Genomic DNA, 72089 nt, shown 5'->3' on the forward strand with positions numbered 1-72089 from the left:
GCTGGGGAAGCAAAGCCAGTCCACGGCCACTGGAGCCGGGAAAGTGTGAGCATTAAACTCTGGCCCTTTTGCAAGGCGAGGTGAATCCGGATTTGAATTACCTGGGGGTAGGGAAGCCTGTCCATCCTTACAGGTTCTCTATAAATTCTCTCCTTGAACTAAGCCAGACACTCAGTGAGCTGTACGTTTGCACCAGAGTTGCTCTGGACGTGGTATTGATTTCCTAGGGCTGCTGTAACAAGTTGTTGCCAGAAACGGGATGGCTTCAAACAGCAGAAATGCCTCATCTCACAGTTCTGGAGGTGAGCCGTCGGAATCAGAGCGCCACAGAGCCACGTCCGGGCTTCTGATGGTGAAGCACCCCGGGTGTTCCTCAGCCGGCAGCTGCGTCGCTCCACCTCTGCCTCTGTCCTCGCTCGTGGCCCCCTCTCTGTGCCTCTCCTCACGTGGCGTTGTCCCCTCTGTGTTGGTCTCTGTGTCTCCTCTTAAAAGGACACCGGTCGTATTGGATTAACAGCCTGTCCTATGCCAGCAGGACCTCATGTTAACTTCCACCTGAATTATATCTGCAAAGACCCTATTTCCGAATCAGGTCACATTCACAGGTACGGGGGCTTGAACCTCAACATATCTTTTGGGGGGACTCAATTCACCCCACAGCAGACAAATGTGAAGTTGAGTTGACTGGCCCAGAGGGTAAGCAGCACAGAAGGCCCCAGGCCTGGCCAGCCTGTGAGAAGAAGGGAGGCCTAGATTTGAGGGCCACGCCTGCCGCTCCAGCTGTGTGGCTTGGCCCTCAGGTTCGCCGTCTGGAAGAGGGAATGCTGGGGTCTCGCCCACGCAGATAAGATATTTGTGGAGTGGGTCAAATCACGTTGCTTGGCGTCGTAGTCAAGTCTTCCTAATTAGGCTCCAGACCACCTTTGTCATGCCATCTTTGACTTTATGCCTCTATCTATGTTGCAAGCACCTAGGGCTACTTGCCTTTCCCCAGACACACCATGTGACTCTGCTTCTCCACCCTGGGCTATTGCATTTTCTTGGCACCAAGCTTTCCACCCCCATGTTTTCTCTCCTCCCCATCATACGTGCCCCAGTCTGAAGGAAGGGCTTCCTTGGCACCAGTTCCACAGTGGACCTAAAATATGCGTGTTTTACAACGAGCCTGGTATCACAGCCCACACCTGTTTCCCCTGTACGACTGTCAGATCCTTGGAGGAGGGAACGGTGTCCTATTTTTTTCCATCGCCCTGTAGTTGCTTTAAAAAGACCTGCTAGATTAATATCTGATCAAACAAAATCGTGTGTGTATAAATGCATCACAAGCGGCAAAACAAGACAAAATGATGGCGATGATTACTAGACAGTATCATCTGAAGGGGTGCTGAAAAGACCACCTGATGAAAATGATCTGTTACCTGAAATTCTGCTATGGGCGCACCTCCTATAACCTTCTGGAGACTTAACCTTTTACCTGGTTGTCCACATAAGTCCTGGGAGGGACAGCATTTTATTATTCATTGTCTCCTGGGGAGAGTAGTCCTCTGGGAAAAGGGGGTAAGGGAAGTCAAGTTCGCAAGAAGGAATAAATCAGAAAGTATCCCAAATAAAGCGGGTCTCAGGGCCCCTTCTTGGTGCTGTGATGTGCTGGCGTCCACGCTGATTGGGAGCATCTCCCTTGTCCGGACCCATGTGTGTGCTCGGTCATGACTCTGGGACACATCCCACGAAGAGAAAAGGGTTGAACGCCATTCTCTTCTCCAGCCCCTTCTTGGGAATCCCCACAGCGCCGCCTTATTAATATAACAACTTTGGTCCTGATGGTGTTATTGCCAGTCAAGGGCTTTCATGGACGCTGAACATGTAGCGTCCAGTCAAAGCTCAGCTGGGAAGAACTTGTGGGGCTGGAACAGCCCAGGCTGGTCTCTGCATCCACTTTCCTCCAGCCTCCCACACTGGCCTTCATCTTGGGGAGGCTGCACCAGGCGGGTCAGAACCGAAACCGGAGAGCAGGGTTTCTTTCACCCCAGGCAGGATGAGAGAACTTTGGCATAATGCAAGGCTTTATGTTGACTTACTGATTGGAGCCCAGGAAAGAGTCCACCTTTACATATAAATAAAATCTACTCCCATGAATTCCTGGTGGCCTAAGGATAGTAGGATGGCCATCTTCCATTCTTCTCTTTCTTAATCCTGATATTTTATTTCGCATATCTGCTTACTGAACAGCAAACCAAACTCCCCATGCTGTCCAGTTGTCTCTCTCTTTCTGCCTTCACCAGCTTCCCCAATAGAACATTTGTTATCATATGTGTAGCTCATCTAGGTTGTGTGAAAATTAGAGCTTTGGATGAAAGCATTTAGAGTCATTTTCTTTTTCAATCGTCGCATGCTATTTTTTCTAGCTGAAAATATTCTGTTTCTTCAAAAAATATGTGCCAACTAAAAGTGAATATACTCTCTGATTCTCACGCTTTGCTTACTCAGAAATTACCAGTATAAACATGCTATTGCTATTGTAGGCATAAAAATTTTCCCCTTTCTTTTTGATTTCTTTAGCGCATGGTGCATGGCCTTTGCTATATTACAGCAGAGTTAATTAAGTTTTAGGCTACAAGCCTAGATCACAAGCCTGTTTTTTAGGTGTTATGAAAATCTTTTTTCTTTTTGGTTGTGTTGTTGTTGTTTATGCCTCCATAGCAATTTAAACTGCATTGAAAACAACCACCAAATTTAATATCCCCGTCAATAATATCCAGATTTTAAAATTCCATTTTGCCTTAAATCAAAAGCTGTATGTGAATTTATGTTTTCTGTAGTGTCTTAATCTCTCTCTGACATGATTATTGTGTCTAACAAGGCAAAAGAAAAATAAATCTGACACTGGGGAAAATAAGGCAACCAAGTTAATTGCTCCACTGAGAGTACGGCAAGAGATTACAAATGCAGTGAACTGTGAGGGTTGGTGGCAACAGTGTAGGGATGGTGGGCCATGTCTCTTCAACCTGTTTTCCTGCTGTGTTATATGATGTTGCTTTGGAACCAGGATCGTGTGTAATTCTTGCTTCTCTCTCTGTCCTCTCCCTCCACCAACTCACATGCTGTTGCAGATACTGTATATTTTCTCGGCACCTGCTTTGTCTTCCTGTATGACCCAGTCAGGAAAAGGAAAGCCCTCGTCTCCTTAACTCTCCTGTTGTAAGGTGTTCTCTAAGTCCTGCCAAGCAGCTGCCCTTCCATGAACACTGGAGGTGGATATGCCTGGGAGGTTAGGTCCCTGGATACCACGTGGGCCATGATTATCCCGGATGATCTGGGGTGATCCAATCTCACCACATGAGTCCTTAAAATCAGAGAGACTTTGCTGACGGGGTTAGAAAGAAGAGACAGAAGAAGGAGGAGGAGAGATTTGATACACGAGAGGAACTTGATCCTCCATCGCTGACTTTGGAGACGGAGGAAGAGGCCATAGTGAGGAAATGCAGGCAGCTTCTAGAAGCTGGAAGAAGCAAGAGAACCGATTCCGCTCCATCTGCCAGCAAGGAACCTGGCCCTGCTGACACCTTGATTTTAACCCAGTGAGACTCATGTCGAACTTCTGATCTCCAGGATCTAAGATAGTACACTGGGGTGTTCAGGTCACTGTGCGTGTGGTAATTTGTTAGGGCGCTGATAGAAACCTAGTGCATCTGAGCTGCAGCTCAAACGTTCGGCGTTTGGAGCCACTGGTGCTGGGTGTCCCATTGTGGTGGTGGAGGGTATATGTTGGGACCATTTGTGGTGGATGGGGCTGTTCTGCTAGACAGGCTGCATAATTTGTGGGGCTCAGTGCAAAATAGAAATGTCAGCCCTTGTTAAAAATGTCTGGGGCTTCCCTGGTGGTGCAGTGGTTGAGAATCTGCCTGCTAATGCAGGGGACACGGGTTCGAGCCCTGGTCTGGGAGGATCCCACATGCCGCAGAGCAACTAGGCCCGTGGACCACAACTACTGAGCCTGCGCGTCTGGAGCCTGTGCTCCGCAACAAGAGAGGCCGCGATAGAGGCCCGCGCACCGCGATGAAGAGTGGCCCCCACTTGCCACAACTAGAGAAAGCCCTCGCACAGAAACGAAGACCCAACACAACCAAAACTAAATAAATAAATTAAAAAAAAAAAAAAATGTCTGAAAGTGGTGTTGTTTAGTGTATTAAAATATAACACTTTTTCATCCTCTCTTCCAACTTATTGTGACTTTTTAATTTGCTATTTAATACCCTTCTAAGTAAAGATTAAATGTTAAATCAGTAACATGAACTTTATCATTATCTCAATATTCCGTAATGCCAGTTTCACATGTAACTTAAGAGCATTAATGTGTATGCAGAATCACCGAAATTACACAGTTTATGTTTCATGGCTTGTACATGCACGCGTATTTTGTTCTTTCCATAACAGTGGACACTCTCAGAATGTGACCTTATGAGAAGTAGGTCATTAGGTTAGATCCCAATACAGTATGACTGGTGTCCTTATAAAAAGGGAAATTTGGACACAGAGACTACATGCAGAGAGAGAGAACGCCATGTGAAGATGAAGGCAGTGATTGGGGTGATGCCTCTACAAGTCAAGGATTGGCAAGAAACCACCAGAAGCTAAGAGAGAGGCATGGACCAGATTCTCCCTCACAGCCTTCAGAAGGAAGCCACTCCACCAACACCTTGATTTCGAACTTCTAGCCTCCAGAGCTGTGAGACAAGACATTTCTGTTGTTTAAATCACCTAGTTTGTGGTACCTTGTTATGGCAGCCCTAGGCAACTAAGACACACTTGACACTCTGTTATGTTTGGGAAATGGACTGTAGCCAGAGTTGGAGGGGCGTTCAGATGCCCACTGCTTAAAGGTACCATATATCTACATAGGACGAGATAGATGCTAAATAAATATCCTGAGTTGTGAATGAATTAATGAATGTGGCTGAAAGTCTTGGAACTTTTAGGAGGAATAGCTGTGACAATGATGCAATAGGCAAAGCAGTCATTTTAGTACTTCGTAAGCAAGCTGGCTAAAAATATTTGCAATAAACATTTCAAATGAATAGTTCATAGTTTTGTAATATGAAAAATAAGGCAAATCAATAAGAAAAGACATCGATCCTAATATGTAAATAACAGAAGGCATGAACAACTTTTAAAAGTGGAAATATAAAAACTAATAAACATGAAGATGTTCAGCTACATAGATATAAAAAAAAATAAAATTTTACCAGTTATACACTTAGAGTTTTATTTCTTGGCCATTTATTCAACTAAGTACAGATTTCTGCTGCCAAATTTTGTTCATCTCATTTAACTAAGAAGATTCTATATTTTATATTTATATTTTTATCCAATAATATATTTTTCCATGAACAATTTTAACTGTCAACAGTTTAACATTTTGTTGACTTTTTCTACTAATAATTTTCGTTATGAATTGGATGATAGAAAATTTTGTTTATTTCTTCAAAATTTATCTTTTATTTAAATCATAAAAAAGAAGGGAATTCCCTGGCAGTCCAGTGGTTAGGACTCCACACTTACACTGCCAAGGGCCTGGGTTTGATCCCTGGTCGGGGAACTAAGATCCCATAAACCACATGGCGCAGCCAAAAAAATAAATAAAAAAGCCAAAAGAAAGAATGAAAAGAAACTTGTAGTCATCACCCCGTTGATATTTAAAGAATCTAATACATGCACTTAGTTAGAAAGTTCAAATAATACAGAAAGATGTAAATTAAAAGTCCGGTTCTCACTTTTTCACCCTCCTCTGTTCATCTATTCAGAGATGACCACTTTAAGCTTCTTCCATATCATGCAAAAATGCTTTAACAAAAATTATATGGATTTATAGTCCACTCCTGGACTGTTGTGTCTACAACATCCCAGGATTATGCAAATTTCCATCTTCCTTCCAACAGCGACCTCTGCCTTGGAAGGATCCGCTAACCAGCAATATCTAGGAAGCAAATCTCCCCGGCTGAGCTAAGATGGGGATGGTCTTTAGGTCAGTGGGAAGGCCTGTGTGGCTCATGAAGCCTTGGCTTTTCTGCACTGAGTCCCCCAAAGCAGGATGGAGATGGATAATGTGGTGGATCCCAGAATGCCAAAAGACATGAATGCCTTTTTTACTTTCTACATTTTTGTTTCTGCGGTTTCCACTCCTAATTTTGCTTCTTTTGTGTTTTTTTTCCTCATTAAATTTACCAGATGGTTAAAAAAAAATTATATGTATTTTAACTTGAGTTTTTAGAAAATTTTGAACAATTGTGCAAACAGAATGACAATGAGAAATGAAGAGACACATGTAGATGAGAGAAATATACACAGAGACTGGATACTCCCTAGATAGAACTTTATAATGTTTTACAATAGAGTCTAAGTGTTTTCACATTCAAACTGGCAGGGCTGTGTATTCTCCCTCACAACTGTGAAATACCACATTCTATCAAACCTCAGAAGTCATTCAGATTTTTAAATGTGGGGGGGAAATACCCTTAAAATCCAAAATCCCTTGATCCTGAAGTTATGCGTCTAGGATGATATCCTAGGGAAATATTTAGAAGTACAGATGGAGACTTATGAATAGTGATATTTATGGCAGTATTAATATAAGTAAGAAATGACCCAAGCATCCACTTTGGATAATTAACGTAAGGTATATCCATACGAGGAAATACCATGTAACCATTAAAAAGTTTGTGCAGAATGTTTAATGACCTACCTAATGATATGATTTTTAAGCAAAACAAAAGTAGGATATAAAATTGTATATAAAGAACGACCTCAAGCATGTAGGAAACATAGACAAATAAGATTAGAATAAATTATGCCCGTATGCGAAGGCTGGTTATTTCTGAGGAATGGGATGATATATTTTCCCATTTTTCTACTGTACAAAATGGATTAATATTCAATATCAGCATTTAATTAAAACTGATACATAACCTTAATAAGACTACTATCACAACATTTCTCTGCAAAACCTAATAGACCACCAATAATCACGTTGAAAGATGTCCGAAGATCAGGGCTGAAGAGGCTCCTCAGAAACTTGTCACCAACGTTCGGCTGGGCTTGAAGGGCTCAACAGAGTTGCCGAGAATAAGGCAGTAAAAAGACACCATAAACATTCAGGTCAGATGCATATATCAAGCTGTTTTTCTGAGCTATCGAATCTTTAGTTCAAATTTTAAGCAGTAATAAAAATGGGCCTGAATCATCTACATCACCCAAATTGCTTCAGAATTCAATCACTATCAGTGGTCCCTAGGGACAAAGAATGAAATAAAAAAGCACATTTCCTGGAGTTTGAAGAGATTCAATAGACACGAGAGAACGTCACTTACTTGTGTATGCAGAGACCGTGAACAAGCAGGAGATTAGGGAAATCAAAAGATTCAGACTTTGATGAGGAAGAAAGCTTTCTGTTTAGCCAGGGGTAAAAAGCTATACGCAGTAAGATGACTTTTAAAGGGGGTTTTACAAGTGTAGAGCGAACCCAAATCACAAGTTTAGCGCCAATATAGAAACGATCGTCAGCATCATAAACAAAGCCCCCACCCCTCTTACACTGTTTATGTAAATAAATGACAGAAAGTCACCACGTTGAGTTTTTCTTCATTTTCCTCAGTGAAGGTAAATGAACACTAGGCCATTGTGGTTTCCCTGCAGTCAACTCATTTCCTCAAATGAGCAGGAAGGGAGAAGGAAAAGCTGAGGAGCTGAAGAAATTCTACCAGTCTTGTTTTTCTTATTTAAGTTCTGATTTCTGGGAAAGCTGTGTGTTTACGTTAAAGTCTATTTTCAGAAATGGGCCCGTTGGAAAATGGGCTGCTTGTGCTACAGAATGATACATAGGACTCTCCCAAATGCCAGGAGGAGCTGACCCAGGGTTTGAGAAGAAGGGAGTTAATTTAACAAACAAAACAAAGGCAGAGTTTTATTATTTTGAAAGAGTAGATTCACATTTTTCAGTTTTTTTTTTTTACTTACTCAAAGGCTAAATAGTAACTTAATTGTTTAAAAAGAGTTATGATACACTACTATTTTAAAATTCTCTTTATTAAACCGGTTTGGGCTAAATTCACTTGGTTTTGAAAAAAAGATAAACTAAATTCACGGGCATGTTCATGCCTGGGGGAGTTTGGGATCGTAACCGTGAGAGTGACACTCGAATTACCTGAGCCCTTATGTGTCTGGGTCTTCCTGTGATGGATGAAAGAGCAGTATGATTTATCTGTGGTTAGAGGGCTACTCAGGAATAGTCAGGTTGAGAACATTTACTTCTGTATGGGTCATAGTAAGAACAAAACACCGTTTTACTCTTCTTATTTTCTTATTATTTAATAACAGCCATTCTACAGTGTGCCAGCTGCTTGTACATACTTTTTTTTTAATTAATTTATTTATCTTTGCTGTGTTGGGTCTTCGTTTCTGTGCGAGGGCTTTCTCTAGTTGTGGCAAGCGGGGGCCACTCTTCATCGTGGTGCGCGGGCCTCTCGCTATCGCGGCTTCTCCCGTTGCGGAGCACAGGCTCCAGACGCGCAGGCTCAGTAGTTGTGGTTCAAAGGCTTAGTTGCTCCACAGCATGTGGGATCCTCCCAGACCAGGGCTCGAACCTGTGTCCCCTGCATTAGCAGGCAGATTCTCAACCACTGCGCCACCAGGGAAGCCCTGTACACGCTTTTTAATTCTTATAACATCCCTGCATGGTTGTTATTATCAGCCCCAATTTTAAATAGGAAAACTGAGGCCCAGCAAGCTTAAATAACTTGCCCCAAATCACCTGGGCAGAAAGTGAAAAGGTCAGGATTCAGATCTGGGGCCACAGGACTCCATGAAATGCCGGTTAAGCTGGCTTGAAGGGCTCAAAATAAAGGGTTGGGGAAGGGTAGCGTCTTCACAGTTGCTTCAGAAAGTAAGATTTGGTGCTTCAAAAACTGAGGGAGGACCCATTCTAAAAGGTTGCATTCAGCTTGGCCAGACTCATTAGGAGAAGCACGTGGGGCAGCCTTAGGCAGGGACGGGGTGCGTGGAGAACCCGGGAAGCATGTGCTCTGACAACACCGCCCACTTACTGGGGGGCCACCCTGCCGTCCCGTTCTGACGACTGAGGCGAGAATGACAGAGACGTCCCACATTCCCGACAGGGCAGGCGACAGAGTGATGACTTAAAGCCTTCATGGTCCTGTCCGATTTTCCTTCTCCTTCTCCCTCTGCCCGGATGTCTAAACCATCGTGTGTATTGCCGCTTACTGCTGATTCTTTCTTGAATACCTTTTCCCATTCTCTTACCACCCAAGCTCAGGCCTTCATCACCTCATTCCTCATCACTCTAATAGCTCCTAACTGATTTTTTCTTTTTGACTCTTTTCCATCCACACTGGGCCCCAACCCATAACATCATCTAATGAATTTTCCTGGAACACTTTGATCACGTAACCACTCTGACCTCAAAACATTAGTAACTCCTCTGGCCCGTTGGACAAAACAAAACTTTTTTTTAGCCTTGCATCCAGGGTGGTGTTGACCCTTGCTTTTAGCTTACTTGTCGTGGTTCTGGACAAACTATTTGCTGGAAAAGCCTTGACATGTTTGCCTCTGAATTTTTGTTTTTACTCTTCCATGTGGCCAAAAAAAAAAATCTTTTTTCCTCTCTGTCATGCCAATCGGCCCAAAATTTCAAAGCCAGACTAATTTTATTTTCATCATGGAGCTGCCTCTTAAGGCTTGAGTGCTTAAGTCACTCAGCTTGAAAGACATCTCCACTCCGTCACCTGCCACACCGGAAGCCAGAGGTCATCTTGTGTCAATATCAGCAGGAACCAAAGTCAGGGCTTGGGGACAATGTCATGTGAAGAAAGTACTGGAGAAATGGTGAGAAAGGGCAGGGGGAACTCTGCTCAGTACTCTGTAACAACCTAATTGGGAAAAGAATTTGAAAAAGAATAGGTACACGTATATGCATAACTGAATCACTTTCTTGTACACCTGAAACTAACACAACACTGTTAATCAACTATACTCCATACAAAATAAAAAGTTAAAAAAGCAAAACAAAACAAAAAAAAAGAAAGAAAGAAAGAACATGGGGCAGTTCTGTGCACGGAAGGTGAGGATGGAATTTTGAGGTTGTGAGAAGGGAGGGAATGAGAAGAACGGGGATGGGTTTGAGGTCGGGGTGAAGGTAGCCATAAGGAGGCGGTGGGAGCTCATGATGTCAGTCACAACCATTGTTTTCATGACTTGTCGTGGGTAACACTGAGGCCGTCGTTACCCGGTCCCCACGGCAGCTGTCCGGGTTGGGGAGTATCCAAGTCTTTGAGGCTGTGGTGTGACGTTCCCAAGGAAAGGATTCTTCTCAATCTAGAGCCCCAAATTCCTTTAAAAACCGGAGGCTTCAAGCAGGAAACACACTACCCTTCTCGCAATTGTATGATCACCAGTTCTACTCTAGTCGCCGTTGCACCCACTTGGGGGGGACCCGACAGCTTTGGTCCAGGCCACCTTTCACAAACCTCTCAGTGGAGACTTTGATCAAATACCACACAGTTCGACCTTATCATTAGCAGCATTTTACAACATAAACGTATCCCATGCTGTGTGTTGGTCACAGTCTGTCTCTAGGATTACAAGTCCTGGAGTCTTGGCTTATAAGTTTGAACTTTCAGGACCACATATAATATCAAGGATAAAGCGTTGTGACTAAACAATATATGGGAAGAAATTTATGGTAATGGCATTTGGCTAGAGTTGAAAGCTTAGCTTTTAATGTTCCTAAAGATCTAAAAGAACCTCGGTTTTTGTTTTCTCCCAAGGTCCTTCTCAGTTAACTGCATAATATCCAATTATGCATCTTAGAAGAATTTAGGGTTGAGAAAACCCAGCTACTATTGGAATCTTTGATTCTACCAAATATTCGTTCCCCAAACCAGAGCTTATACAACTAAACTCTCCCCTCTGGGATTGAGTTGATTGTCATAAGTTTTGAGCTTGACTTGCAAAGCCACAGACTCATTAAAGTAAAATGCTACAGCTTGAGATGTTTTAAAAGTGTAGTGTTGTGGCTGATTTTGTTCATACTTGATCAGGAAAGAAAAAAAAATCCCACAAATCATTTTTTTTTCCTGATGTCTTAAATGAACTGCGGTTTTCCTATTTATTTTTTAAGATTGTAGAATTTTAAGCACATCATTTTTATAGGTGTGGGAATCACAAGTCACTAAAATATTTTGATAGATAGATAGAAAAAAGCCCTGCAGTTATCACTTACTGCAAGTAGCCGGTGGGGATAGGGGTGGGTACCAGGAGGGTTTGTTTATTCTGATCTTTCTTTGTGGTGAGGGGAATGGCAGGCTACCCTCCCAGCCATGTCTCCTAAACAGATTTGCTGTGGCCACAGATATCATGCTCATATAAAAAGGTGTAAGTTATTTGTCTAGTTTTGCAGATACTAGGCTGTAGGAGTTTATAAATACAGTTTCCCCTAATTTGATAAAGACATCATATAGATAGCACTTTCCCTAGGTCAAAAGGCAGAATTGGGTTCATTTTCCTCTTTTTGGAAGAATTACATTCTCCATTTAAAATGCGAGTCATAAGTTAAAGGTTTGTTATAGGTTGGATCAGGCACCCAGAGACCTGAATTTGAATCCTCCATATCAGCGTTTCTCAACCTCAGCAAAATTCCCTTTCTGGGTCCAATAGTGGTTTGCTGGGGGACTGTCCGGTGCATTGTAGGATGTTTTGTAGCATCTCTGCCCTCTGTCCATTAGAAGCTGCTAACACCCCCTTCTCTCCCCACCCCCTGCCCAGTTGTAAGGATGAAAAATGTCTGTTCCCCAGCGAGGGGCGGGTGAGGGAGGGGAATCTCCTCCAGTCGACAATTACTGCTCTGGATTTCCTTTACTTTGGGGTGAACTCAATGAACTTCCTTAAATGTCAATGGGAACCATGGAGTGGGAGATGCTAAAGAGCAAAAGGGTAACTTTCTTTCCCACAGGGGTGGGTGGGCGGGCACCAAAGGCATTGTTAAGACTTCTCGAATGGACTGTGGTGGCCATGTTTCTATATGGAGCAGAGCTTGAGGCACTCAAATCTTTTGTAAGATTTTAGGGAATCTAGGATGGTCATGTTTCCTAGAAGACCCAGTTTACTTTCATTTTGGGTACATCCTTTAGCTTCAGGTATAAATCCCTATAAAAAAAAAAATTCAGCAGCATGTAAGTTGGAGAACCAAGCAAAATCCTACTGCTACTCCCTACACCCCTTTCTACAGCAGACATCACTAATTGATCATCACATTCTGATGCTGAGTCTGATGTCAGCTTTGAAATCTATCTTAACATAGGACTCCAGGCATCAGACTCCAGGCACCTGGGAATTAGAACTCAAGTTGAAACCTATTTGTAACCATCACTTTTGAATTGTTGCCAGTTATTTTAAGGACAGTGGTAGCCAGTGATGAAATATGTTGTTTGAAATATAACCTACACACAAAGCATCAAAGTCTACAGTGGAAAATATTAACATAAACACCAAAGCAAGTGCATTGGGCAAAACTGGAAATCAAGATAATGTTGATTTGTTTCTTTGGCACCTAAGGCACGGAGATTTCTTCTCCCAAGGGCAATTAGGTTAAGTGAGAAAGTCTGAAACTTTGGAGATTTGGGGGCCTGAACTTTACTCCTGGTGGATCAAGCCTGCCCACCAGGAGTCACTTTTGTGTGTGTGCATTCATGAAAACTGAGGAGAAATAATACTTTGAAAACGATGCCCAGGCTTTTGGATCACTCCTGCCAATGCTGGAGAAGGAAGACCTTCAGCATTTGCGGGTGTGTGGGTGGTTGAAAGAAGTCAGAAAACTCGTCCTGAAGTGAGAGTTTGCTGAGAAAAAAAAAGTGCCTCAAATTGAGATTGATGATCACTAAATAAATCTGGGGAAGCCAACAACTTTCTTTTTCCTCAAATGTCAGGAGGATCTGGACAACTGCTTCAACAGAAAGAACCCAAGTCAGAGGGATTCGAGCCTGGATACTAAGTCAGAAACTCTGGGGTTGGGACCAGTAATCTGTGTAGTTAAGCAAACTCCCCAGGTCACCTTGATGCTAAAATTTGAAAACCCCGGGTCTAAGGCTCATTAGTTTAACTCTGATTTGCATATCGCATACCTCCCCGGCCCCAGCTGGTGAACATGCAGAGGATGGGCGCAGGGATCTGAGTTTCTGCCTTTGCGGTTGGTTCACAGACTACTAGCAAGTGTCAAAGGTAGATCAGAAGAACTGCCGTTTCTCTGAGAAAGCTCGTTAACCTAGGAGCGCCCGGCTTGCAGGTGAGGAGTCTTTATTGGCAAGGGTGAGGGTGTGGCTGTAGAAAGTAGAAATAGCAGAGTCTGCTGCCATAGCTGTGAAATCCCGAGCCACTGACGGTGAAGCGGAGACAGGCAGTGCAGGGAGGGTGAAGCTGGCAAGTAGAAAGCTTCCCTGACCTTTGAGCTGGAATGTCACTGGCTATCCATCCACCAGGTGACACCAGGGGACAGGGACACTTGCCTGTCCCCAGCTTAATGCTGTTTGCTGTTCTCATCTGACTTCTGGTGCCACCCAGGCAGGTGGCTGGGAGACTCATATTTGCAAGGAGCCCGTTGGGTCTTTGGTGCCTGGTTGGCTTCTGGATCCTAAAGTGCTTTCAATCACAAGCAAATGTCTGTGAATTCATCTTGGACCCCAAAAGCCATTACCCCATGTTTTCAGTGGACTAGGTTCAGAACCACTGTTCATTATTTTCAGAAATCATAATCACTCCCCAAGGAGGAAGTTCTGCAGTCACAGAGGCCGTAGGAACAAATGAGACGTGCTCTTTGAAGGTGGTTCCAAATTCCAAAGCAGTCGTAGATATACCGGCAATAAGAGCTTTTCAGATGCTCCCGAGAGAGGCCCCGCAATCGTTTGAATGTACAGCCCTGGTGTGTTAAAAGTAATCTCGCTCGGTCATTGATGGTGGTATCTCACATGCCTTGGTGCAAACGGATGGCCCCCAGGGCACTTTTGTTGGGAGCGGAGGGGGATATGAGGGTCCTGGCAACTCTGGAGGAGAGGAGAGACTGGGAGACTCAGGGCTCCGAAGAAACAGCCTAATTTGCAGTTTCGTTTGAGGCCACGTCTTCAGCTTTGCACAAAACCACCCTTGGTGGGAGGGAGCGAAGGAGACGCCACTGCGGTTCACTGAGTCAGCTGCGCCCCACAGAGCAGGCAGCCAGACTCCGTGAAATGTTAATTATCTGTTAGAAAAAACAGTTTATTTTACACAATTTCAAAAACAAAAACCCAATTCCTGGGCAGACGCTGTTATTTAACTCCCTCCACTTACAAGTATAAAGGTACGTGAAAAAGTCATCAAGTGGTCTTTTCGAAGGTGACAACAGATGTTCTTTACTCTAAGCTGTAACACCTACACACCCGGTGACTGACTTACAGGCAGAAGTGTGCTGTAAAATAACATTTCCTCCCCCTAAGTTTAGATTGCCCATGCCATTCTAGAGAACAGTGTTAAATCTTGAATACAAAATGATCAACTCCATGCCAGCTTTATCACATCATTCGTATAGTTTCTTGGGTTATTTTATCAGCTCAGTTTCCTCTGTTTCTCCAGTGATAAATTGCACTTTATTTCTTTATTTTATGGAGTGCGGAGTCATAGTAATTTCCTTGTCCCCATTCCATTAACTTCCTGGTAGCATTGTTTGAAGTCTCCAGACCCTGATATATAATCCAACTGCTTCCCTAATATGTGGGAAGCAGCAAACTTCTTGTTTACGTCAAAAACTATTCTTGCTGGTTTTCCTTTCTCTTCCACTCTTTTCCCATGAAGATTCTGGCAGGGGCCTAGCAGTATTCTAGGGCTTAGCATAAACTTGGTAGATACTGAACATTCCGGGAGTGTTTGAGGACCAACTGAGTGTTAGGACTGACCTGGAATAGAATACTGATCCCACCAAGCGAAGCTTAAAAATTTGGAAAAGAGGCCACGCCGGGATTATTTTCATGTTCGCTTTTTGTTGGGTTCCTCAAAGTGTCTGCACCAATTTTTTGTTTTCACTTTTCTCAAGTGCTCTATTCTACCCACACCTCCCACCATTTTACAAGATAAATGGCCTCTCACTTTATTGTAAAGGTCAAGGCTATCTGACCAACACACCTTCCTCTGGCTTTCCCCCATCTCAGAATTCCTCCACTTTGCTGTTGCCCCCCTCTGTCAGCCCGAGCAGGTGTTGCTTTTCTTGAATCTTCTGATCCGTAGTCAGACGCGTTGTCCATTGCACCACCGGCCCCCCTTGGGCGTTGCTTTTCTGTCCACAGGTAACCCACTCACCTGTGCCCAGGATCTCATTCCTTCAATCGCCTTCCTTAATTCACCACCGGTTCTTCACACCAGGACTTTCTCTTTCTAGCTTCTCTTTTGTCTGTTGATGATGAAATGATCTATATTACAGGATTCATTCAAATCTATGTCCTCATAAACAAAACACTTTGTCTCTGCCCCTTGAAACGCAGCTCTGCCGCTTTCTTTGATTTCACTGTGAAACGTTTCCTTCTGGGACAAGTCACCTATGCATTCTGTCTTTATTCCTCTACCGCCTGATCCCTTTTCAAACACACTGTAAGTCTCCTTTGGCCCCCAAACTCCTCCATAAATGTTCAGAGCTCATTACCTAGCAGGCAGCAACGTGGAGGTGGGAAAAGCAGAGAAAAACTGGAGGTGGGGGAACCTGTCAGTGACAATCACAAGCTGAAGCAAAAGGAGCCGTGAAGATCTGCCTTGGGGTGCATGTCGGGTGTCAGCACAGGAGAGCCGGGGGTAGGAAACGCTGCGGGCAGCAAACCTAGAGGAGCTCACTGCTGATGGGTGCGGTGTTTCAAGCCTGAGTGTTTAAGGAGACAACAAACACAGGGACCACAGGAGGAGTATGTGAGGGCAGGTGGGGTGCAGTTAATGACGAGGTTAATTGTAGACATGTTGAATTTACAAGGACAGTAGGGTGATGGAGACCAAAGTGAGAAATCTGGGCCTAGGGGCTGAAAAAGAGATGAGTACAAGATACAGACTTTGAAGTCAACTGCCCTCTAGGAAGGGCATCTTTATTTTTTTTTAAGATTTTTTTTTTTCTTATGTGGACCATTTTTAAAGTCTTTATTGAATTGGCTACAGTATTGCTTCAGTTTTATGTCTTGGCTTTTTGGCCATGAGGCATTTGGGATCTTAGCTCCCCTGACCAGGGATCGAACCTGCACCCCCTGCTTTGGAAGGTGAAGTCCTAACCACTGGACTGCCAGGGAAGTCCTGGAAGGGCGTCTTTAAACCATAGCCGTGAGTTTCCTGAAGAGGAAGGTACATAGGGCTAGAGAGAAGATGACCTAGGCCAGAGCTTTAGAGGAAGAATTCCACATTTCACGACGGATGGAGAATGCCCCAAGGGAGAATGAGAAGGAGAAATCCAGAATCCTGGAAACCAGGACTAATTTCCAAAGGGGAAGCGCCGTCAGCGGAGTTCAGTGATGTGGAGAATGTGAGGGACCCCTGACCAAACAGCTGAGGCGGGCTGAGCACTGTTTCAGGAAGTTGGGCACATTCAACAGTGGACAACCAGAGCTGTTCCTGCCTTCGGGGAACGCACACTCAGTGACAGCGGCAGCAAGCTAACAGAGAATTACAGTGCCATCTGCTGAGAGCTGTAATGAGGAGTGTCCTGTGTCCAGTGTCAGGTGGGTGGGTTTGGTGACCTGTCCGCCCACCCTGACCAGGGGTGGAATCGGTGGCCTGCGTCTCAGTTACGGCTCATCCTCTTATCAGCCAGGGAATCTGTGGCTGGTATGAATGTGATTCATCCTCTCTCCGCTTGAATTTCCTCGTTTATGGTAAAAAGAAGTATGATGGTAATAACTATCTCTGCTTCCTAGGTTTATGGTGAGGACTGAATATGTTAAAACATGTAATATGACTGACATGTAGGAAGGCCGTGATTAACAACCACCAGGCTTCTGTGGTGCTTCATCTGTGCCAGATGCTGCTTTGCCCCTCCTAGCAGGCTTAGGAAACAGGTGGTATTATCACCGGCATTCTTACAGGCAAGGAAACCAAAGCACAGAGAGGTGAAGCAGCCTCCTCCACGTCACACAGCTAAACGTGGTCGTTTAGTCATCTGCTCTTCATCCTGTTGGTGAGGGAGGAGTTCCTGCCCTAGGGTTATGGGCATGGTCAAGCACATGACCCCTGCCACCGGACAGATGGGACAGACAGGGGTTTATTTGTCATGTATTCTCCCAGCTGGGGGAGGACAGTATCTGCCTTGCAGAGCCCACAGGGCTCTGAGAACGGAGTGATCAGGTGAGGCCTGGGGAGACGGGCTTTGTAGGAACGAGAGGGCAAGGTGGCCCCAGGTTTCCGAGGGAGGACGGGCTGGCCGGGAACTGACACCCCTACTCAGGGTTAAACAGGGTCCCCATGGTAAGAAGTGTTGTTTTTCTGGGGGACCTTTCCTGCTGGAGCGACGGGGAAGGGCATTTTGTGGTTTGGCCATTAGAAGCCCTCCAGATTTTATCAGATATCAAGGCAGCACTGAATGAACCCCGAGCCCTAATTCCAGTCCTGATACCCAGTGATCCAGTGGGGATGGCGACCCAGGCATCTGGGTCTAGGTTTGTGCTCGTCTGAGCTCTGCTGCATCCCCTAACATTTAGACAAAGTGGTTGTTTCTTGATCATGACTTATGCTCTGCATCTCTGCCCTGTTATTCCTGCCTCTTTGCCTGGAACTCTCTCTTGATTCTAAACTCTGCCTGTTGAAATCCTACCTGTCCACCATCTCAAATGAAGCTTTTTCTCTCAATCAGATGTGGCCCCTCTTTCATCTCCGGGTAGCACTGCATAGTGGGAAGGCATGGACTTTGAACCCAGGAAACCATGGTTCATTCAGTTTCTGGCTTTGCTATTTATTTGCTACATAATCTTGGGGAAATAAATTAAACTTGATTAGCCTTAGTTGGCCCATTTCTCAAGTAGAGATAATAATATCTCTTTGAAATGGTATTATGAGACCATTAATAAAAATACATGCAGTGCTCACATAATAGATATAAATTTAATATAAATTAGAAGGCACACAGTAAATATAAATTTCCTTCTCTTAAATTACTTTGTATCTCTACTGACCACTGTGTTATTATGCCTTACACTGTTATTATTTGTGTGTCTATTTTATTCACCTTCTACTAGACCATGAATTTGAAGAGAGCTGGTATTTTCTACTTCTCTCTTTTTATCCCTGTCCTGGATGTTTTCTGCTCACCATCTTCAGCACGTGTGATAATTTTTATCAACAGTGGAAGGAAATCTCAGCATGTGATCTGCAAATTAGGACCATGCCTGGTGCCTCTCACGCACACAGTGGCTTTAACTGCTGATAATTATCCCTAGAGTAAACATACCTGGGAGAGGTAGCATACTAATATCAATTTATATTATATAAATCTATATTAGGGTGAAACTGACTGATGTAGCCAATCCAAACTTTGAACATTAGGTTCAATGGGGATACAGTTTTCAAAACTTGAAGAGGAACGGAAATGAGGAGGAAGAAGAAAAGCAGGTGTATAAAGATGAGTCCTGGAGTATCCAAGGCAAAATTGGCCTCTTTATTATTTATTTATTTTTTATTTTGCGGTACGCGGGCCTCTCACTGTTGTGGCCTCTCCCGTTGCGGAGCACAGGCTCCGGACGCGCAGGCTCAGCGGCCATGGCTCACGGGCCCAGCCGCTCCGCGGCATGTGGGATCTTCCCGGACCGGGGCACGAACCCGTGTCCCCTGCATCGGCACGCGGACTCCCAACTACTGCGCCACCAGGGAAGCCCTCATTGGCCTCTTTATTATTTTTAACGCATAGATTTGCAAATGGGGAGAAAATAAGTCTTAAACACACTGTTTGTGCTATTTGCCCGTAAAATGTGTGATAAGGAAGAAATATGAAACTGTCACGGGAAAGAGATGTTGAATTTTCTAAGGATTTAAAAAGATTTGTGCCACCTCGTCTATTCCTCATGAATGTATTTGGTGGAGAGCTGGATGTGTTGATTGGTAGAGAGAACAGAAGACAGAAGTCAGGGCTTATTATCTTTTTTTCTCACTCCTCCCTGATAAATTGTATGACATGCAGTAAACAAGGCATCTCACAGCTTTTTCTTTTCGTTTTTATGAATAAAATAAGAGAGACAGCAGTGGCCTATGTCACAACGGGAGAAGCTTGTTAAAAGTGGGACCTGGTTTTGAGGTCATTGAACGCTTGTCTCCAAATAAGTACAAAATGGAGAGAAGTGACTCCCCTGTGAATGCACACCTCCAGAGGGGAGGGGACGATCATTCAGCAGCTGCATTCCTTGGCCGGTGCATTAGCTCAGTATTAAGTGATGCCAACTGTTTTGGAGTCTTACTTAAGAAATCTCACATGTCAGGAAAACTACGCAATCAAAAGTAATTACTGAAGTCTGAGGGAACTCGAACCATTTCTGGAGTCCATTGATTCCCGTCCAGCTAAGTTATCCTTCTTTTCGCTGTGTGAGATTGTTGTCCAATATGCTCTAAGTGCCTTGGGTATCGTTTGTCCAGTTTTCTACCCAACATGTCCATAAGTTCATGTTAAAAACTTGCTTTCAACAAACTAAGATACTTGAGAAATCACCGAAGCCACCTGAAATCCTTTTTGAAACAGATTTAAGTGTCTTACTAAATAAATATATAAATGAAACTGTCTGCTGACATACTTTGCTACCTGTTGAGTTACTATCATTTTAATGATTAGCAATGTTTTTTTCCACTTCTTCTGTTCTATTTGCTAGTGACAAAGCAAGAGCTAGCAACATTTGAATTAACTGTGCACGTGGCGTTAGTATTAATCTTTATAGAAGTTGGTACGTTCCTTAATATCAGGAAAGCTATTTCCATGGCTGTATGTGGAGTTATAATACTTGACAGGAAAATGCAGTAAGATAATAGACCAAGAAAAATATATTTGAATGATAGCAAATCAAATTTAAATTAGGCTTAACGCATTTCCCTCTGATAGATAAGACCTGCAGTTTTTGAACCTCATTTATAGTCTAGCCAGACTGTGATAGAAGCAGAAAAGAGGCATTGGGATGGAGGTGGAGAGTTTTGAATTTTTAACCTTTTTATTTTCCCGCAGAAGGGAAGTCCCTAACATTTAGAGTTGTAAGTGGAATTGTGAGGAGGTTTATCGAGAGTCTTCAAAATCGTTTTTCTAGAACCATTTCTAAGACGGGGATCAGCAGGTATCTTGTTTGACTGATGTAACCGGAAGAAGAGGGTTGCGTCGTGACAGAGGGAAATGATCTGCGTTTATATGCTGAGCTGGGGGATGGTGCCGGATTCCTGTGTATCAAGAGATACTTTGGACAAAACTCTTAATTTAAGACTGACCAGAGTCCAGCAGCAGCCAGCAAATTATATGCTTGGATATTCTCTCGGCTGAAAAGTTTCTATGCGCTATAACTTTTATAGCAAGTCTCTTCTCCAAGCTTAGTATTCTTTTGCCATTAAAACTGCTGGTTAAGATGTGGTTAATCTAACGTTCTGATTAACACCAAACACGAGTTGCCAGTTTTCACACAGGGAACAGTGTTAGTAGCTGAGAATGAAAATTGTGTGCTAGCATCCTCATGAATGTTCATCATAAACATAGTTATATTTTCAGAAGGAGAAATGTTGAAAAATTATGTAGTCATAATTACAGAGCCTATGTTTCCCTGGCATATAAAAGAACCAAACATTAACAGGGTTAATACCAGCGTGCGAAACTGAATTTAACTGGTGTTTGAGGCCAAGCCATGAGGCAGGGGCTATGCCTCTATGCATCTTTGGGTCCCCAGGGCCTTAATGCTTCATTGGCAAATAGCAGGGGCTCCATCAATGATTGCTAAGCAGCATAAATAATTTTAAATCATAGAAAACCGCAACCCCAGTTATTGGCCAGATTCTAGCCAATAATTCCAACCACATTTCCTATGAAATCTTTTATCCATGCACATTTCAGTATGCGTTTCAATGGACTAGTTTGAATTTTGTCTCTTTTTGACACTGTATTTATGATGCCTCTGAATCAGTTATTTTGTTCTTAAAAAAAAGCAGGAGAAAATCAGTATTTCGTGAGTGAACATGTCCATATGCTGAATCCAAAGGATGCAACCTCCTACTGCCAAGGTTACAAACTTGTAGGATAGCATGGAACCATCCAGCACACAGGTTCATCCCGCAGCTGACATTGCCACAGGCCTAGAAGGATGCTTGTCCTCTTGAGTCATTCATGGGCCCAAGGTCACTCCTATGAGGTCATTACTAATAATTGATACCCAGAAAGTTTCCCTCCTGCTGTCAATCAGTTTTGGCTGTGAAACAATGAGTGCCCGAGTATCTCACATGAACAAAGTGGTTCAGATTCTTTTTTTAAAAGAAAAATGGTGGCCTGGCCACTGAAGTATATGTTGGGCATTTTATCAGACACCCAACAAACAACTCCACTTTTAAGAAAAACTCCCAGATTTCTTCGTTTGTAGTAAAGACAGCATCTTTTTTTGCTGCCCCTATTGTATGATTTTGAGAAGAGAGATGAGAAGGTATAAACTTCGTGAGGGCAGGAATTCTTCCTGTTTTGCTCACTGCTATGTTCTCAGCGGCTCACAGAGTGCCAGACACACAGCAGATGCTCAAGCAATATTTGTTGAATGAATGTTAGATGGGGTGAGAGAAATGTGAAGATAGGTCTGGGTATGTGGCTGTGTCGTCGGCACTTTGATATTTTTTCCGCTGTCTTTTCTCGAATCTTTTAAACCTGTTTGTAATATACCTTATATGTATCATGCCCTATGTACCAGGCACTGTGTGGCACACAACAATCAATAAGAAGGTTTGAAGTTTTTAGAGTATTTCTTCGTTACTCTTTGTTAATTTGCCTGTTTATTCACGTAACAAACATTGTGGTTCCTTTCACAAGGCATGGATGACTATTGAGCTTTGTTCCTGAAAATAGCCCCGTTTCAAAGGTTGTCCTCTAATGTACCTTGTAGTTTAGAAGCAAAGGCCGAGCAGTTAAAAGTAGTAAGAAGAATCTAAACTGATCAAAAAGGTGTAATAATATGGACCATTAATCCCTAAAAGTAGAGTATTCCGTTGAGGAGTATTAAATTGGACAAAGAACAGGTCTAATAAATATCACCTTAGAGACTGTCAAAGAAAAGTAGCTGAAACCAAATTGGCTAAAGGAAGATTTAGTCATAAGATCCTTTGAGAATAAAGAGTTTGAAGGGATAATATAAAAATAGAGCTATTAACTGACTTCATTGCTGTAGCTAATGTAAATAGTTATTAGGTTATGTGACCTGGAGCCCAGGAAAATAAACTCTTTTAGTCTTAAAGCTTCAGATTACCTAGATGCCTTAATACACGTGGAAGCTTAACACATTTGACTTAACCAACATCAAATACTCCTTAATGAATATAAACCGTTCAGGAAGAAAACATGAATCCTAATAGATTCCAGTTGAAATCTATTAGGATTAGAAGGATTCCAATTTGAAATTGGAAGGAATGTTAAAGTCATTTTGTCCAAATTTCCTATCTTCTAGAAAGGAAATTGAGGTCAAGAGAGGTCAAGTGACATTCAGTGTCACACAATTAGGGTACCTAACTTCTACTGTAGTATTCTTCACACTCTACAGCCTTACTTCCATTAGACATTAGTAAATTATCTTCCTGGTACAAAGCAATCTTGCTGGATTTTTGAGTGGTCTGGGTTAACTAAATGAGTTCAGCATATTTCCATACAGACTCTCAAGACCGTAGCTCCCCCAAACACAGAATCCACTGAAATCCACCTGGGCTCTACTGCCTGACGGTATTTGTTTGAATGCAACAAAATATGACAAGCTTGGTAATTATCTGAATTTAAATTCAGACGGCCCTTTAGTACATTATTGGTGGCAAATCAGTAAGAGGAAAAATCCAACTTTATTAACCCAATGCTCCTGATCCTTCAGACAGTCCCACAGCATATTTATTCTCATTTATTTCATTTGGGGAAGCACATTACCGATGAGAAAACTGAGGCACACGTTAGGTTTGGGGTCATTTGAATGGCAGAACTGTCATGTAAATTCTAGTCTGCAGCCGCCTCCTGGGATGGTTCAGTTTACGTGTCAACTTGGCTGTGGTGCCCACTTGTTTGATTAAACAGCCATCTAGGCGTTGCTGTGAAGGTAATTTTTAGATTACCATTAAAATCAGCAGCCTTTGAGTAAAGCCGATTACCTTCCATAGTGTGGGCGCTCCTCATTAGTTGAAGTTGAAGGCCTTAAAAGACTGCAGTTTCCCAAAGAAGAAAGAATTCTTTTCAAGACGGCAACACAGAAGACTTGCCTAAATGTTCAGCCCGCTGCCTTGTAGAATTCAGACTCAAGATTACAGCATTAACACTTCCCTGAATTTCTAGCGTGATGACCTGATCTATGGATTTTGGAGTAGCCAGCTCCCACGATCATATGTGCTGGTTCATTAAAATCTGTCTACCTATCTATCTATCTATCTATCTAGATAATCTATCATCTCTCTCTGTCTCCCTGCCTACCTCTGAGTGGCTCTGTTTCTCCGGAAAGACCTAATACACTTCCTTCCATGCTCTTCTGTATACTTTCGTCTGTACTAAAGCTGGACTTTTGAGTGAGTGGAAAACAGCCACTTCTGTGGGCCAGGAGCCTGGGGGGCTATGTGAGAGGCTAGCTGTGGAGCCGTCCACTCCATCCGAGAGAAGGGCATTCAGAGAGGCCGTGCATGACAAAGGGGTCAGGGCCGCATGGCCGGGAGTCCTGTAGGTCTCTGAGGGATGCAGCTGCCCATGCCCTTGGGAGGAGCAGCGTCAGGAGAGAAATCACTGGCGCGCCCCCCATGAAGGCCTTCAAAATAGAGAGGACTTCAGAGCGAGACCATCGGTCTCAAGGAAGGACATCTTCGGGAGAAGCAGCTCTGCATGCTTACAGAGTTAGAAAAGAAGCGCTTTGGAAGATTGTTTGCAGGGTGCCTTTTGAAAAGGACAAAACGTGTATATTCCTCTTATTCGTAGTAAAACATCAACACTTTCTTGAATGGGGAAGAATTTAGATTCTGAACTAAATGCTTTAATGAGGCACAGATAATAGGTGTGAATTGAAACTAATTGGTGTTTCAGATCACTGAGCTGGTTGAAAAACCGTTTGTGATGAGGTCTGTATAAGTTAACAGTCGCTTCTAAATGCCTAATTAGACATCGTCCTGTCCCTAGTGAGAATTAAAAAAATGTATTGTCACTCATTGCACTATACTTAACCCAGTGATTAACGTGGGCAATCTAAACAGATTTAGCTCTTGTGTGTGGCAAAAGCTCCCCCACCGCCTGGCCCCTGTCCCCCAGCAGGCTGATGTAGGTAGCCCTCGGACAATGACACATTGTGTCCCATACAGATGGGAATACGGCCTTGAGGTGAACATGAATAATGGGCTAATGTGAGAAAAAGCCCAGAGATTCTTGTCGAACAAAAAGGAAAAATAAAGAGACAAGGTGAGAGGTGGCCCGATCTTGGTTGATTTTTTTTTTTTTCTATCCCGAGAACAATAATTAAAAGGGTATCTATCAACAAGAGGATTTTTAAAATTATGTTATTGATATTTGGGCTCTAAAAGATTAAGGGTAAAAGTGTTTGCAATGAATTATATTCAGAAGAGATCAAGATTTAATACTTGTAATTTCATTTTACTATTGGCAGAAGCCCACAGGAATCCAATGAAAAGGGCATAAAGGGGACAGTGTGACAGACGGAGGCCTGGACAGGGGTCGGGTGCTCTCTTGGGGCCATTGCCTGCGGAATCATTTTCTGGCCTTAGGGACTGAGGAGCTATTCTGGAAATTAAGTAATTCTTAAGGAGAGTGTCTGGGAGGTACCGTCTGCAAGGTGAAGAGGGTCTGATGAGACATCTGCTTCTCCTTTCACGCCTCCCCTCCTTCCCTCCCTTCTTCCCACTGCAGTCCAATGTCTTGGGATAAAGCAAGCAGTAACTATACAGTTTTACACCAAAGCTGCATAACAGCTAAAGGGAAAAATGTTATTTCTATAATTAGCTTCCCTACACGTTTGCAGAGAAGCTGATCTGACTACTTTAGCATAAGGCAAAGGAAGACATTTTTAAGGAAATATTTTTTCCCCTATAATTCTAGAAGATGAACAACGAACTAAAACCAACCCCATAGACATTAAAGGAAAAAAAGAAAGAATGGTTTAGATTACTTATATAGCTGGGAAAATCGCTCAGGGTTTTTGTGGAACTCTTTATTTTGTGTGGAAGCATCATTTGATGATGTACGTGATAGCGAATTGCTTCTTAGAGAGGGAAGCTTAGAGGAACGGAAAAGGCCACTGCCCAGAAAGCAGGAGACGGTGGAAAAGAACAAGAATGAAGAAAGAACAGAAAGAAGGCTTAATCAGTTGCAATGAATTGTATGTGTCTTGATCGTATTCCACTTTCCTCCTTATTTCTACTCCCTGGAAGCCACAGTGGAGGTGACAAGTCAGGGCACTCAGGAGGGTTAAGATATAATATTTAGGTACTATGGCTATAAAATACGTTTATATAGATTTGTACATTTGTACCTTATATATGTGTCTTTTATGGATAACGTACTTAAGTTTGTATATTTGTGATTTATATGATCTAGTTGTTTTTGCTTATTATACTCTTGTAGTTCTTACCATTCTGTAGAAATGCAGATTTTTGTAATTTAGCTAATATGTATTGTTTAACCTACAAAGGGTTGGAAACTTCTTAATGGCATTTCCTTCCCTTATTCCTCTAAGTAATCACTTGCCTCAAACAACACTCATGGTTTCTTATATGTTATTTGCACTGATATCTGCTGAGTGATACCAGTTGGCCAATAACGTTCCCGGTCCTGAGGCCACATTTTCCTACACTCGACCTCAGGCTGCACCAATTTGTTTTTCTTCCGAATTGGATTATGACGTAGGTGCTTTGGACATTTCTACCTTTATTGACCGTAGCTGGGTCAGCCCGGCCCTGCCCAGATGCTTTAAGCCAGTGGGCATCGGGTGTGTGGTTTGTTTTTTGTTTTTGTTTTTTTTTTTTGGCGGTACGCGGGCCTCTCACTATTGTGGCCTCTCCCGTTGCGGAGCACAGGCTCCGGACGCGCAGGCTCAGTGGCCATGGCTCACGGGCCTAGCCGCTCTGCAGCATGTGGGATCTTCGCGGACTGGGGCACGAACCCGTGTCCGCTGCATCGGCAGGCGGACTCTCAACCACTGCGCCACCAGGGAAGCCCCAAGTGTGTGTTTTGTGAGAAGGGTCAAATCCTTCTAATTTAAGCCCACATTGCTTGAACAAGGACTGTCGCCTAAATGTCGACTGAATTTCTTCGGAAACTTCATTTCCTTCTCCTGCCCGCCCCCTGCGCCCACCCCACACTCTAAATTACACTGCAAGTCCCCAGGGAAGTCCGATTCTCCCACTGCCCCACGCCCAGGAGAGCGGGACATGGCCTTACTCAGGTCACTGGTTACGGACAAGGCAGGAAGAGCACGGGATCCCTGCGGAGAATGCGTCCACCTGTCCTCCGCGAGCTCGGTTCTCCCACTTTACCTTTGCTTTGCAGAAACCTGGAAGCTCTGATCTCACCCCCTTCTGGCCTCAGGCTCCCCAGCACTGGGCAGGCTGCCGTTGTCTTGAAGTGAAAAGCAGTCTGTAGATACTGTAACCGAAAGTAGGGTCCGGCTGCTTTTTGCTCAAAAGCCAATAAAGAGGCCAGGTTGGTGGAAAGGAAAGTTTGCTTTATTTTGGAGGCCGGCAGCTGGGGAGGGGAAGGCGACTCGTGTCCGAAGGCCGACTCCCCCCACTGACAATTAAGGGGGCAAGAGCTTTTCTAGGCGGAGGGAGGGGCTCCATGCAGAAACAGTACAGGCAGCTCCGACTGTCATCTTGACATTGGTCACTGGTGGTCTGACCAGCGTCATCATGATTGTTTTAGGTACGGTTAATCTTCAGTTCCAGGGTTGGTTTGTTCCCATTTCCTTGAGGCTGGTTTTCGGAATTGTGGCAGCTTATGTCATGGCTACAGTTTGGTCAACCTGTAGTTAACTTCTTCCACCTGATGGGGGTTTCAGTGTCTGTAGACAGCTCACAGGACATGGCTCAGAATATTATCTGCAGCCCTTGAAGAGGAACTAAAGGTCCTTGACTTTGCTTACTGACTAAACTAGTATTGTTTTGTCCTGTTTGACTGCTTTTCTTTGTTTCTTCATTTTCACAGTTTTCTGATTAAACTTATGCTTTGGCTAAAGTTTTTTTGCCAACAAAAAGCAGGCTGAGGACATGGGGGGCATAGACCATACGGCCCTGCTCCAGTTCAATATGATTATCTTTTAAACAGCTTTAAGATATTTGTATACAGACAATAACACAGTTTCCCCAACAAAAACCACAATAAATAAAGAGGTCAAAGGGTGAGATCAACCATACTGGGAGTTAAGTCCTGGAAGACAGCATTGATTTTCTTTCCTTTGTATTTTACACACTTGGTAGAGGGTGTGAAGTATTTCAGTATCTCCTGCTGAGTCAGGGAAATGGGTACATGATGACGCAGCCTGGCTACACTCCCCTGAGAAGGATGCGCTCTTTCGAGTCCCCATCTCTTTACTTAACTTTTCACTTTCTTCTTGTCCCTTTTTGCTCTTGACTTTCTCAGCTGCTGGCGTTTATTCTCATTTCTAATTTCTTGCTTTTTCAGTGTTATATATTCTTTGATGGTTTCCCTTCCTGTATGATCTGTGTCCTGTGGGATCTTGCTCCAGATTAGATGAAGAGTTGAGCAGGTTTAATAAATCATCAAAATAAAAATATTTGCAGCAAGTATGCCACAATTTGACTCTATGACTATCACTACCCAGCTGGAGAGAGAATTCAAATGTTAAAAGAGCTGTGTTAAGTAAACACCTTTGTAACTCTTTAACATTTTTATAATTTTTTTTTTTTTAGAATGGGTGGATGATGAAGCAGATATGGAAGAATTACAAATTACAAAATTACCAAAAAATAATAAAAATTACTTCTTGTATATTTTGTTTATAATTTTTTGAACACTTTTTATTCAGATACTATAATACCTAGAGATTTTCATTACAAATCTCTAAACATGTTTAATTTCTAAACGTGAATTTATAAATCTCTAAACATGAAAGATTTGCTCTTTAAACTTATAAATGATCATTTCAGACATATTTATCTAAGAAGGAGAAACCTAAAGTATATAGTAATAGTACTTAGAATTTTAATATTATAGAAAATCTCTCATATCTTTAAGGATGTTAGAGATAAAGGGCTAAGATGGCATTTTAAACCATAATGTAAAATAAACTGTAACTATTCTATGATTGTCAATGTCTTATCCTGCTGGTTTTAATAATGTGAAACAGATTTCATGATAATAAAGCCCATATGAAGAGCATTTTAAAAAATGAAAAGATCAAGACAAATCAAGTCAGTCTACTCACCCTTTTATATGTACTATAATACTTAGGCTGGTTAAAAGTGGTACAGTAGGGTAGAAGTTCTTATAAAATGGAAAATAATTCCTATCCATTACTAATTGTTCCTTAACAAACAATTTAGGATATTAGGTTTTCAAAATCATTAAATCAAAATGACATTGAAAAATTGGTGTAGGCATCCTGAAGCTATGTAAAAATCATTCCTATTTTTTAAGGTTTAAACTCATGGGGAGAGTTGAGATTCATACATGAAAACTTCACATACAAAAGTAATGGAGCCAGCTACTTTATCTCTGGTTGTGTTCAAGTAAACACTTATGCATGCTTTGAACAAAGTACTTGATGTGTAATAAATGGAGAATAATATTAAAAAATTAAATAGGCCCCCAAATAAATGATGCCAAGGTATGAAGCTGTTTTTTTTTTTTTTTTCCTTTTGATAGCTTCCTTTGCCGATTCTATAGCTTCTGCCCTTCCTCAAGGCTGAAACTAGAACATTCCTATCCAAGCATGACATATACCTCTCCATATAGTGAGGACTGCTTCCATGTCCCTTGTTAAATCTGTGTAACTTCTATAAATGTTTTATACCATATTAGTTATTTCATGATTTGAGTTACTCTTGTGAATGCAATTTTTCTTCCCTTATATTTTCTAATTGGTTTCTTCCTGGGAAACTATTGATCTTGGTTATCCTGTACATCTAGGTTTGCTTCTCTGTTTTTTTGTTTTTTCTTTTGGCCTGAGTTGATCATTTTGATGAGAAGGTGGGTTTGAACTGATTTGTAAGCCTATCTTTTAGTTTTGTGGGTGAGCACACATTTTTCTCTTCATAGCCATCCCTGACCTGCAGCTGCAAAGCATAGGCCTGGTATCTCTAATGCAGGAAGCTTTTCAGAAGGGAAATCACAGGTATTACTTGATTCCACAGTTTTCTTTCTTCTCTCATCTCCTAGAAGCTCACCCCATCCCATGTGGTATGTAAATAAATGATGAGTTTTGTGTTTTTCTCTTGTTTCTCTCTCCAGCCTCATCTACCAGGCTAGAGTGCATGTATCATTAGGGCCTTCCTAGCTGTGCTGTTCTGTACTCATGTGTCAGGGAAGTTACGTATGGGTTCCAAATAAACGGATTCGGTTTCAGTGGTTTTATATCTTGCTAATGGTCTTGTGAGTTCAAATCCTTGTCAGTTTTCTTATGTCACTGGAGATTAATTGTGGGAGACAGATAATGGCACCCAAAGATGGCCAAATCTAATCCCTGGAACCTGGGAATGTGTTACTATATGGTAAAAGGGACTTTGCAGATGTGTTTAAAGGTTGGACCTTGAAATAGGGAGATTATTTTGGGTTATCAGGGTGGGCCCATCTGGTCACAGGAGTCCTTAAAAGGACAGAACTTTCTTGGCTGTGGTCAGAGAGAGAGATGTGATGATACAAGCAGGATCAGAAAAAACAAACACACTGATTTATTGCTATTAGTTTGTTTAGGCTGCTGTAACAATATACCACAGACTGGGTAGCTTAAACAACAGAAATTTATTTTCTCACAGTTCTGGAGGCCAGAAGTTCAGGGTCAAGGTCCATCAGGGTGGGGTTCTGGGTGGGGTGAAAGCCCTCTCCCTGGCTTACAGCCTCTCACTGTGTTTCCCGTGACAGAGAGACAGAGAGACAGAGAGAGAGAGACCAAGCTCTGGTATCTCTTCTTATGAGGATACTAATCCTATTGGATCACAGCCTCAACCTTGTAAACTCATTTAACCTTAATTACCTCCTGAAGGCCCTATCTCTAAATACAGACACATTGGGGGTCAGGACTTCCATATATGAGTTTTATGAGGTTACATAGTTCAGTCCATAGCAATTGATTTTACAGTTTTTAAAAGTTGCTTTTTCTCCATCTCAGTGTAGCATATATTTGTGTTTCATGAAGGGGGCATAAGAGTAGTTAGTACTTGTGATAATATCTTTACTGTATTTATCCTTTTTGTTCTTTTTATATTTACTGTGTTTATCCTTTTTCTCTTAAAAATAATTTTAATCTTACAGAAAACGTATTGAAATTTTTAATTTTAAAAATATTTTTTGTTTTATCATTTTATATTTTACTGTTTTTATCCCTTTTCTTTTAAAATAGCTTTAGACTTACAGGAAATTTATAGAAATAGTGCAGATGTCCGCTATGTCAACATCTTACGTAACCATGGTACAATGACCAAACTCAGGAAATCAATGAGGATACAGGCTGTATTAGCTAAATTACAGGCTGTATTAGAATTTCACCTATTTTTCACGTAATGTCTGTTTTCTGCTCCAGTATCCAATTTGGGATCCCATATTGCGTTTAGTCATTAATCTACTCTAAATTGTGAGCATTTCTCAGTTTCCTTGTCTTTCACATCCCTGACACTTTCACGGAGTACTGATCAATTATTTTGTTTAATGTATTAAGTTTGGGTTTGTTGTTCCTTTTATTTTTAAGGGAGGGACCTCAGTGTTTATGCCACTTTCTGATTAGATTCTAGTTTACACTTGGCCAGAGATTAGGGTATCCATAGAAGACCTAATGTTCTCTTTGCTCAAATGGTCATTTTGTATCTTTGAAGACTTCTAGATGGAGTAATACCAAGGTCAGTAGACTTTTTGCTTTTTACAAGTTTGATCCTCATATGAGGACTCCTTACAATTCTACTAGTCTGTCCAAAAGTCTCTAAGCAAATTCAAAACAGCTGGAAATAACTGCATGCCTAAAAGAGAGAAATTGCTTCAATGAGTTGACCAAACCTGGGTCTGATTAGTGTATGCCTGCCTCTCGGAAGACGGTGATCTGGGAGCTGGGGTGCAGTAATAATGGCTAATAAGAGCAAACATTATTTAGTAATTACTGTGTGCCCAGAGTTGTGCTAAATGCTTTGCACAAATGATCTAATTTATTCCTCACAACCACCCCTTGAGGTGGGTAGGAAACCACAGACCTGAGCAGTTTAACTTACTTATGATCGTGTAGCTTGGAGAGTACTGAAATCTGGGACAGAGACAATTTGTTGGTGAATAAACAGGAGCAAAAATACTGCTGCATAAGCTGGTTATCAGATGAGGGTAGATTGGAAGATGGAGTTAGGTGGCCAGTAACTGGATGAGGGAATGGGAGAAGACAACCTAGTCAAAGACAGGAGTTGAAAGATTCCGTAGCAATTATCCAGGGTAAGAAACTTCTTCCAAATTGAGGTATTCCTGCATTATTTTTCTACCAGATAAAGAACGAGCCTTGGCTTAACTCTTTACCAAACAGCCCATTCTATTTTGGGACAACTGTGACTGTTGGTCTTTTTCGTTCTTCTGGGCTAAAACCTGGTTGGTCCTAGTTAAGCGGTCTGGAGTTAACAAGATAAATATAATGTGTCTTTCACTCGACAATCCTTCAGGTATTTGAGGATAACAGTAATGTTCACCTCCAGTCTTTTTGTTTCTATTTGCATGTTCCTGAACTATTCTTCATATGATTAATAGTCCTCTCACCAGCCGGGTTTCTATTATTTGGTTAGGGGTGGACAAATACTGGAAGACTATTCAAATTTGAATTTGACGTGAAAAGAAAATGAAAGTCATAATAGAATTAAGCAACTTAGATGTCAGGAAAAGAGAACTACAGGGCCAGCATTAAGTAGCCAGTTGAGGGTGGGAACATAATCCACCAGAGCATCTTGTGTGTACAGTAACAGTCTGGAAAAACTCAGCATAATATCATTTTGATAATTATTCCTTTTAAGGTTTCCCTTAGAAGAACACATAACTTAGATTTCCTGAGTACATAATCTGGAGCACATCTGAACATTTATAAACTGGATTCTGCCGGGTGCTTAAAATGTTTTCCTATTTAGGAGATGTGATTGGCAAATGAGACTTTTATCTTTTGATGCTATCAACTGATATCCTGCAGAAAAAGTTGGATGATGGATTTCTTTTGGAACGCATGATCATTCTGTAATTTTACCTCTCTTCTCTTCTCTTTCTTTACTTGTAACTGAACCCTGGAATGGAACTTAATGTGTCAAATGTACTCTCCATTTGTCCTTTTTTGCACAACAAACACTATTATTGCAGATGTCCAAATTATAAAGTCTTCTTGAAATTAAAAATAGTTGAAAAAAGAAAATAGCTCTTGCAAATATGTTTTAAAATCTTTGGAGTTTACTATGTTATTTTAAAATAGTGTCTTTTAGGGCTTCCCTGGTGGCGCAGTGGTTGAGAGTCTGCTGCCGATGCAGGGGACATGGGTTCGTGCCCCGGTCCGGGAAGATCCCACGTGCCGCGGAGCGGCTGGGCCCGTGAGCCATGGCCGCTGAGCCTGCGCATCTAGAGCCTGTGCTCCGCAATGGGAGAGGCCACAACAGTGAGAGGCCCGCGTACCGCCCAAAAAAAAAAAAAAAAAAAACAAAACAATAAAATAGTGTCTTTTAGTAAGAAAAACATGACGAAGCAATGTCTTTTTGTGTGTGTAATGCTAATTAAATCATCAATGAACATAAAGGCTAAATACTACCAAGAGTTTGAATCAACTGAAAATCAATCTGAGTCATGCATAATTCTTTTCTAACCTAGAATTCTCTTTGCAGCTACTCTTCAGAGTGTCTTGAGATGCTAGTAGTTGTAATAACTTGTGACTATCTCATTTCTCAAGGGCATTATATAGAAGTTCAAAAAAACTAGTACTGTTTATAAGACAATGAGTTATACGCATCTTTAGAGAAGTGAGGTAGATGCTTTGAAATGTTTTCAAGATTTCAGCAGCCATGATAAAAAGAATCAAAGCAGTTAGATTCTTAAGTCTCCTTAAAATTTATTCATTATTTAACAAAAATAAGACTTGATTAAATAATTTCAAGTCTAATAACCAACAGTTTACTCCATTTGTGTTTGAAAATGGAGCGGTATCTGTATTTATTAGTGGAATCTTCTCTTTACTTACTGGCAATAATTCTTCAATTTGTTCCCTATGAAATGCATGGATGTCAAAATTTTATTAGTACAGCTAAAATGAAGAGTTCATCTTAGTAATAATATGGTGCAGAAAGAATGAGCGTTGGATGTTATATCAGTCCTTTGAGAGTTTTATGAAAAATGAGAAAGAAGACATGCTCAAGATTGTTAGTTTTTTCTTTTTTTTTTTTTTTTCTGGTGTATTTATTAGCAAGATCAGGTGTCATAGCATTTAAATGAAGAATTTTGCTTTCTAAAATTAGGCATTGCTCAAAAAAATGACTTAAGTTTTGGGGTGAAAATAGCAAACTCAATTAAAATATTCTGCTGCAATACTTCTAAAATTATTTTTAAGCTGTTTGTTAAGGCACAAAACTGTGATTCTTGAATACTCCGACTTTTCATTGTATCGTTTGAGAAATTTAGTTCTGAGTTCAGTTTGAAAAAAGCCAGTAAACGTTCCAGCATTGAATGTTCTCCCTTGCTCTTCTCCAGTCACCAAAGTGCTGCTGTAAACAGTAAGAGCATAATTGTCTTCCACAAGGGCCACAGAGCCCTGGGCCAGCCCTGCTTGACGTCACGCACCCGTGTCACTGTCTACACGGGCACCGGGTGCACTCAAGTGATGTCCAGTATCTGATTGGGGTGTGGAAGGAAAATATTAGAACATCTGATTTTACTTTTTACTTAGAAATGAAAGAAATCGAGCCTATTAAATATTAAATATGCTTGTTGACACTGATGCCTTCCCTGGCTTATACTAGATGGTGGGGTTTTTTTGTGTGTGTGTGTGGTACGCGGGCCTCTCACTGCCGTGGCCTCTCCCGTTGCGGAGCACAGGCTCCAGATGCACAGGCTCAGCGGCCATGGCTCACGGGCCCAGCCGCTCCGCGGCACATGGGATCCTCCCGGACCGGGGCACGAACCCACGTCCCCTGCATCGGCAGGCGGACTCTCAACCACTGCGCCACCAGGGAAGCCCTAGATGGTGGTTTTTACGTGTAGCATACAATGTGTTGTGAAGGCAGAGTGGGCTCCCACAACGTGTTAAGTCCTTTCTTATTTATTTTTGCCAATATAATTTGTAAATAGTTTGTTCATTTCTGACCTGAAATCAATTCTGTTTCCTGATTGACTGAGTTTTGGGGCCATGGAAGTGGCAGGAATATGCAAGTAACACGTGGGCTTCGGCCCAGTACATGGACGGTATTTAATTTTCCAATGTCACTGCAAGGCATTGATAGATGAAATTGTAAGCACTGTGTTTGTGTGAAAGAAGCCAACTCTGATTTTTAAAAACCCTGTATAAAACTTGACTACTTTTCTTATTTTATAGATAAAAATTTTATCAATGTCAAAGAAATACATTTCTTAAACTTTAGAAGTGAACTCATCCTAATGGGTAGTTAACCGGATTAGCCATTTGTTGCTTTTTTTTTTTTTAAACTTGGTCTTTGTCTAGTTAATTTCTCTCCATCTTATTTTTTTTGTTCTGCTTTTTTTTTTTTTTCATTAAGTCGAACTGCAGTGTTGGGGAGAACGTTAGATTCTTTGTAGATGTATGTATTCTACGTGCAGTGGACGTGAGCGGCACACTTTTACCTTTCTTCTGGGGTCGGAGCTGCTCTTTAACTTTGGAAACGTCCTCGTTACTGTTGGGCTGTCGGTCACATATCCCCCAAACCTCCATCGCTGTCACTGTCTCAGAGCTGAGTCTGAGCAGGGCTGCAGACTCAAGCCAGGACTTCTGCTGCAGACAGTAGGAAAGGGGAGCTCTCTAGCTGCTGGAGCCCCTGGCTGTGAGGACCAGGGAAACCTGGAGCTTTCAGAAGCCACCCTTGAACCACAAGAGGACGCTTGCCCAGAAATGAAGCCAACACCAGGAGCTCCCAGATGGGGAGAGAAAGGGTCCTGATGTTTGAGCCTCTGATCAGTGCCTGACACCAGCCACGCTGCGGGATTCTCAGTCCCTTCAACAATCAGATCTCCGATTTTTTAGGCTAGTTCGTGTTAGTATGTGTCACTTGCTGCTACGTTTCTGAGTTAAATAACATTGTGCAGGGAAAACCATATGAATTTATGGATCCTACCTGTAAAAATGGCAATTCCATAGAGTTCAACCCAATGTGATAGAAAATTCATGTGTTCAGAAGACTCCAAAGTCCTATCTCCACCCGTTACTTTGCGTTCTTGGCCTCTTCAAGCCAAGAAGTTTGGCTTGAAGTTTCCTTTTACTGAAAACAAAGAGATAACAATCTACCCAACCTTCATACATACAGATTGTGAAAGCTGATAAAGCACATGGAAACCTTTGTACAGGATCAGGCTCTATAAAAAAAGTTACCTGTGATTACTGATTGGAAGGTCTGACTCTTGAGGTGTCTTACAGTTCATTCGGGTGATATGTCCAGTAGCACTTGGAGACAAATATCTAGAACCGATGGCACACGTGGGACTGTGAAGATGTCAAAGTTTGTGTGAGAATGCTATAAAGCCCTGATTTATGGGAGATAATCTTCTCCACATCTAGGTGGAGAAGGGAGAAACTAGTACTCACTGAGTACTTGACTCTCTGTTGCTTTGAGCCAGGACAGTTAATCTCACATCCAACTTCAGAAGTTGGGTATTCTCCCTTTAACAGATGGAGGCTAAGTGGCTCCATTAAGATCCCAGGTTACAGAGGCAAAAGCAAGGTCCCGACTCAAGAATGCTCAGTCTCACTTCCCCATGTTGCTATTAGAAAAGCAAAGACCACCTCATTCTTCGTCTGTGGCAGGTCAACTAAGACTCAGGGTAAATTGCTAAGTGGCCTTTGATTGGTTCTAGTATTTCCAGTCATATAGGGAAATCCATTTTCATGTCAGAAATCTCCATAAACCCATAGAAATGTTTAAAGGGTGCAATGCTTTAAAACTGTAATCACTGTCTTTTGAAAAGGCCATTTTGATGCAATGTATATGTGTATATATGTACGTATGTACAAACTTACGAACTAAAATGGACACACAGTAAAATCTATGTTTCGTAATTAGGAGTACATGATACATAACTCAGTCATTAGAATATAAAGGACCTTGAAAAATAAAAATGGTAGAAAACATAGAAAACATTGCTTTAAAGAGACTTAATGAGTCCCATTTGGGAGAAATAAAAACAGACAATAAATCAGTTGAATAAATACAGACTAAAATCTGGATAGAATTATCTTAAATGAGTTAATAGGTTAATTCAGAATAATATTTTAGGCTTCTAGCCACGGGCTTGCAGATTCACTGTCTGTCCTCAGCATCAGTTTTCTGAGTCTGTTCTGTATTTATTTTAGTGGAAATGAGTGAGGAATTAAGACATAACTAAATTACTTTTCTATGATGCATATGTTGCACCGGTGCCACAAAAACATAGTTTCCTCAAAGTTTAATTTATCAATTGGAGTGTAAGAGTAAAATTAAGTTACTCCCTAGACATAGACAAATATACACATGAGTACACGGATACACATTCTCCTCCCATGAAGCTCTCCCTGGTACTATGGGCAAAGAACAAATTATGTCATCAGGAACAGGATTTGTTTTATAAAATGATTTCTAGGATGAGTAGTTGCTGAAAGATATTCCTCTGGCATTCTCTAATATTTCAAACTCAGACTTAGCGGTCTTAAGAGTCTGCTTTTTATTGTATAAATCAACTTTAGCAATATTCATAAACAGTAAAAGGATGCCAAGATGTGATCATTAAAGACCATCGCATCTTTTAAAAATATTCCCAAGTATATACCATATAACATTTCAGATAAAAATAAGTAGCCTTCTGCTCTGAAAAGAAGAAAAATCTTTATCCACGGAAGTAACAGTTCTAGACATTTTTATAAGTTACCTGATATTAACATCATAACTGTATCCTAAGCACTGGATTTTTTTTTCTTAATATTAATTGGATAAACAGACTGGGAGAAGACATTTGCAGCCTACATAACAAAGATCATATACAGAATGTATAAAGGACTCTTACAAGTCACTAAGAAAAAGTTTAAATACCAAGTAGGAAAATAATGGCAAAGGATATGAAAGAAGAATCAAACAGAGGAACTGGCCTTTAGGGAGATGCAAGCCGAAACTACACTTTCACTTTTTATCCTATTGGCTAATGAGGGTGTGGGAAAACAGGAATGCTTATACATCCCTGGTAGAATTGTGAATTAGTCTCATGTCTTTAAAAAGAAACTGAGCAATATGGAAAAAGATCCGTGGTGCCAGCCCTCCATTTTTAGGCGTCTCTTCTAGTGAAACTTTCACAGAAATGTTCAATAAGATGTATAAAATGATCACTGGAGCATCGTATACAACAGTAAAAAGTAGACACAACTTGAACATCCTCTTTTTGGTGTAATGGATGAGGAAACTATGTTTTAATCATAAAATAGGACAGTATACAACATACGTAGAGCTAGATCTATGTATAACTATATGGATAAAATGGAAAAACAATTGTGAAAGAAAGCTACAAAATAAATTAAACAGCATGAAAACATTTATGAGAATTTCAAAACATCGAAGCAATGGTTTACATATATGGCATGTGATTTCTTATACAGTGAGGTACAAAAACAAGCATGGGAATGATACACATTTTCTGATTACAATTTACCTCTGGGGAGAGAGATAAGAAAGGGAGAGGAAGAAGGTCATTGTTTAATTTATAACAATTAATTTAATCTCTTAAAACTAAAAGAGCTGAAGCAAATATTGCAAAATGATAGTATTTGTTTAATGTCTATGGTAGGTCAATTGTTGTGTGTCACATTTTCGGGTACTTCTCTACAGGTTGAAATATTTTATAATTGAACAATTTAAAATGTAATTAAATGACTATGACTTCATGTTGAACGTGCTAAAATACATTGCTTCACCTCTTTTCTATGGCTTCCGCATACTTACCCTCTCAGAGTAAATCCTGAGCACGTCTCGTTTCTATATGGTTGCACAGGTGAAGGTTTTGCTGCCATTGAGTGAGTGCGTCAAGGTGGTCCCAGTCTTTAGGGCCCCCTTAGAAAGCTCCTGATCTGTCCACATACGTCAAATGCAAGGGGAGTCCCAAAGCGATAAGTGCAGTGACATGTCTGAAGATCCTGGGCGGGACGCATCTCTCTGGGGAAGGTACTTTAGGGGTGGAACAGAGGAGGAAGCGTGTGGTGAGGACACACGTGTGAGATGAAGTTGCTTGGCCTCAGGGTTCTGGATGATTTGTGAGCCCAGTGAAGTTGATGTAGGCACAGCACACCCCAGCCCAGGTTGGAGAGGTGAGTGAGCCTCTTCGTCTGTGGAGTCTGGTACCCAGGTCTGCAAACAGCACCTCACTAGGATCAGGGAGCCTCACCTGCATCAAAAATGACCAGGAAGTGGAGAGCCATTGGGCAGGGCCTGGGAGGGCCATGTCCCAGGCTTGAAGGACTAGTGGCATTTGTGGCAAATAAGAGAGCTGAAGTTGGTGTAAGAAATGTGTTTGAGTAAACTCTGCCCACAGCTCCCAGCTCTGCTCCCAGCCTCGGTCTCTCCCCTGGTCTTTCAGGAAGCGCAGAAATGGGCCGGCACAGTGTGGATCTGGGAGTTGCACTGGTGGAGGCTCAAAGAGGAACCCTTGGTTTTGATGAAGATGGGGAAGTAGTTGACATTTCTTGGGTTGATGGCCTGAAGCAATACCAGTTAATACCTATATAGAGGAAACACCCTTAAATCGGTGTACATGATTCCATAAATGTGTATTCCCAGAAATACTGATTCTTTCATTGTTCTGATTTAATGAAGTTGGTACCTCACAACAAAAAGAGTGATGGAAATAGGTATGGAAAATTGTGAACAGGTTGTGTTCTCAAAATACGTTTGACATGTAAAATTTAAAAAAAAAACCCGGAATTTGATTGTCTCATGTGTTTATGAAACAAGAAAGGAACTAAATTTGGGGGATCTTTAAAGATATGTCACTCCCTTCCCTCCCAAATCGAATATATCTTTTTTTCCAGCTTTTTTTTTATGGTAAAGCTTTTCATTTGCTATATGTCCAGTTGACTATTTAGTTCTTTACAGAACTGAGTCAGTTATTCATGATCTCGGTTCTTTCGAGCTGAGGTATGGTGTTCTTTTTGAGCTGCATATGAAAAGGTAAACAAGTATAGAAACTTCTCCTTTGAAGATTCTACATGAGTCTGTTGCTGGTTAAATTTTCCTTGCAGAAATCAAACAGGGTTTCCTGTTGCATGTTTACCAAACCGTTTTTTCTCCGTAAAGAACAAATGCAGTGCTGCAATTTTCCCATTTGTTAATTTTTCCCGTTGAGCTCATTCCTTCCCTTGAAATATCTTCTTTCTTGTAGTCCACCTCATTTAGCGGTAAATACAGAGGATTACAAACATTCTTGTTAGATATAAAACATTCCAGGAAATTTAATTTCTTTAGTCATGGATTTTAGCTGTAATGATACTTTGCATTTGTATAATATCTCCTCTATGAGAAATCCAAACCCTGTATTCATTATCTGGAGACAAGCATTATTATCGTAATTTTGCATCCTGTGTAACTGAGTCACAGGAAATGAACCAGAAATAAATCATACCTGGAGTGTAACTCGCAAAAGAATGTAGCCGAAAGGAGGGATGATTGCACTGTGCCTTGGAAGCTTTCACACTGGAGGACAATACAGCTGGTTTACCATTTAGGGAGGAAGGGGTCTCCATGGATGGGTGTGGGGGAGAAGTACACGGGGCGGGGGTTAAAGGGGACGGGGTGGGGGGTGGAGGAACACAGTGAGGAACGCTTAGGGCTACGGCTGCTGCTGGATAATGCTTCCTGAAAGCCTGTTCCTGACCCTTCTCCGATGCATCATGCCCTATGCCTGTTCAGGCAGCCACGGGCCATGTGTCCTCAGCCTGGGAGCCCTGCTGGCTGTTGAGCCCAGACACAGCTACTTCTGTGGGTGTGGCTCCCAAGTCCATGTGACCCGGCGTGGTCCTGGCCTGGGATGAATTGCTCGCAGCCCACTGGACCCAACCGGTCTCTGGTTCCGTCAACATGCCCAGAATCCTTAGTGATCTAAGCCTTCACCCACAGGGGCTTTCTCTGATCAAACCAACTTCCCAAAACAGAGCAGATATTTTCGAGAAGAAGAAGCTAAGAGGAAGCCATGACGTGAAAGGTCCTCCTGGGTGCGCCTTGTGAGGTTGAAGGGGGCTGTGAGCTTCTCTGTCTCCTTGAAGACTCCTTTTCCACTGAGTGTTTAGAGCGGGGGTTCTCTGCCACAGTTCATCGTATCTAACAGGTCTACAAATACCTGGGTCCCCCAGGAAAAGCACAAGAACTGGTAGGAGTGGTAAATCAGGGAGGGTCAAGTGATTCTCCCCCTGCCAGCTCGGAAAGCATAGTATCCATCAGCTGCTGTCCATGGGCTTTGTCTTCAGGGGTTTCCCGCTGCTTCCAATGGTGTTTCTTATCTCAAGGTAGAAATCAATGAATGATGCTATTCTAGCAAGAAAGGCACGCTAACCAACTCTTGAAACGGAAATAATTAATCATCACAAGCAGAGAGAATGCTAGGTGACCAGTAGGTTATATAGTTAAGGAATTGCCAATGAAAAGCTAAGTTTTCTGGAACACCTAAAAGATAAACACTGAAGTAAACCCCTCCATCCAAAAGCAGAATGTAACCTCCTTGGCCCACTAACAAAGGAACTCTGCCACATTTCAGCCGTGGATCCATGTACCATGAATTTAGAGCAAGTTGTTGGAATTTTGAGGGGCTTTCTTATCTGGCATTCCATCATTTTATACAGTTAGTTACGGTGTTGGCTAAGAGGTCGTGACCAAAAAAAGGCAAGCAAAAAAGAACCAGAAAAAGGAGTACCTGCAAATATGTCACCCTTTTTTGGTGTAGATGGAACACTGTACAAGAAACTCTCATGAGAACTTCAAGAAAGGAAACATAACATGTCTGTTACTAAAAGGGGAAAAAAATGTCATTGGGCCAACGAGCATTGATTAGAACAATAAGAACTTCCTGGAGCCAAGAGTCAGAACAAATGTGTGAAAGGGGATGAAGGGACATTACCATACTGAGCCTTTCACAGGAAAATGCTAAGTAAATGGAGGGATTCATGTCAATATTTGTATAAGGAAACATGCCTCCCTCTGACTCGAAAGCATGCTCCAAAAAAAAAAAAAAAAAAAAAATTCTTGAGAAACTTTGTACAGTATTCACAGTAACAACAAAAATAATACACTTGGAGTTGGGGGTGGCCATTCTCATGGAAATGAAATGTGTTTCAACACTGATCCCTTATTTTGAGTGTTGGCGGGGATACGTCTTGTGGCTCTGGTCAAAGGGAGGTGTGGCGGCTTGCTGGGTATTGTGGCCTCAGCTGCTTCTTGTGTGTTTCAGCTGAGAGGTTCTCAGGTCCTCAATGGGTGGGCAGGGCACACTAAATTAGGAAAGATTGCTGCTTCATTTATAGGCGACACAATTTATAAACAGCGAGTTATCACTTGCTTCACGTTTTATTTGTCAGGGTCATTTTTAGCAAAAGCTGGGCCTAAGCACCCACATAGAGGGCAGCTGTTCCTCCAGTCAACCCAGTAGGAAGAAAATTGCAAACATTATTGAAATGAAATTGGATGGATGGTTGCTTTCAAGGAGCACAGACTCCCACCTGCTTTCTCTGAACCTCCCGTTTGGGGGAAGTTGGTTGCACTCTTTTTAGACTTGTTGGTGCTTCCCTCTTCTTGTCGACCAGCCTTTAAAACTAGGCATTTTGGTCTGGAAGGAAAATGCAATAATCCACATCTTTAATCTCAGGTTTTGAGAGGTTTCTGTTATACTGAGAATCTAAAAAGGAAAGCGGAGAAGTCCGATGGAAAGAAACAAAAAGAGGTTTCTCCTTTCTCTTTAGCAATAACAAAGAGAAAGAGAGAGGGAAATAAGACTCTTTTCTATTTTAACACTTTAGTAGATAATGGCATATGAATAATATCATCATTTTTCTGCCATTTATTCAGATGTGAAGGAACTCAGTGAATAATAATAGCTGCTGTCAAAGGTATTTATATTTAAAAGGTCTTTATGTAAAAAAAAATTTTTTTGTCAGGACTGATTTTTCTCTGAGAGAATCCCACCATCTCCTAGCAACCAACCTGGCCATCTTTTTGAATAGATGCTGCATTTACAGTGGGTGCATAACCTTTATGGGGAGGCGTTTGCAAATTTAGCAGTCAGGACTCATATGCATTCAAAGCAAGTTGTTAAACTGATCCCAGAGCCAGCCTGGTGATAGAAGTCTCAGGGGGTCTCTTCTCTTGGCAAAAACGCACACATGTGATTCGCACACAATTTCCCTTCCTCTGTTGCCCAAGCCTTGCATGTTCTGCAAATGAAAAACGGCCCCTTAAAAAACCTGTTCACAGAACTTTTATCTATTTAAAAAGAAGAACTAACTCAAGAAAATACAAAGGTTTTGCTTTGCAAATTACCATCCTAATGGAAAGATTATCTCTCAAGAAAGAAAGCGTCTAGCAGGAGTTCATTTATTAAAAAATACTTTTTTGAAAAAGAGTAATGGAAACATTTGGAATTCAATCATCTCTTCTGCTACTGCGTTTTGATTATTTGTAATATATTAATGTCATTTTCATTCCTTCAAAATCTTACAGGAGGGACTGTCCGAAATTCTGAAAACATTGGCGAAGGCTCCTCATCTCTCTTTGAGATAAATATTGTAATAACGATTATACATCTGAGACACACAATAAATATTGTAATAAGAATATACATCTGAGACACAAAATTCATAGAATGAGAGGAGATAGAGTCGGGAACAGAAATGCTTTCCTGTGATTTCTAACTCTATGAGGTTGTGTTTAACAGCAGAATGGATATTTTCATTCAAATGGAAAACAATATTTGTCTCATGTAAATATGGTACCCTATTTGAGGATATGGTTTTAAAGGGAGAACATTTAAATAACCAAAAAAATCTTTTAAAATGCACCCACTGGAACCAAACTTCTGTACATGAAGTATTTGTAGCGTAAAAAAAAAAAAAAATGCATAAAGATCTTCGTCGCTAATGGAGGCATTGTCCTTTGTCCCTGCTCCACCCGAGGTTAACAACTTTAGGCAAGGTTGTGACTTTGGCCAGTTTTGTCATGAGACCCTCCTCTTTCCTCTTTTTATGCACTCTTTCTCCTCCTGCCTTTTCAGGTTTCTGCCTCTCTTTACCATGCCAACAGGAAACTCTCAGATAACCAGATATGATACTTGTTTATTCACTGAATCGTTTTACTTTAGACTCACTCGCCTTCCATGTAGCTATGCATTTTATGTCTTCTCTATCTTTGTTTTGGAACGCTTTCCGGAATCTGCAATGACAATCCTTGAAATTTCTGGAGTGCTTTGCAGCTTCGAAGTGGCGTTCACTTCGTCTCACTGATCTTCACAATGACCTTGTAGAGGTATATATTATTTTTTATTAACACCACCATTTTTATACCTAAGGAAACTGAGAGATGACCGGATTTTCTCAAGCTTGTAAAACTAGTGACGGCCGGTGCCAGGGTTCGAGAGCAGGGCGCCTCTGTCGGAATCACTTGCTCTTCCCTCTAGATCACAGTACTTTGCAGAAAGAAGTTGGAAAGGTACATCTGGAGGCAGACATTAGGTGAAAACTGGCATTAGGTGTGCAGTAAGACTGGATTTGGCAAGGAACCTTGCTCTGGTCCTTTGCGGGTCACTAGGAAGTCAGGGAGAAGGGACAGGTCAAATCGCCCCCTTCCAGATGCCACTTAGAGGCGGACTGAGGACCCCGTGGTAGGAGGCGTCTGGATGGCTTCATCCCAGCTTCGGGTGGGTCCTGCAGGTGGTCCCGCAGTTGATCAGGTGTCTGTTCTTACGGCAGCCACATCATCATTCTCTTCAGGCTCAGAAGTGCACGCCCAGGTCTCACCCCAGACCAGCAAGCCAGAGGCTCTGGGGGGTGTCGTCCGGAGATCAGTGTTTTTGCAGGCCTTCAGGTGATTCGTACGCACTTTAAAGTTTGAGCACCCCCTGCTCTGAATCCCTACCCCTATTATGTCTGACTAAAGGGAGACATCATTCCCACTGTCTGAAATCTTAACCCTAGAAAGATTCTTCCTGCCCTCTGTTCCAAGACGGCCACATTTTTACATACCCGTTACCATCTCTTCTAGAAGTATTTGTATTCATACTTAAACTTGATTCTCTTCTCTCAACTGACTCTCTGAAATGCATTTTAAATTTATTATACAAGTTTTAAAGGTTACTTTCCATTTACAGTTATCATAAAATATTCTCTATATTCCCCATGTTGTACAATAAATTCTCGTAGCTTATTTTATACCTAATAGTTTGTACCTCTTACTCCCCTACCCCTGTATTGCCCCTCCTTCCCCCTTTCCCTCTCCCCACTGGTAACCACTGGTTTGTTCTCTAGATCTGTGAGTCTGCTTCTTTGTTGTTATATTCACTCATCTGTTGTAGAAAACGCATTTTTTTACTCTCATAGTCTTTTTTTAAATTTCCAGTGTGAAGTTTCTAACTATGTGTTGAAATTTAACCAGTCCCCGTGTTTCCAAAAGGGATTTTTACCTTTCCAAAATAGAGGTGGAAAGAGAAAGGAGAATGCTTCTGGAATAAAAAAGAATTACATAAAATAAATGAGAAAGGAAAACGTCTTGAGATGTGTGTTAGAAATTGATATTGATTTGTTCTGGGAGCGTCTCTGCAGTTCTTACGCAGGACGAAAATGGACGGCCCGCGTGAGCCCATGAGAACCTCAAAGCTGACTTTGGCTGTCTTCCTGTAAAGATGAGACGGTGGGTCATTTCAGTTAAGAATCTAGTTAATTCAGAGAGAACGATGTGATTGGTTGTTTGTGGTTGTTAGGTTAACCGTCCCACTTGCCCACCTAACTGCATGAGACATTCTCTTTTAATGAACTATTTTGATATTCTAGACAAGATTTTAGAATTATGTCATTGTAAACTGTTTTCCCACAACGATAGCATGGGAAAGGTGTATTTACAGTCATGTTCCAGCCAAGCGTTATGTATGGTAAAGAATGACACCAGTCATTCCAATAATTCGAAGACGTTGTATCCTTTTCTTCTAAGCCTCTACTTAATGCTAAACACACATGTACACACACACACTCAGATCAACTGCCCTTTTTAGCCAATGTGTCACGAAGCTTTGTTTCCAACTATAGAGGAAAATAAGACATCTATCACATTGTTTTCCTCCCACTTAAAAGCTTTTCCATCAGACAGTTGCACAGGATGAAACCAGATGGGAGAGCTGAGCTGCCAGGAGGAGAATGCCACGAGGCTGAGTGCTCTGTAGAGACTCCTCGAGCCGGGGATCACTCCAGAAAGCTTCCGATTCTGTCCAGGAACCCTCAACTCAGACAATAAGAAGTGGATTGAGGGGCAATTTGAATACAATTTTCTACATAATCAAAAAGCATATACTCGAAGATTGAACTTGAGCTATAGCTTAGTGCATTGTTTCTGCGCTGTTCTATTTCAATAGCTCCATATGGAGACAATAAAGCAACAAGACAAATAGTCTGTTGTAAAGTTTCAGTGCTTCTCTCTGATACCCATTCATTCTCTCTTGTCAGGTTACCAATCCAACCCCCCAATTTTTCTCCCGATTTAGAGCACTTGAGCAAATACATTTTTCATTTATACCTAACTGGCGGTCTGACAGAAAATAGCAAATCTACCGCTAAGAACTTTTTCTTAAGTAGCTTTTCTTTTGAAGAGAAGAGGAAATATTGACTCAGCTGGGTTGGGAAGATACAAACTTTAGTTACCTTTGTAGGATGCTTTTTATTTATGCCTCTGCTCAAGATCCATTTCAACTTTATTTTTAATTGCAGACAAGTATCTTTCTTTAGCTTCATGTTGACTTTGCCACTATCTTTCGGTTTCTTAAAATGCAGGCATTTGAAGAAGGAAAGTTTTATCTTGATTTTCAGACATTCTAAAACTTTTTTTTAAAGAAATAATTCAAAATCCTGAAGTGAAATGCAGTCATTGTAGTGTTCAATCTGATTGCTTACCATCATCAAGGCTGTTTACAGCCTTTACTTTTCCTCATTAATGTGCTACCCGGCGGTGCAGAATTGCTAACTTCATAGTTTCAGTTCCTGAGAAGACGATGCTGGATGTGAAGGAAACTATTCTGGGGTCAATAAGAATGAAAATAGAACAAAACACTTCAAAGATCTGAAGGGCACATCAAGGGTCTCTGCCATCCAAGACAATTGTGGAATTGTTGTGTTGAGCAGTTTAGAAAAGAAGTTAAAAAAAAAATGATGCTCTAATGCTAGACAGAACTCTGCTTCCCCATCTGACACTTGTGGTTTTCCTTTCCAACTTTTCGAGTTCCCCCAGGTAGAATCTCTGCAGCTTCTTGGGGAGACTTCAGTCTCCTGTCTTCCTCGGTAGCTTTATAGAAGTGTAACAAAGATGTCAGTGTCGCTGTCAGGATTTATAATTGTTGTAGAGTAAAGGAGGCTGATTCCTTTATGATTTCTTTGTGGGTCCTTTATAATCTAAGTAAGGTGGGTACCACGGTAAGGATGACAGGCAACTCGCTCCACACCCTCTTCCCAGGCTCAGTGAATAACTCAGTAGAATCATTTGAGAATCGTTCTTGACTCTTTTCTCTCCTTCATCCACATCTAAATCGACCTAAAATCCTCTCCACTTACCCTTCCCGGCAGCTTTCTAACCTTTCTACTCATCTCCATCCTATTGTCTTTGCCCTTAGCTAAGTCCATGACACTATGACCTCTTTCTTTCTTGATTTCAGTTCACTCACCTGACTGTCTGTCCATCCTGGAACTCTGTATCGGCTCCCCTTTGGATAAACTCCAAGCCCTGGTAACAGGTGTACATGGCCTGCTGTGTGTGGTTCCAGCCTCATCTCTACCCTTGGAGCTGGTGTTGCGTCCCTCCCTTGGACCGCCTGGTACCTAGCACTCCCCCGTATTGCAGCCACCCTTCGTATTGCCCCTGCTTACCTACCTGCAGCCCCTACCAGATTCTGTGAAGACAAAAAAGATTTCATTCAATGGTATATTCCCGGAGCCAAGCTTGTCACCCGTCGTCCCAGAAACCATCCAATGATTGGTAGAAATGAACGGTCCATTTAGACTGGTGATGAGGGATGGCTTCAAAGATTATCTAGGCCCTTGTGCATAATACATTTTACCATCATTTACTAGGCTTAGCCATAATAATAATAATTCTAATACTACTACTAATAAAATGCTACCTGCCTAGACCACTACAGTAATGTTTTTCCTTGGTTCCCTGTCCTCCCTGTATTCCATTTTCCTATTATTGTGGTTAATTCCTTGAGATAGCAGGCTGTGAAGATGCAGGCTTGGCATTATTCCTGCCTCCTGAAGAAATCTCACACGAGAAAGAATTTCACACCACAGTGAAGCATGGCTGAAATACAGGAAAAACGGAGCCCTGCATTCCCCACGATTAAAGCTAGAATCTTCCTTGAATTTACATTGATGCGACTCAACGATTTTCCTTAATTTATACAGCACCTAACTCAGATCGGGAGGTGGTGGGATGCTGGGGGTGTCAGTGAAAGCTTTCTGGGGGAAGCGATGTCCAGGTTGAAGCATGAAGGACGAATGGGGTTAGAACCACGTAATATCTGGGGGGACAGAGAGCCGATGTCCTAGGTAGACGGAGTGTTCTACAGGGTGGTATGAAGTAAGATGTGCTCTAGAAACCGAAGGATGTTGGTGTGAGGAGGTGATGGTGAGCGTGAGGAGCACAACAGGTGGGTGGTACAGGGCTTGAAGGCCCCTTCGGAGGGTTTCAGAGTACACGCTTGGATAACGAGGAGCAGCTGAGGGATTTTAAGCAGCAGAGGACAAAGTCATATTTGTGCTTTAGAAAGACATTTCTAGAAAACGCAGTGGAAATGGACAAGAAGAGAGGTTGGCAAAGCGGTTAGGACATGTAGAATTCTGGAGAGAAGGCAGTGAGCATAGGCAGGCTGCTGGACAGGGTCGAGAGACTCAGGAACAGCACAGATAACTTGCTGGTGGATTGTGAGGAGAGAGGAAGGAATAGGACAGAATCAGGGAGCTGCCCGGCTCCTGGTCAGGGCACCTGAGTTGGCAGATGATCATTCACGGAGCCATGACAGGTTTCATATGGAGACTGGTTGAACTGCAGGTACTGGGAGGCCACCCAAGGAGGGCTGTCCGTTGGGAGCTTGACTCTATAGGTTTGAAGCTTGGGAGCTCTTTGGCTGGATGTGTAGATTAGACGGTCATTAGCACAGATAGAATTATTAACATTCTTGGACCAACCAGTGAGGGTGTGGAGAGGGAGAAGATAAAACACTTTAGGACAGAAACTGGAAAGATTCCAATGTTCAAGGGACAGGCAGAAGAGTTCCTTTAAAGCAGACTGAGAAGGAACAGACAGAGAGGGGGCAGGGGAACGCCCAGTGGGTTTTGTTTTGGATTTTTCTTGATGGGGGAGATGGGAGGGCATGAAAACCTTGACACGAAGGAGTGGCCATCCTCACCCCACCACCACACACCACCACACCACAAAACACCACACCAGCGGTGTACAAAGCACAAAACAGAGATTTTTGTAAAATGATTTTAGCAGAGAAATCAAGGTGAAAGACAGATTTCAGTAGACTGAAGGTGAAGTGGAAGGTGAGGAAGATGACCAGACTAATATGGACAGTACTTCCAGAAAGTTTGCCTGTGGAACAAAGGAATTTGCCACTAAAGGAGAAGATGTTGAGGTCAGGTCTCCTTCCCTTCCCATCTCTCGATGTGAACGACTTACATTTTTTAAAAGCTACGGACCCTGAAGGACGTTGGGGTCTGGAGGAATAGGTGGTGGTGCTAATGATGGTGGGAGTGGGCCGAGCCACAACTGTGTGTCACACCATGGTGCCCCGGGTGGGGGCGGAAGGCACACCGGGGCCGAGAGTCAGCCTTGGTGTAGCACCGATAGGTGTCATCAGGAGGCAGGGATGCCTTTTCGTAATGATCTTTACACAGAGATGCTCAAAGGTGCCTTACGTGCCAGCAGGGCTATGGCAAAGGGGGACAGCATTTGGTAATTGGTTGAATGACTGGGAGAGTTCCTCTCCCCATCCATCCATCGTCTTCGTGAAGGAGGAGGGGAGGGGATCTTTTCAGGGCTTGGGTCAGAGGAGGTCTGGGGAGAGTTGAAAGGTTTGAAGCAGCCCCCATAGCGAAGTGGAGAGGGTGCTGGTCACGAGACTCAGCAAGCTCTGTTCGCATGAAGCGTGGTCTTGGCGGGATGGATGATGCTTCTGAAATGAAACGTATTTGAAATGTTTGTGGACCCCGTTCACTGAGTTGGTTGGTTGTGGTCAAGTTATCACAGATCCACAACACTTTTCATTCGCCTCCTTATCTCTGCTTCACAAGCCCACATAGGACCGGGCTTGTGTCCTCGCCTGGCTCAGAGGAGGCAACCTCTTCCTGTTTACGGCCGCATATGGACCCCTGCTCTTTCCCGAGTCCTTCTGATGAGATACAACGAGCCTTGGGAAAATACTAGGAAACTGGGAAATTAAAAACAAGGAGCCCGGGTGACATGCGAGCTCTCTCTGCAGTGGATTCTGAGAAAGTGAGAATGCTGACTGGAGAATGCTGACTGGGAGTTCAAGAAAAGGCAGACAGGCCTGGGAGGAAACCCAAGAATCCTTGACGTGGTCTGGCAGGCGCGATGTGTCTGGAACTTTACAGCCACCTGCCTTCAGCCATCTCTTTGCCTCTAGTTATGAGCAGTCTCTCTTTTTGTTTTTTTTTAACGATGATGGCAAAAGTGTGGGCAGACTATCTCCAATCAAGCTTCCGAGCCCTCATTAATTTGTAATATAGTCGATTGTTGTCACTAAATATAAAACGCTTTACCTGCACTTAGAAAGGAATTGGCTCAGGACACTGCATGACCAGAGGGCATTTGTCTATCCCACTTCCTCCGCTGTCTTTTCTTTTAGGACCTTTGTGCTCACAAGTGTGAAGAGTGAACAAGTGAAACCCCCCTTCCTCCGCAGTCCGTGTAAGTTGGTGGTTTGGGTTCAGCTCTTGGTCGCTTTCATGGCCCTTTTTATCCGTCCTTCCACCTCGACACCATTTAAAAGGAACCGAAGGGCAACTTCTTCATGGGTCTCAAGCTATTCCTGTATCAGGAGCAATAGATTCTTAAGTACTACATGCATCCGAGATTTGCCTTGATGTGGTCCATTTATGTTAATTTGGGACTGTCCGCGGGGTGCGGGTGGCGGGAGAGAAGTAATTAGACTTGTGATGAGCGTGGAAAAAAACCATTTTCAGTCCTCATGCTGCAGCCTGAGCTTCACTCCGTTTCTTCTACTTGTCAGATCAAAATCTCAACTCCTAAAACTCAGCCATGCTTTGATTAATTACTTCATCCAATGAATTTGCAAATTATAGTTCTAGGTGATTTATGTCATTTTTACCTTCAATCTGATTTTTTTTTTTTTTGCATCGCTCTACTCACTGAGCCAGTCAGTCTTCACCTTGGAGAAGGCATGTTTTAAACATTGCATTATAGTGTTTTGTGCTTAGAACAGTTATATATAAAGGCTTTCAATAATATGTTGCAGCGTAACTAGAATATAGAAGAAAATTGTTATTCTATTTGCAGCTCAGACTTGGAAAAAATGGATTTCCTTTCTACTGCCTCCAAGTTCTTTGACTTGTGCCTCGCCCTCTTTTTCTCGCATGCCTCAATTTCTCTCTCTTGCCTGAATAATTCATGTATGAAATATAAAGCGTTGCTTTTAGGCTTTCCCTCAGCTCCTCCCCTCCAATTTCCTGTCAAGATGAATGAGTACATTTATTTAACACGATTAAAATTTTTTTCTCCAAAATTAAAATCGGAGATTGATTAGGACAGTGTGCAGTCATGGTTTATAGGTATTTAAATTGTTTTCTTCTATCTTCTTTCATCCTCTTATATTTCTTTTTCTTAATTTTTTTTTTCTCACAACGATTAGATGGAATGTATTTCAGAAAAAGTTAACCACACTGTGTAGTGTGTCCTTTTGAAAAAGAGACAGGAAAATGCCACTCCCTACTTCCTAAGCGCAGATCCTTCCTTGAAACTGGAAAAAGAACATCTCCTGTCTGTCACCTGAATCTTTGCTCTTGGGCATGTGGTCTCAGGTAGGGGCTGGCAGCCTCTTGGCCCCTGTGCTCTGAAAGTAGTTACTTAGGGGCTGTGCTCAGGTCCCAGGGAGCCTGAGGTGTTGGTTTCACGGAGGAAAAGCAGCAACAGCAAAGACTCAGGATTAGGCAAAGCAGGAATGGAAAAAACCCTGAAAGTAAAGCTCTTTCAGGAGATTGTCAACTACTAGCCAAGCAGATTCTGTTCACATTTACAACCTCTCACAAAGTTACATATTTATAAATGGAATAAACCAAGGAACTTGGGTCTCAAAATAAATAGATCAGGCCAGGTAGTCTTGCATTCATTTAAAAGAAATACCCACAATTGTGATATAAAGATTATAAATATTAATATTTTCCCTTGTTATCCAAACATGATATCCACGACACGGTTGTTATCCATGGGACCAAAAGAGAATATTATTACCAAAAATATTTAATAAAATCGTCTTTATTATGAAAGTGATACAAACCTCATTACTGCTATATTATAGAAAAGAGCGGAAAGAATCCTCTAAGTCCACCTTCCTTGAAAACTGCTCCTAGTTTTTTGAATGCTCTTCTTTCCAGGCACTTTTTCTTAAGTGCATATTAACTTTTATGCTGTAATCAGAGTTGAATACATTTTTTTGTGCATTATTTACTTCCCATTCTACCATAAACACTTTTTATGTTAATTCTAGTATGTTAGTAATAATATTTCTTTAAGGGAATACACTATAATTTACCTAACCATTTCACTATTTGGGGATATTTAATTTTCTCTCACAGTTTTAGTATTATAAATAATACTGGAATAAACGGCCTGTGGCATGCAAGTATTTTAGGTTAATTTTTCAGGCTAGATTCCCATAAGTACAATTCCTGGACCAAAGTTCTTGATATATCTACTGCCAGATTATTTTCCTTTTAAAGGAAACGTTTATAACGTCAAGAGCAACATATAAAATACCAGTGTTACTATACTTTGGCTGACATTTTGTTTTTATAACTTTAGAAACTGGTTTGCTAACTGGTAAAAATGCTTCTCTTCTTTTTTTGTTCAATATTATTTTTTTATTAAAAATGTAACATTACAGGTAAGGTTGAAATTCCTGTAGTTACTTTTTTAGTCCCATCACCTCTCTCTCTCCAGAGGCTACATTTATGAATTTGGTGTGACTCTTTCCAGTTCATCCTTTTGTTCATTGCCTCTACTGTTTTGGGAGTTGCTATCCTTAAATGATTAACAAAGTCTGAAACAGACATATCTTTAATGCTTTAAAGTCAGTCTGCCTTCTTGCATCAATTATCATATTGTTCAGTGTTTTTAGATCCACCTTAAAAAATGCTTTTCTTTAATCTTGATGTTCGATTCTTTATGAGGGTCTGGTACATTTCATATGTAACTAACTAGTTGTGGGTTTATCTTCCTGAGTTATCTGTTCACAGGCTTTCTCTTAGCTCCACATTTCCAGATGTCTTTTATTCAACACCTCTCTTCCTATCTCAGATGATTAATTCTCAACCCTCATCTCACTGGCATATTTGATGATGCCTCTTTCTTGAAACATTTTCTTCCTTTGCTTCCCTCACACCACCCTCTGCTGTTTCCTCCTCTCATTGACACCTCCTTCTCCATCTTTTTTTGGGCATCCCTTCCTCTATCCCTTCCTTTGAATGTTTGGGGTTTCTTTGTTCTGCGTGCTCTTCTCACTTGCCACCCTCTTGCTAGATGGTTCCTTCCGTCCCCATGGCTATAAATATAATTCATGTATAGATGATTTATATATCCAGCCAGATCTCTCCTCTGACTCATATTTCTAATTATCCGTAGCACATCTCTAACGCAACATCTCAAGATTAACACAGCTGAGGCCGAACTCTTAATTTCCCTCCAGTCTCTTCCTCTCCATCTTCACTGTCATCTGCCTGGGAAGATTACGATCATGTTTAGCTAGCTTCCTCTCTGTTCCACATTCCATTTGTCACCAAGCAAGCAAAATTAGCTTTTGTGTCTCCCCTGCTTGTTATCCTTCAAAAGCTTTCCATTGCACCTGCAATAAAATCTGAATTCCTTGACCTGGCCTCCAAGACCAGGCGTGATTTGCCCCTGACTACTTCAGTAATCTTTCTTGCCTTTTCTCCTCTTCCTGTCCAACCATTTTGATCTTGCCCTTCCTCAGACAGGCCAAGTACCATCCTGAACGAGGAACTGCAGTGCTCCTGGATCTGGCGTTCCCTGAGTCATCACCTGGATCTTAGTTCTTGCTTTAATGCCACCTTCTCAGGGAGAAGTTTCCACACCTCTCCATCTGAAATATTTCCCCCATCTTTTTAATTTCTATGATGGCATTTGTTTCCTTGGTAACCCTCATCACAGTTTGTACCTTTTGTCACCCTCCTTGCTCTTTCATTATCTCCCCCTCTGGACTGTAAGCTTTGTGGGGATAAGGGTCATGTCTTTTTACCCCATTGTGCCCAGCATACCTGGTACAGCGCAGTGCTCGGCGCATAGCTACTGAATGGATGTGCACCAACAATGTTTGGTGGTTATCTTCTGCTGCTGAGGAACCACTGGAAGAGCTCAGTGGTTAGACTGGGGTTTGGGAAGATCATTCGGCAGAAGCCCGAAGAATGGATTATGATTTCCAAATTGGAAAGCAAGTGGCCCAGCTATTTTAATCTTGAGGCTAGAGATGATGAGAGTCTAAAGGAAGGCGATCAGACATCGAACGTACTAAGTACAATGCTGGGTGCAAACGCGAAAGAGTCCATTCAGGTGACGGTCAGCAAACTCCACTTTGCAATGTAGTGTGTGTGGGGGGGGGGGGCGCAGAAGACCCATTGCTTAAGGTTGCAGACGGAGTGCAGAGCTGAGTCAAGCACGTGCTGAGTGTTCTTCTGGAAAGGAGAGAGAGGGTGGCGGGGAGTGTAAGACTGAGGAAAGGCTTTTCACTTCAAAGGAAGCAGCTTGGGTACATGCTTATACTCTGAGGGCCACAGATGGAATAGAGGGGAGGAGCTTGGCTACGGAGGAGGGAAAGAAGCCCACAGGGAGCAAGCCTAGTTGGTCTGGATGATGTGTGGGGTGGGGCTGGGGGTCAGTCTTGAACAGGAGAATAAGAAACGCTTCTCTTTCTCTGAGACTGACGTCAACAAGGGGATGGTAGGCGCAGTTGGCACTGTTGTCATTGGTGTTATTCTTATCCTTCTGGTTTTGGTGGAAGCTCCTTGAGGATGGGACCTGATCTCACCTTTCGTCGGCATCTTCCCCACTGCCGACCTCATTTCTGAGCACAGAAAAGCCCATGCATCGTAGGTTACTATGCGACGTGAGGATCTAATCCTGTAAGGCATATCCCCACCGACTTGTTGGAACCCTAAAAACCACTTCCAAGTCACATGCGTCACATCTTTAGCCAAAAAGCCAGCCTCCCAGATCACAGTTGGCCAGGTTCCTCCTTGTCAGCATCCCACAGCTGGGCACCATCACGTGCTTCACTTATCAAGACATTCCTCCCACCCGCCGCCCTTTCTTCCCAGCAGAGATGGGCTTGCTCTCTTTTGCTCCTTTATTGAAGTAGGAAGGGTGACAGCCTACAGTGGGGACCAGTGGCTTTGGTTTTCTTATAGCGACAACCATGATGCGTGGCTGTGCCCTCACACCTGCTGCCCATCAGGACACTGCTCCATCGTTTTGTTGGTTCTTTCAGTTCTGTGGGCATAGAATGAAGTGCAGGGGAGCAGGTGAGAGGAGAGTGGAAGACCCTTGGGTCTTCCCAGCGAGCGGTACAAATGGGTCCTGGCTCTGAAATGTTGTCAGGCCACAGGTGTGTTACTGTAAGTGGCCACGCTCCCCTCTGGACTTTTGATCCTGACGCGGCCATTAGCTGCCTCTCACTGTGACCGTCATTCACGTGGGAGAAACACACAAAAATAGAGAGGCTCGGTCTCACCCTCGCTCTGCGCTTCTTTGCTCTCGCTTCCTGTGGACAAGAGGAGGATTTCGTTCCTGCTGTGAAAGTCATTTATCAACATCCCATCCACTGAGTTGTGCGGTGGCCTCTAGTTAATCCTGATGGGATATTATTACTGGCTGAACGGGCTCAGGCAGGAAATGGCAGCTTCAGAAAGAAAGATTCTTTAAATGATTAATTTCAGCAAAAAAAAATGTATATACTCTTAGATTTTCAGTACATTTTTATATATGCTACAGATTTATATATATTATATATTCTTGTAATTGTTCTGTAATTCATTTATTGATATATATGTATACACATCCTATTTCCTTATATCTCTTAAACTCAGAAATACTCTTTCTCTTTGCTTATGTACAGCTGGGTTTTTCTGGAAGACGCAGAATTTACGGAGGTTGGAATGGGTCGGGGGGACACTGAACCACTCAGTGTGGGGAGGTCGTGAGCATCAGCTGATCCTCAAACATGGGGGTCTTTAGGAGGGGGTAACGTGCCTCCAAAGGTCTGAAGCTTCACAAAGTCTCAGAACTTATAAGTATACGTTTTCACATAAAAGTGAAGTGAATAAGCGGCTTGAGAATGCAGTGCTAATTCGTGCGTGCTAATCGCTTACCTTTATAACTTGCATAAAGATGTTAAAAGTTATTTGGAGATGTGATCCAGTCACGCAGATTCTGCTTCTAGACTTTTGAAAATATCTACGTGTGTTTACTTATCTTAAGCCCTAACATGACACCAGTAAACAGGTATGAACAGTGGAAAGTGGCCTGAGAGCCCAAAGCACGGCAGGCTTACTTCACCCAGGCTCTGCACATGGTGACTACGGCCTCTGCCTCCCCGTATGCCAGGTCCTCAGACTTGGGGTTCTGATGGCATTTCACAAGTCTCAGCATGTGACCTCTCAGCAATGTGATCTGATCTGTGTCTAAATGACTTCTTTGCCTTCTCAGACCTGCTGGAATGCTACCTTTTCATTGTAATTTCATTGTAATTTTCAGGGGTGATAATAAGAGGGATAGCTATTGTTAATGTTTTGCTTATTTCCTTCCAGTGTTTTTAATACATATACACAACATGGGGAATATACACGGTACAGTTCCTTTATCTGTTTTTTGTTTTCATGTAACTTTATGTCATAGGTATGTCCCCTACCCATGAAGAGGGCTTTGTAATGCCTCACAGTGCTGTAGTCCAGTGTATGAATGTATCAATAATGTATATACACGCCCTCCTCATGTTTGCCATGAACAATGTTGCCAGTTTTGCTACTATAAATAATACTGTTACCGTGACCCAATGTGCCCATTGCTATTTGCTTAGGATAGATTCTGGAAAATGGAGTCGATTTTTACTGTTTTTTTAAAATTTAATGAATGAATGAATGATTTATTTTGGGCTGCATCAGGTCTTTGTTGCTGCACTTGGGCTTTCTCTAGTTGTGGCAAGCGGGGGCTACTCTTCGTTGCGGTGCGCGGGCTTCTCATTGTGGTGGCTTCTCTTGTTGTGGAGCACGGGCTCTAGGTGTGTGGGCTTCAGTAGCTATGGCATGTGGACTCAGTAGTTCTGGCATGTGGGCTCAGTATTTGCAGCACCCGAGCTCAGTAGTTGTGGCACACAGGCTTAGGTGCTCCGCGGCATGTGGGATCTTCCCTGACCAGGGATCGAACCCGTGTCCCCTGCATTGGCAGGAGGATTCTTAACCACTGTGCCACCAGGGAGGTCCCTCAATTTTAGTGTTTTAATGCATATTCATTGAATACTTCTAGAAAGAACATACCAAATTATAGACCCAATATTGTTCTTTTGCTAAAAAAAGGATACCATCATCATCATGAGTATCAAATTTTAAAAAACTTTTTGTTAATTTCATAGGCACTGAATGATGTCCTATTGTTTGAAACCATGTATCTCTATAAGCAAGAGTAATCATTTTTTTTTCACCATCCATTTGAAACTTTTCTGTGATTCATTTACTGGTGCTCATTGTTCTTTTTTTTTTTTCTTCTTAGTTAAAATGGTGATAGGGCTTCCCTGGTGGCGCAGTGGTTGAGAGTCCGCCTGCCGATGCAGGGGACACGGGTTCGTGCCCCGGTCCGGGAGGATCCCACATGCCGCGGAGCAGCTGGGCCCGTGAGCCATGGCTGCTGAGCCTGCGCCTCCACAACGGGAGAGGCCACAGCAGTGAGAGGCCCGCGTACCGCAGAAAAAAAAAATGATATATATTTCCTTTGATCTATTTCAATTGTTTTTAACCTTGGCTGCACGTTAGAATCATCTGTGTGCTTTTCATAAATGTACTAACACCAGACTCCTCCCCAGTGATATTGATTTAACTGGCCTATGTGCGGACACCTAACACTGGCATTTTTTAAGCTCCCCCGGTGATTCTGTTGCTGTAGTTTAAGACCACTGATCTAGAATCTCCAGATACTAACCTGTCCCCTTGTTATTTTTTTCTGTTTAATTAAAAACATTTTTACAGATGTTTGCATTTTCAAAAAGTAAAGTCCCAGCATGGGTTCCATAGAGCTTGATATATATACTCAGAAGTGAGACAACCTGGGATTAAATCTTGCCTTTGTCCTTTATAAACTATGTCATCTTGAGCAAGTCACGTTATCTCTCATAAGCTCTGTTATCTCTGCTGTAAAGTAGGATTAATTTATAGTATATCTCATACCTTTATAAGAAAGATTAAATCGGTTGGTATTTGTAAGGCACATACAATAGTATCTAGTACATTGTAAGTCTAAACAATTTTTTCTTTTATTATTTCTTTCATTGGTTTTACTATAACGAAGTCTTTTTTGACCTTGAGATCAGGGAGATATGGTTGTATATTGTGCCCTAAATTTTTTTTTTTTTCTATTTCTTGTTGCCTCTTAAGTCCATATTTCTCCGAGTCCTGGGATGAAGTCCCCAAATCCGTATTTCCGCATAACCACTTATTTATGATTTTAGGGTACCAGTAAAGTTTGTTTTCTGATATTATCTCAACTTCTAACACCCACGTAAGATGGCTTTAATGCGTACTTTGCTGTGTTTTGGAAGCACGTCCTCTGCTGGGCCTGGCCCCATCGACCGGTGTTTGTCTGCACACCTCTCTAGATCTCAGACAGACCAAGTGTCAAGAGGCAGCAAATTGCTTTCCAAATACCTAACGATGACAGGTTCCACATACCTCTGCAGAAATCAAAAGGAACTCATAATATGGCAGGCACATGGTGAGCGGGTGCAAACTGACCCAGGGCCGTTACTGCAGAGTATTTTACTTCCATGATATCCGGAAAAGGTGATTAATGATACAGGGATTTGAAATTTGATTACAAGGATTCTGAAATGGGCCATAATAACATTATGAAAAAGCACATCTTAGTAGCTTTGGTGTTCTCTTGTATCACCACCTCCTGCACAGGCATTCCTTCAGTTCTCCTGCATGTTGGGTGTCCAGCTCAGTTGTGTGAGTTCATAAATTACATTACACAATAACTTAAATGGTAGGAGTTGAGTAGCTGCAAAAACAACAGTAACATTTTTAGGCATTTCACTTTGGGGAAAACTATAAACAGCTTCTTTGTCTTTGATCAATTTCCCATCAGCTCTGTAGGAGCAGCCGTTCCTGCAGAGCTGGCTTTCAGGAGTGATAGCATCAGCAAACACAGGAGGAGGAGGGGTGTGCTCAGCTGTAACTATGCCAAGGTATTGGGAGTTTTGCTTGGTGTGTCTGAGTCAGCCTCCGTGCTGTGGTCCCTGCTTTTATTTCCCAAGATGCTACACTAGTGATGGAGGCTATTGAATGTATGGCTATCTTAGAGGTACCCAGAGGCTTGATCCAGTTTAGCAAGTCTGTGGATATTCACACACTTTCTTTTTTTTTTTTTTTTTGTGGTATGCGGGCCTCTCACTGTCGTGGCCTCTCCCGTTGCGGAGCACAGGCTCCGGACGCGCAGGCTCAGCAGCCATGGCTCACGGGCCCAGCCGCTCTGCGGCATGTGGGACCCTCCCGGACCGGGGCACGAACCCGTGTCCCGTGCATCGGCAGGCGGACTCCTGCGCCACCAGGGAAGCTCCATTCACACACTTTCTATCTTGTAAAATGTAATCACCAAAGGCTTCTACAGTGGGGATACATATGTATATTTCTATGAATATATATATGTGTATATATATATTGCTATGAATCTCTTTTTTTTAACTTTTATTTTTTTAATTTTTCTTTCTCAAACCGTTTTCCCATTCAGGTTGTTACATAATATTGAGCAGAGTGCCCTGTGCTATACAGTAGGTCCTTGCTGGTTATCCATTTTAAATACAGCAGTATGTACATGTCAGTCCCCAAATAAAGAAAATAGTGCACACTTTAAAACTTTTATGAATATCATATTCTTACATATGGGATTTTTAAAATCATGTGTGCTCAGCTTTGCAAGGGTGCTGGGAGATCTAGCCCTAGAATTTAAGCCCACTGCTGAGTTAAAAGCCTGGCATAGAGAAATGTTTGTTGAATGAATGAAAAGTCATTTGCTATATTGAAAACCAGTAAATGTATTATCTGGGTCATTGACCTGTATGCCATTGATTTGCAAGTCTAATACCCCGTATAAGTGAAAAATATTGGACTACACTGTCTTCTATTATACGTTGAGTCAGATTTCTCCCAGTCATAATAGAAGTACTGTAAGTTGCATTAAGACTTGGAGGCCACCAGGGTACCATTTAGGGCAACAAGACTGTTGATGAAACTTCAGCTCACACAGATTCTGAAAGTCTTTAACCCATTCCCAAGAAGGAGGCTGAGCCTTAGGAAAACCTAGCTCTCTGGATCCCCTTTCTTGTGGCCATAGGCTAAGGATGGGGGTGGGGTGGGAGAGAAACAATTATTTTTCACCAACTCCAGCCGCTGCAGGAAGAAGCCTGCTCCAGCGGGTCACGTTCCTCTTGTTTACTGGCTGCGGCCGTTTCTGTTGCGTAGTTCTTTTGTTTTCTCCGGGTGTAATCTCTGTTGCACATGGCGTTCGGACAATGCAGACGACCCTGTCTTCGATGCGCAGAGTTCTCTGTCAAGATACTGTTGTCCCTTACTGGGCCCAAGTCCCATTTTAGTAGGAGAGAGAAAAAAAAAGAAACAATGGAGACAAATTTAGACACTGATGGGAAAAGAAATTCGGCTCTCACTGTCCGCCAGCCCTCTGTAGTTACGCCCATCAGGCCATTTCCTGTGACCTTCTCAGGGACTCCCAGCCACGCAGAAGAGCTCCTGAAACCCAAGGCAGACGACAGATGATTAACTTGTGGCTCACCACGTCCGTGTAAGTTCACTTCCCAGGCATCCCTTCTCTAAAAAAAAACACAGCACTACTAATAACACCAAAAAAAGAAAAAAGAAAAAAACAAAACTTCACATATTCCAAACAGAAGCAGGATGATCTCTCCGTTAAGATCTAGACTTGATCGTTATCAACGTTTATTTTCCGTTCGTGGCCAGCATTAAATCTTGTACCAGATGCGTATTCGGCCCTTGCACATTCACTAGCCTGTATCCTCCGATGGTGGGTAAAGGTGGGGTCTCACTAGGTCCATCCTTCATTCCTTTTCCCCATTCTGAACAAACAGCTTTATCTCATATATTTATCTGCTCTCTGCTCCCCCTAACTCGAGGCAGTGTAAATTTACCCAGTGATGTGAAGAGATATTTATCAGCGTATAAGATGGATGACTGATTTCAGAGGCACCCAAACTGTATGCTATTTATGCTGGTATACATGCGTCTACTGCAGTGGCATAGATAATAAGTGCCATAAGCAATAACAGTGCCATCTCCTTTTGGACTGTCTTGTTAATGAACTGTGAAACTAGAGAGATGCAGTCAGAAATACATAACACTGTTTCACACCAGAATAACATCTGGTTTGATATCATCTATTGCGTTACTGGGAGGTCTCATTTGGTTGGTCACTGAGTGTCTTCTATTTTTTAATGTCTTTAATAATTATAGACCTATTTTAGTGGGAAATACAACTTGTAGGTGCATAGCATCAGCATAAGCACGATGATCGTAAATATCCATTTTTTTAGGCAGATTTAAAATCTCATAGAGCAGGTTCCATACTTATACCGGACATAGTTATTTGAGCAACCTTATGGACCAAATATACCATATTTTACTTCATTTATGGGGGTGCAACTCATCGAGCACAACTTTCGAAGCCTGCAAGCTTTGTTCCTCGTTTCAGTTCTTGGTGGAGTTGCTTCCCTTCTATTACTTCTCTCCCTAAGTGTCTGCTTCTTACATGTGGAAGAAAGAGGATGCAGTAGGGGGCATAGAGGAGAAAAGTAACAGCAACCAGTAATTGATTACTGAATGAGGAAGTTGAAAGACCAGAACTGAGAAAAAGAAATCCATCGTTTTCTTATTTCTCTTTAGTCCTGAAGAAGCAGCCAACTGGCTGATGCAGTTGCGAGGTCTAAAGGGGTTTGACATGGAGAAAACTAAGGGGGAAAATGGCAAAGTGCAAATGCACACTCTTCCGCATGGACCTTTTATAATTTTTCCTAAAATGCAAGCAACTTTCTAGTTTCCCCCCGAACATTATCCCTCCCAAATCCTAGGCATCTTTGGTAGCAGAGATGAGCACATTTCACTCGAAAGGTATTTGCAACACTTTATTAAGAAACCTAGAAATTTTAACCTTTGAACCTCTTCCTTCTCTCTCCTCCCATTCTCTGTGCAGCACGTACTGGGTCTCATCTGACACAATCTTGCCAGGAAAGCTCAGAGCTCTCTGCGCGGTGATGCCTGGTATCTACGACAGCCCAGCCTTCTGTATCTCTTCCCCCGCTGACTCCCCATCTCATTCCCAATCTCTGTGGGCTGCATCTTTTCTCCCTTTCCTTCCCCTTGTTAGTTTGCTCTCCCTGGGTTGTTATCAATCCTTTTAGTTACCACTGTACTGCTTGCTGCCAAGTTTTTAGGATGCAAATTGGAAGTGAAGAGGTTGTACTACATCATGTGAGACAAAGTTATGCAACTAAAGCAGCTAAAGATTGTATAAACGTAATAATAATTCTATGTTAAGCTCTTATTATATGTTCCTTGGATGTGCTCATTTACACTGTACGTATGTTCGCTGTTCATATGCTCCGTTCGGTGGTCCTTCTTCCTATTCAGAGGGTGTATACAGTCTGGGACAAAAGTTTGTTTTGTTCTCCTCTCTAAACCCTCTCCTTAATCACGGACCCCATAATCACAGGGAAAGACAGAGCCGTCTCCAAAAGGCTGGAGAAGAGAGCTTAGAACAGGGTGTCTCAACTGCACTCACTACTGACATCTTGGACTGGATAATTCTTGGTGGGGGTGGGGTGGAGGCTGGGGGCGCTGTCCTGTGCCTTGTAGGAGGTTTAGCAGCATCCCTGGCCTCTACCCTAGATGCCAGTAAAACTTGCCCCTCCCCTGCCCACCGCCTGGATGTGACAATCAAAAGTGTCTCCAGTCATTGCTCCATGTACCCTGGGAGACAGTATCACCCCTTTTGGAGACCCATCCACTGGGTTAGGTTCTTGTAGCAGTGATTGCCTTCTTGTTGCTAGTGACCATGGCAACTTGTTCTGCCTCAGAGCAGCTGAACTGTACCTCCCTCATCCTGCGTTTCTCTGTCTTCCAAGAACTTTACATGCCTCATTTCTTCAAATCCTTCTACTCAAAAGGCACCTCCACGGAGAGATCCTTCCTGAGCATCCCTCTTCAATAATGCTCCTGCCTACTCGCTTCTGCCACCTCCCTCTTCCCAGCCTACTTCATGGTATTTCATAGCCTTGACCTCTACCTGAATTTATCTTATATTATCTTTATTTTTTGTCTGTTGTTGGCCTCATCCACTGGAACATAAACTCCTTGAGGGCTAAAATTGTAACTTGTTCACAAATGTATTCTATGCAGTACTTGACACCTAGAATAGGGTATGTATGTATTTGTGGAAGGAAAGAAGGAAGGACGGAAGGAAGGAAGGAAGGAAGGAAAGGAGGGTGGAATAAATGAGTGACTGAGTGACTGAGCCGCCATCCCTGCTGCAGGCTAATCCAGAATTGGCCGCTGCTTCTTGGAGAAAAGCACATGGGGGAATTTGTTCGTTTGCTCATCTCCCAGGCTGGAGTCCTCACAAATCTTTCAGTTTCTGTTCATTAATAACTGGTTAAGATTATAAATTCTTAAAACTACAAATAGAAGTACCATATGACCCAGCAATCCCACTACTGGGCATATACCCTGAGAAAACCATAATTCAAAAAGAGTCATGTACCAAAATGTTCATTGCAGCTCTATTTACAGTAGCCTGGAGATGGAAACAACCTAAGTGTCCATCATCGGATGAATGGATAAAGAAGATGTGGCACATATACACAGTGGAATATATTACTCAGCCATAAAAAGAAACGAAATTGAGCTATTTGTAATGAGGTGGATAGACCTAGAGTCTGTCATACAGAGTGAAGTAAGTCAGAAAGAGAAAGACAAATACCGTATGCTAACACATATATATGGAATTTAAGAAAAAAAAATGTCATGAAGAACCTAGGGGTAAGACAGGAATAAAGACACAGACCTGCTAGGGAACGGACTTGGGGATATGGGGAGGGGGAATGGTGAGCTGTGACAAAGCGAGAGATAGGCATGGACATATATACTCTACCAAACGTAAGGTAGATAGCTAGTGGGAAGCAGCCACATAGCACAGGGAGATCAGCTCGGTGCTTTGTGACCACCTGGAGGGGTGGGATAGGGAGGGAGGGAGGGAGGGAGGGAGGGAGATGCAAGAGGGAAGAGATATGGGAACATATGTATACGTATAACTGATTCACTTTGTTATAAAGCAGAAACTAACACACCATTGTAAAGCAATTATACCCCAATAAAGATGTTAAAAACAAAACAGGGGCTTCCCTGGTGGCGCAGTGGTTGAGAGTCCGCCTGCCGGTGCAGGGGACACGGGTTCGTGCCCCGGTCTGGGAGGATCCCACGTGCCGCGGAGCGGCTGGGCCCGTGGGCCATGGCCGCTGAGCCTGCGCGTCCGGAGCCTGTCCTCCGCAACGGGAGAGGCCACAACGGTGAGAGGCCCGCGTAACGCATAAACAAAACAAAACAAAACAAAACAAAACAAAACAAAACAAAAAAGATTATGAATTCTTTCCACCATGGAAGACTTATCAGAAAATAGATTCTCACATCAAGTTGAACAGGTCTATGGTATTTAATCTTTCTTTCCCCTGGAAAAGAACATTGTGAGACCATCGTTGTTCCCTTTTACTTTTCTAAATCATTATCAAGATGCCGAAGGAAGGGATGCTAGTGGTTTAACCAGTGGTTCTCTCCCTAGGTCTAATTTTGGTTCTTTAATTAAAAGAAAAAATATATAGTATGTATATACATTTTTTCTTTTTTTTTCTTCCCTGGGAGGAAATGAACTTTAGAAGCAAGCTGGTACAGAATGTGCTGGAACCCTCAGTGTTTACTTGTATTGAGAGCCTCCCTCTAGTAGGTAGAAGTATGGTTTTGCAAACAGTCTCATCATTTGTGTGGATCCCAGGGCATACGAGTTTACACTCTGCTGCTAGGGAGGGAGGTACAATGCCTGGTGAACACGTCTATTTTGTGTCTCCTGGAACCCACTGGTCATCTCTGTGTCACCCTTACTATTGCTTTAAGGAAGCGTGGCTTTATGTTTAGGGCAGGGTCTGTGGGCAGACTGCCTAGGTTCAAATACAGCCTCCACCATCTACTACTTCTTTTTCCTTGGAAAAGACATGAAACCCTAGGCCTTACTCTCCTCATCTGTGAAATGCAAATACGCAGTCGTATTTCTCTCATTAGACTGTTGGATTATTAAAGAGATCACATGTCTGATGCCCAGGAACAATGCCTGGCGCGCAGAGAGTGCTTAAGACTGGTGACTTTCGTTATTATTTAATGTACTTTAATCCTGCTTCTGGGCTTAAAAAAATCCTGTACATACTAGCTAGAAATATTTTCTGGTTTAGCTGAGCTCAATTCTTGTTTTTGTCAAGTAGGAAATGGGAGAAAATAGGAAGTTCTTACTTTTTTCATTTAAAAATGCATTTATCACATTCCTGAATTATATTAGTACTATTTGTTCATTAAAGGAAATCTGTGAAAATTTTAAAATATATAGAAAAAAATGAATTGTAAATCCTCAACATTTTTGCCTATTTCTTTCTGTGTGTATATAGAAATGAAGTTAACTAACCTGTATTTCCTTTTTAACATAAAAAGTTCATAACATGTTTTTTTCCATTATTAATCAGTTAGTAGCTATTTTATAAACACACACACACACACACAATAAACCCCTCTTGTCCCACCATCCAGACGTCACCACACAAAGTTAACCTATTATATTTCTTTGGGGGATTTTTCCCACACACAATTTTTATATTTGTTTTGAAATCAGACTTTTATGTTGTGATTTTTAATCTGCCAAAGTAATAAAAAATGAAATGGGGAAACCTCAGAGAACTGCCATAAAATGGCTTTTGAAAAGACCCACACATGGAGTCAACATTTTGTGAAGTGGGAATGAGACTTCCTGGGATGGATCGTTCCCTCCAATGCCGACCAGATGAGCGATTTTCAGCATTTAATCTCATTGGGCCTCAGTTTTCCTATCAGTCAAACGGAGATCATGATGAATCAATTGTGTGGGTAACAGGTAAAGCCGGGACATGATACAACCTTGGCTTGTGTGAATTCTCTCACATCCTACCCCGTCCAGGGACATCTGAGGCCAGACTTGGCAGTAAACCCCGATCTGCTTCTACTTTGTCAGCAGAGAGATTTCTCCTCTCCCACCCTCTTGCTTTTTGTTGCTGTTGTTTGTTAAGTTGGGATGGAATCTTGGAAGGACATTTCCAAATGTTATGGTTGAAATTCTCAGAAACACACACTGCCTGTACAAGAGCTGAGGGTACCACATTGAGGGTCTGTGGCTCCAGGTGGGAAGGGATGGGACGGTTGGTTAATTCCTAATCTCCTGGATGGTAACAGTGCCAGACCCACGTCACTAATGCAGCTACTGACGTGAAACCACAGCTGAGCCTTTTCTTGACCACCCATGGTTGCCCAGTCCAAGCCTGCCCTTTATCAAATTTTCTGTATTGGGGTCCCTCGTATGAGAAATAAGATTCTTTTGCTAAAAACCTTCAGAAGCGACAGCTGTAAACAATATCATTGGCATAAAGAATTTCAAAAACTTGAAAGCATTTCTTACGGGTTCTGTTTAATAATGTTCAGAGATATTGTTTTCTTCTGAGTCCTTAGATGATGTTCCAATATGCTGTCTGCCTGGTATTTTTTTTTTTATAGACTCCATTAGAGTTTACCTCCCTCTCTTTCTATTTTAATATTGTTTATGTGTGTTTTTGAGTGTATTTCTTTCTTAAATAAGGATGGCTTTAACTACATCTGGTGTTTTCCAACATTATATGTATATACACTTGGTTTTCTTTCAGTATCTGTTTAGACTTAGGTAATGCTAGCAGACAGTTTGGACAAAAACATCAGACATATATTTCTGAAAAATTTATATGGTATGGGGGAAAAGTTCAAAACAATAATAAGTGAAAAAAGCATGGTAGCATCCACTATAATATCATCTCAATTCTGTAATATTTAAGGCTCTCACACACACATTTTGTAAGACTCAGTAAATTTGCTATTTGAATGGAATGAATTAATCCCATCACTATAGGGTGGGATTTTGACTGTTTCACATTACATAAACCACTCAGTATTTTTCCAAATGTTCTAACTACAGACATGCAGAATTGTTGGAAAAGAATATTATAATTTTATAGAGATCTTTTTTAATTTCCCAAATGATTAAATCATTCCTACATTTTTCAGAAATTATATCTACTTTATTCATCGAACATATTTTTCAGGACACAGATTTTTTCATATACATATTTAATTTCTTTGCTAGATTAAAAACAACTTGAGGTCAGGAATTAAATCTTCTGTTATTGGGCTTCCCTGGTGGCGCAGTGGTTGAGAGCCCGCCTGCCGATGCGGGGGACGTGGGTTCGTGCCCTGGTCCGGGAGGATCCCACATGCCGCGGAGTGGCTGGGCCCGTGAGCCATGGCCGCTGAGCCTGCGCGTCCGGAGCCTGTGCTCTGCAACGGCAGAGGCCGCAACAGTGAGAGGCCCATGTACTGAAAAAAAAAAAAAAAAAAAAAAAAAATCAAAATCAAAAAAAAAAAAAAAAAAAAATCTTCTGTTATTCTTGAGTGACCCCATCTAAGAGATGATCGAAAATGTTGTTGAGTGATCTATTCAGGTACGTCAGAATAAGGACAAAAATGTTCAAGTTTTAATAAATAGCTTTTTCTTCTCTCCATCATATTAACAGTATCTCCTGAAATGGATCTTCCACAGTTATATTTTTAAAAAACCAAAAGAATTATAATATCCACCTGGGCCAAGCTTTTAGTGGATTGTTAGTGGTGAAATTGATGTGATAAAAGTTTTAAATATGAAAAGAAGCGATGGCCTGACTTTTCCATCAAGATGCCCAAATATGGACACTTCTGGTGTTTCATGAGTTTGACCCAGAGAATTTTATTTCTGTGCTGTAGTTAGTTAACACATAATAAAACCAACTTTGATATATGCCTATATGATATAATTAGTTAAATGTCCAATATCCCATTTACCTCTTTGAGGTAAATATGTATTTTCTCCCTGAGGTTCTGCCTTGGTGCCTGAAATTCCTACCAAATTAAGCCAGCATTTGTGGGGTTAAATTCATTATCTGTAGGATGCTTCTGTTAAAATGCAAACCTGGTACATAAGATGGGAACCATTAACACACAAGGATCTATTAATACGTTAGACCTGAAACGCATATCAGATCAGTCCATCAACCAGCAAAGGGCAGCTCTGCAAGAACAGGGCCGAGAATAGACATGTTTTTATGATAGGATTGAAGGGATCCAGGGTCTGGGGAGAGTTCTAGAGCACAGGCTGGGTAGAGAGCTCTAGGAATCAGGGGTTAGCACAGGGCTCTGGCTGGTTAGAGATTTCAAAAGGTTTAGGCTCAGAGCCTGCAAATAGTTTTCTGGGTGAGAGGCACTGTGGATTCCTTGTAGGCATTTGGATGGGCTCACGTGTCTGTCTTGTGAATTGAGCAGGCTGTTTCTTAGTTCTCTGTGGGGAGAGACACTCTCTCCTTTGGAGTAGTACTGGTTCAGAGTGGAGCACATCGGGGACAAGGGTATGTGGTCAGTCTCCCCATCAAGAGTGACAAATGCAATCTTAACAGCAGTCCCAGGGTCTCAGAGTCCCCGTGCTTCTCTCTGTGCCCAGTAAGGGAGCAGAGATGCCCCCGAGTCTTCCTCTCTCTCTCACACACACACCAGTGCAATCCTTCCAGTGGAATGGGAAGTGAGCCGGCATGCGAGCAGTGATATTAACCAAGCTCCCCAGGTAATCAAGGACGATGACGGGAGCAAGCAAGCTTGGGTGAACTCCCAAGGAAAATGTCACATGGTTGGGAGGGGCCAAAAGTGCTTGTGAGAACGGCTTGGCAGAGTGCGAGGCTGATTCCGAGGCTAGGGGGTCTCCAGGAGACTGAACCTCACGCGACTCTGAGACATCACCCGGGAAAGACAAAGCCTTCCGAGGGGAAGGCGATATTTGGAAATGTACTAACTAAAATGTCCAGCTAAGGGATGGGTGAAAGGCAAAGCTTTCACTCTCAAATGTGGCCTCCTGGCCAGGATGCACCTGAGAAGGCCATGGTGACGTGGTCCTCAACCAGCCGGCTCTGTAAAATATGGTTCAGGGAGCCGAGGACTGTGTTGTGCTCCTTGCTTTGTGTGTCCCTCACATCAGATTCAGCGTTTCAGCTCTTGCTAAGAGGTTGGACATGCTGTCTGGCCAATGAAGAGGTCCTTTGCCAAGTAACTAGATCTCACTCTTGCTAAAGGAAGGACGCTGTTCGCTAAAATAGTCTGTCTCTTGATGCCAAAGGAAATCAAACTGTAATCAAGGGCTGAGAACGGACTGAAGTCATCAAGGCTGTCGTGCTTCAGATTTGGCAGCCTCATATGTTCCCAGGCTTATTAAACATAATTTACGTTTGCAAACGGGAGAGGCTTTATTGAGTTGGAAGTTTGTTTTAATAATGCCTAAATGGACCACTGGTGGAACAGCCGGCATCGCAGGCCACACTCCCGTGCATCTCAAGGACGGAGGAGCACAGATAAGGAGGCACTTATTTTGTTAAAGCAAACCAAAAGGGAGAGAACGCATCTTAGTAAGTTGTGAAGACTCATCGTAACCATATCGAAATATCTCAGACGGGCTAATGCGTTTCTTTGTTTTTCTGGTTTTAATTTTGTTTTGGTTGTAGTAGAGTGTAAGAAGAGTTAGGAGAAGGCGTATACCTTTCTTTATAGATCCGTGTACTGCCCTAAGGATCTAATTTGAATTAAAACTAAATAGTGATTATGGAACGCATACTCTACAAAAACTGTTTGCTAAGTATGCTGGCTCACTTAGCTGTTACACCACGGTTTTGAAGTTACATGTGCGCCATTTTAGGAATCCAGAATTGAGGCTCATCTAAGTAATTTAACCCAGTCTCACAGGTAAAGTTGCAGAGATAAGATGCAAGTTTAGGTCTCAAAGCTATAGCTCTTCCTGCTATGCTCCCTGTCTCACGCGTGAAGGAAAAGTCAAGGAAGAAAAAAAACCCAGAGAGTGAAGAATGTTTATTTCCACTGCCAGGCTTTCTCTGAAGGCTGTGGTTCCCAGAAAGGCCACTTTTGCACTTGTAAAATGAAGAACTCAGGCAGTTTATTCAATGCCCCCAATGATTTCCTTTGGGTCTCTCTGTCTCTCAAGGTGTACAGGGCACCATGTTGGCCTCCATCATCTGTATAATTGTTGTCCCACTTTCCTTTGCCTTTATAGCCATGGTCACAAGCAATAGCAGTGAAAACAATGCTTTCAGCAAAACAGCATGGTGTGACTTAGGACAATTTGTCTTGGCTAAGGAAGGCTTTGGAATACACAAAGTTGGAGACTTCCCTCTGGCTTTGCAGTTCTGGTCTCCACACCCGGAGGGACCAGAAAAGGTAAAAGACAGAGGGGAAAGGAATTTCTTCTCACCACTGATATACAGAGGGGAAACCATTTCCAGATTTTAAGGAATAATCCAGGGATATCTGACTTTTTAAAAGTATTTTTTTAAAGTATTTTTTAGGTATTTATTTGTGTATATTGCAAAGTGATCATTTTGCAATATATACAAATATCAAACCACTGTGTTGTCCACCTGAAACTAATATATGTCAATTATACATCTATTAAAAAGGCATAAAATTTTTAAATAAATATTTGTGTGTGAAAAAAGCACTCATTTTTATTAAAATGGAAAACAATGGAGAAAACTGTTCTCCTGTATACTTTTAGGATGATATCAAGTTGGCCTCTAAATTATTTAAGCTCTTGTTATATTCACCAAAGTTTACTCATCCTTCACAAGTGTGGGGGGAAAAAAAGAGGAAAAGTTAACCGATGCAATAATTTGATTATATAGAAGTCACAAGGTAGTCTGTGAGGCGTGTGCTTATCTGCTCCATTTTTATTTGTTTCTTTTAATTTAGTTTGATTTCATTTAGCAGGCACCATAGTTAGGAGACGAGCTCGTAAGCTAAAACAAGAGAAGAACAAAAAAGCCTAATGCTTTGAGGACTAATGGGCCAGGATGTTTCGTTCTAACATCACAACAGACTTTCTACATGGAGCCCGTTTTACTTGTTGGCACAAAGTCATGAATGTTAGAAGCCACTACCATAAAACAAAGTCCTTTACATGAGCATCTGATTGCCAAGCTGTCCTCTGCTCTTCACTCAGCAGCTTTGTAGTATTTTGGTTAACAAAGCCAATGCACTTTCTTCCACATAAAGGAAATTATGATTCCACTGAAGGCTCAAAGGGGAAAATTAAAGTCATCAAAAATCTGATCTGAGTAGGCATTTTCTTTGAAAATGTGAAGTATGCTTTGATGCATCCCGATTCTTTGCCGAGGGTGCTACGCAGAGGGCGAATTTAGCTCTTGATTCCAAAGGAATAATTCATATTGTTTAATTCCAGCCCCCGAAAAAGGAGAGGATACATTT

This window comes from Phocoena sinus, chromosome 18 (genome assembly GCF_008692025.1).
Source record: "Phocoena sinus isolate mPhoSin1 chromosome 18, mPhoSin1.pri, whole genome shotgun sequence".
Classification (NCBI taxonomy): domain Eukaryota; kingdom Metazoa; phylum Chordata; class Mammalia; order Artiodactyla; family Phocoenidae; genus Phocoena; species Phocoena sinus.